We start from the raw sequence: 72,089 nt of genomic DNA on the forward strand, positions 1-72,089 counted from the left end.
ATTTTATTGGATTGTTGGAAGTTTTAAATTTGATTGTTTTTAAAGAGTTCATCATGGTGCCTGAGACATGCTAGTGTTTGCTAAATTACTTCTCTTATCACAATAATGATTATCAGTGAGAAAGTAGGTGGTTTTATTTGTCCATTGACATACTGAGCTCTTCAGAGCCCTTTGTATAAGAGGATACTAAGAACATGCAAAAGGGGTTTGGGAAAGGAAGACCACCCCCCACACACACACCCCATAGTTCATTGCTGTCCAGTCACATAATTCCTACTGCTAGCTTGATGAAGGATATCATGTGTTAGGAGTACACAGTGGAATCCACTTTGAGAAAAGAAAGAGACCCAGCAGCCAGCACATCAGGCTTCTTGCTGAAGAAGTGTTGAGGGAAGACCTATGGAGGAAATCTCTTATTTCCTCAGAACATGACTCTGTTAAATAATCTAAATAAACCTCCTCCATTTCTGTAAAGCTTGTAGGATAAATAGGATAGAAAATAGCTGTCTCACATGTGCCAAAATGAGCTCTGAAATCACTTGCTCTTCAGTGTCAGACATCCAGGTGCAAAGAAAGACTTCAAATCAAAGCCTGCTCTAGCTCTAAATCTCCAGTTGCCAAAATGGTCTATGGCCAAGCCAATCCTGAATGGGCCCAGTCTTGCCTCGGTTATTAAAAAATGTGTTATCCATAAACTGAGGCTCTTACCTTGACCAAGGACCCAAAGACAGAGGCATACTAATGGAAAAGCCCCCAGGGTTCTAAAATGACTTTGGAGAGTCTAGGAGATAGAAGGACAGAGATAAATAATGAAGGCATGAGCTATAGAAGACTGCCCGTACTGTATAACACTCACTATCAGCACCATATAAAATCTAGGATTTTATAGCTGAAGCTGAAGGACATATGCCAGTTGGGCAATTAATGCCTGTTGTGCACAGGCTATGCCTAGATTGGAGAGGCAAAGCTATGAGATGATTCATATGTTAGGGAGAACCTTTGAAAGATGTGTCACAAATAATTGCCATATGTGGCAACATGTCTCACAAGCTTCCCCCTTCCTTTCCTTAGTATGTCCCTTCCTTCTTTCTTTTCTTTCTTCCCTTCTTCCCATTCAATGACCCTATGGGACTTTGACCTGTTTTTTCCCTCTTAGAAGAGGGAAGGACAACTCTTTGTGAGTTCTTTCATTTCAAAACTGAAGTTTTTACCTCTTTAAACAGACATCAGAAAAGAGAAGCTCAGTCAGAGAGAAATATAGAATGTTTAATTAAAAGAGTCAATGAAATAAGCTCACTTAAGCAGGGCTTTCTGATTCATTCAAGTAGCTCCATTGAGAGAAACCTGTTTGGGAGCATGAAACAGCACAGCTCTTTCTTTTATAGATCCATGGGTTCCTTGGATTGGCAGGCACTTCATGCCAGTCCACTGTCTTGTATACCTCCAGATTTGTGCATCCTCCTTTCAGGGTGACTGTTTCCATCCATAGCTGAAGATTATATCCTTCCCTCTGTGAAAGGCGCCTCTGTCATCCAATGGTTCTTCCTACTTGAAAGCTCTTCCTAATGGCAAGCTAGAAACTGCTCCCCCGAAACAGGCAACTCCAGACAATAGCTCAAGAAAAAAGGGATTTGTGTTCTAGCTTTCTTCTGTTCAGATTTGCCTATAGGGCTCACTTTCTGAGGTGGAACTAATTGCCACATGCTTCCTTCCAGAGAAAATTGTCACTCCTGTGATGTTTGAGACAATGTGTCCAATAGAGAGGGAATCTTGATATTAAAGGTTGTGCGTTAGTAAGGGCAGGGCACCAGCCAGTCAGGAGCTTGTGTACTGGCATCTGTGGTTCTCTTTCTTTGCCAAGAATAAGGATGGAAAGAATAAGGATAGAAATAACTATTAAAATGCAAGTGGGAGGATCATTATTTTTCCCCACTCACGGGCAATGATAATTGTACTAGATTCATATTTGGAAAAAGCGGGTAACTTTGATGTTCATTCAGAACAAATTGGTATCAAATAACCACAATCCCATATGTTCCTATTTTCTGTTTTGGTTGCTAGGCACAAGGAATTCATGAGAAGTTGGCTAAGTATGTATGACACATTTTTGCATGTGAATCATAAATATTGGCTGATTCCTTTTAGGAGCTGCTGTCATTCAGAAATAGATGCTGAATGAAGCCTTCCTTCTCTCCTTAAGAAGACCCAGGCTTTCAGTAGACATAGGGTGTAGGAGGCAGGTCTCCAGCATGGGGGAAGAGTAGTGAAAATGACAGTCTTTTACTCCAGTGTGGCATTTTATAGTTAAGAAGACACCTCCCCATTCATAATCTCCTCATGCTCTCCTCTGAGGTAGGTATTAGGGTTGGCAGCTATCTCCATCCCAGGAATAAGGGTGCATGCATCACTGCACAGTGATGACAGGAGAAACCCCAGAAGTGGGAATCTCCTGAGAGTCATGGGCTCATCCTGGCAGTTCTGGGGCTCGTCCCTCAGAGTGGGACAATGTGCCCCACTACCCTGCTAGTCCAGCGTTTCATTTCTTATCTTGTTTTCAGTGATATTTACAGAAAAATCCTTCAAGAAAAGGAGGGATGGAGGGAGGGATGGATGGATGGAGGGACGGAGGGAGGGATGGAGGGAGGGAGGGTGCCTGCAACTATCATCAGGGTATCAGGGTGGGGGACTCGCCATCTCACTGAAGAAATCTCCTTTCAGCTCCAACAGTGTCCTGCATGCAGGCATAATCAAGGGTGACAGGAGCTCAGGCTCAGGATCACTCCCTAGCTTAAAGAGAACAGGGAGAGTGAGTACTTCAGCCTGTTACCAAGTTACCAAGGTGCTGCTTGCGAATCATTAACCAGAGGCAGAGAAAATGAGAGTAGGTCAAAACAAACAAATCCTAAATTGGGGCCTCTAAAGATCTATCTCAGGGCAGCGTTTGGGCATTAATCCTACCTGGTTGTCATAAACATGAAATATGATTAGGTAGGAAAGTAGGGCTGTGTTTTATACTTCAGTTAACTCTTAAAAGCCTTCCAATATTTGGAAATTTTCAGTAGTACTAGAAATATCCCTCACATATCTCTGATCTCATTCTTTGTCATTCTCTCTCTCTCCTCTCTCTCTCTCTCTCTCTCTCTCTCTCTCTCTCTCTCTCTCTCACACACACACACACACACACACACACACACACACACACATGCACACAATCTCTTCTGATGTCATTGTGTATCATGACAGCCAGCATTTTTTAGTTCATTATCTTCTGTCCTACATGGAGATGCTTTGCACACCGCACTGTAGACCTCCTTCTGATGCTCAAAAGCATACAGTGTTTTTTTTTTCTTTTTCTGGAAGTCTGTTTCTTAAACAACCACCAGGAAACAAGAAGAGTGCACACGGATATCAGTTGAAGCTGGTTGCTGAACCCTTGGAGACAGGCTGAGCTAGTCTACATCGAGTCTGTGAAAATATCAACAAAAGTTGTAAAAAGGCAAGGCATCAAAGTGGCTGGACTTGGTTGAATACCACATTGGAAGCCTACATGAGCTCTGTAGCATTGACTTCATTCAAATAATAGCTAGCAAAGTCACCAGGCTGAGTTTAGAACTACTATTTTGTAGTTCAAGTCTTTTTAGGGTGAATCCTTTTCATAGTTCATCTTGAGGGAGAATTATGTTCCCGCATCCAACAACAAAGACTGGGCATTAAGTCATCACGAGTTAATGTAGAGGCTCCCATGGAAGCCATATGTAGGAGTCAACAAGGGAATAGCCCAGAAGGCAGTAGAGTAATCTCCAAACACTGATTTGTGTGTGGAGTCATGTTGGTACTAGACAGCCATTGTGATAGCAAACAAGATATAAAATGCTTAGGACACAAAAGTCATTAATGCATAAGTTCTTACTCATACTCCTTTGAACTAACTCTCCTTTATGTCTTCAGGGCAGTATCTATTGTTAGCCCATTTATAATGAAGGGATGTGAACTAGAATTACCTCTGGTAGTTTGTGTCAGTTAAAATATGCAATGTGAAGAAATATAGAGAAAAAAAATCAAGTCTTGTAGGATAGGAAGAACTTGGATTGTAAGTGTAAATAGGTACCAACAGGAAGTAAAGAGTAGACCCTGCATTTTTTCCTCTTAGGAAAGACATTCTAGAGGGACAATCAAGTGATAGAGTCTTGAGTTAGAAAGGAGAGCGAGATGTCATGGACAACTAGAATTGAGTGAGGCAAAGTTAGTATAGTAAGAGATATATGGACCTGCTGACCTTCGCCTGATCTTCAGAAGTTTTTCACTTAGAAGAAAGCAGAGGTATAAGATGCTGATACAGATGGCCAAAGCAACAACCTTATCCATTCATCAGTGTTCCTCTGAATAAGCCAATTGTAATGAGATAAAGACAGGCTGAACCAATTTCTTATACCATGAACCTAACAAGAAATACCAGAAGGAATTCAGCAGCAAATGTGTGTCTACCAGTATAGAACTCAGCTCCAGAGTGCTGCTGTTCCTCAGAAAACTGAAAGAATTGCACAGTACTGGTATGAGACCTTTTATGATTTCAAGAAGAGTTAATATATGTCCCTTGACATACAGCTAAGCTACTGAAGGAAGAAACTGCATGGGCAAGATTTATTGTGGAAAAAAAAATAACCATCTAAAAGATGTCAAAATATAACCTTTTCGGTGCTTAGTTCTGCATGGTAATCAGGAGATGGTCAATGAAGTTAATTGAAGAGAAAGTCCTTGTCATGTGATTGTTTCCACAGCTCTTTCTGTAATGAACACTGACAAATGTTTTGAATGTGAACATTAGCTAAAAACAGAAAAAGTGCCAGATCACCCTCTCTGTGCAGTGGGGTGGGGGTGGGGTGGGGTGGATGGGATGGAGGGAGGGAGGCATGGAAGAGAGGGAGAGGGAACTGGGATCAATATGTAAAACAAGAAGAATAAGAAGAATAAGAATAATAAGAAGAATAATAAGAAGAAGAAAAGTGCCAGGAAGAGTAGGGTAAGGAGATGTAAAGATTGTGTTAAGAGAAATCCCTTCCCAGAATCTTGCCCTTCCACTATCTATAAAAATCAACCCAAAGCCCACACTGATGTGGCCTTTTTCTGAAACACTGATTTTTATAGGAGTTCATGAAAACTGCAGTTTGCCCCTGTGTGTTGGATACTCAGATACTAAAAAGAACATGGAGGGTTTTGTGATAGAGTCCAGAAGTTAAGCATCTGTCAAATGTCTGGGCAGAATGAATAGAGGCATGTAATTTAGATAGAGTAAATAAATTATAAATGAGAAACACAGCAAATCCAAGTTTCCTGTAACAGGTGGTCCAGGAATAGTGAAGGGGCAGAATAAGCCTCTTAATTAATCTCCATAGTGATAGAATTACTCCCTGCTTTCCTAAAGAACTGATTCCGTTGGTTAGAAAAGAAGACCTCCTTCAGTAGTTCAGAACTGTGGTGTCTCAGAGAAGAACCCCTTAGAGTGTCATTTATATTTCTCTCATCTCCCTCTACATTCATGTGACAAAATATAAAAACATTCACGCAAAAAAGATGGCTATACCAAGGAATACAATGAAGGTAGGGGAAGGACCTTTTAAAATGTCTTTTTCATATTTGTATATTTTTGTACATTGACCAAGTATGTGAATTTATTTTTCTAATTATGGTACTGACCATGATAAAAATTTCTCTTCACCATCTTTAATACCAAGAGAAAAGGATGAAAAAATATTAGAGTTCTTTATATAAGAAAGACTACTGTGAGTCTGTCCGCCAACACATACCAATTTGTCATTTGTCTCCCCTCCCCCTCTCTTATTTCTTGTTCTACCATTACCTATCACCTATGTATCATCATCTATCCACCCATCTGCCCTAGTATTATTTTTTTATTTTGAATTTTGAAAATAGTCTGATGAAAAGCAACTTAGATAAAAAGGGGTTCATTTTTACTCACAATTCTGGGTACTGCACATCACTGCAGGAAAGTCGAAGAGGGAAACTGGAACATCTAGTCACATCACATCCACAGTCAAGAGCAGAGAGAGAAATGAATACATACATACTGCCTTCTTCAGCTTGTTTTATACAGCTCAGCTCAGAGCCCCAACCCATGAAATACCTACTTGAAATGGGTCTCCCACTTCAATTAATACCTGTTAAGAAAATTACTCATAGCCATACACATATGCCAATGTTATCTTGACCCTTCTTCACTGAGACTCCCATCCCAGATTATTTTACACCGTATCAAGGTGACAGTGAAAATTGAGCACCACACCATGGAAACGAAACACACAAAAGTCAGACATGATATATTCCCCCCAAATTATTCCTATCCCAAGGAACTTTCTTTAGAAGTAAAAGACATTATATGCATCTTTTTGTTCAATGGTCCATTGAACAAGCATCTACATTGCTCTTGTATTGCCTTTTGCTTAAAGAAATAACATGACGTGACTCCGTAATTAGTCTTATTTCTCCCTAAAGGCTACATAGTATCCCATTGTACATTTGATCCATAATTTATTTCCCACTTCTCTGATGATAGATATTGTTGGTTGTTTCAAAGCGTTTATCCTTGCAAGCAAAACTCTACCTCTAGATGTTCAGCATTATGTAAAGACAGCCAATTTAGAAACTGCTCAATTTGCTGATAGATAATGTTTTACAACTGAACTGAAAATGTGGAGTGACAGCCTTGTGACTCAGCCTGATGTAATGGGGAGTAACAACATGCTATCTTTTTCTACCATCAATTACCATGAAGTAAATTAACGGTGTCAGAAGGGAAAAGTAAAACATCCTTGGTTCTTAAAAATCAATTTTCAATCTCTTATTCACCTGAACAGGACAAGAATAACGTGGAGAAAAGCCTTCTATTCATATTCATATTTAAGAAACATATTCAATGCTATTTGTTTTAGTATCTAAAAATGAACTATAAGATGTAGGAAGACAACATTATGCTATTCATGTTAACTTTACTAGTCACCACATAGTTCACAGTCAGAGCTGGCAAAAGAAAAAATACGTGACATTCAGAAGATAGAAGCAGTGTCTTATGGAGCATTGTGTGGACATATTATGGTGATGCACACAGAAATAGCAGCCACTTTCCTCTGCTCCTAAAATGTCTTTCCTGCCTGGGGCCCTGCTGACCAGTGATGACTTAAACACTCCACAGTGCTCAGCTATAACCCACACTACTGTAAGATCCATAGCTCCTCAGAGTCTCATGAACTCCTTCTGGTTGTCCCACTCTGTCACCATTCACCTCAGATCTCCTCACAATGTCGTCCAGCCAGTGCTTCAACTAGAAAGTTGGTGACACTCTCTAGGATCATCTACCTCCAGACCTTGTCACATTCATGTAGACTCTGGTCCAATATCAACTCTACTATCCCTTTATACTGTATTGGCTTGCCTTTCCTACCTAACCATAACTGTTACATGTGGACAATGCTAGGCACTGTTAGGCACACTCTTCTTAAAGTGCCATGCTCATTTCTAGACTTGGGGCCATGACAGAAAGATGTGAAACTTCTAAAGGTAATATTGAGACAATAGTGTCCTCCTGTTTGTAATGAGCCAGGACAAAGGAAAACAGCTTAAATTCATTTCTGAGAGATCTGTTTTGAAGTCTTTAGACTTCAATTGTCTAAATTCTCAGCTTGAGACAATTTGGGGCTTGCTACAACCCAAAGGGATGGGAAATTGACCCTTCTGGTCATATCCAATGTTAATAATCATACCACAGTCACATGTCACTCAAGAAATGCCACATTAGCTTAATTCACTGGTTTCAGCTCATCATGCTTTTTGGTCTGGTGCCCCACAAGTCTTTATGTATGTTTATGTATGTTGAATTCCATTCTAGTTTCTCACCTAAAGGTAATGTACCCAGCAGCAGCCTTTTCTGAGACCTACTAAGTTCCTTTACTCCCATTCAAATAAAAGGCCAGAGCAGATTTTGTTATTGCTTATGAAAACAAAAGTACAGAGGTTAGATTTGCTTGTTTCTATGCTAAAGGTGAACTCAAGGCTTTCGAATGACAGGCAAGTGCTCTAGCGTTGAAGTATATTCTCTACCCCTACTGTGTGTGTGTGTGTGTGTGTGTGTGTGTGTGTGTGTGTGTGTGATGTGCCTATGTTCATGTGGGTGTGCATGCATAAATGCATAATGGAAACCAGAGGTTGATGTCATGTGTATTATGTGCCTGCCCCTTCTAGTTTTTTAAGCAGGGTCTCTCACTGACCCTGAAGCTCATCAATTCAGCTACACTGAGACCCCCCCCTTTTTTTTTTTTTTTAAATAAATGCAGGCCTCAGAAATGTTATCTGATGCCTCAGCCCCCGCCCCAGAGCTGGAACTCTAGGCCTATACACCTACATTTGACTTACAGATTTTCAGCATGAAAGCACGAATTTGCTGGGCCAATCAATACTTGGGGTCAAGTTGGCTGCTGGCCCTATCTCAGTTTTTTTTTTTTTTTGTTTTGTTTTGTTTTTGTTTTTGTTTTTGTTTTTTGTGAGATCTACTTAATTATGGTAAGATATATGAAATATATGTAATCCAAAATGTGCTACTTTCACCAATTTTAATTATCTTTCTTAGTAGCATTATTTATAATCACAGTGTTGCACAACCATCCGTACTGTCTAGTACCAAAACCGCATCACCTCAAATAGAAGCTCCATACTTACTGAGCATTAATTCTATTTCTCCTCCACCTCTGTGAATTTGCTTCCTCTAGAGGGATATAGGTGTGAGATCACATATTTGCCCTTTTGTGTCTGCCTTTTCTGACTAGTAGGAGATTGTCAGGTGACTCTTTTTGAGACTCCAGACTTCTGTATGTTATGTTGAATATCATGTCCCTCTTCCCCATGTTCTTGGAGATCTCTTTATGACTCCAATTTATAGCTTCCTTTTTTTTTAAAGTGTCATTCTTGAAAAAGTAGAAGGCTCCAAAAAGAGAATTTATTAAAATTTGAAGCTTTGAAAATACAAAGCAATAAAGAGATACATACAACAACATAAATATAGTCACTATTATTTTATATTGATGTATATTTACTGTGCATGATACTAGGTTTCATAAGAACATTTCAAGCACAAGTGTAATGTACTCTGAGTATTTCCAATCTATTCACCCCTTCCTCCTCTTCTCCTTCCCCATCCCATTAGTGCCCTTTGATTTTCCTAGATTATTTTTCATATATATACATATTATATCATATATGTCACATATAAATATATGATACATCATACTTGATATATATGCACACTTGATTATATGTATCCATGTAGGATCCACAAATATGAGAAAATGTGATTTCTAAGACTGGCTTAATTAAAAAACAAAAAGCTCAATATTCTTAAAAGCAACCTCCATTCAGATGAAACATCAGTAGTATATTTCTATACTTGCATTGAGGCAATGAAAGTCATATAGCTACTGACAATCATGTTATTCAAGGCTGCTAAGCCCTCAACTAGCTTATAAAGGTCTTCAAGTATTTAAACACATCTCCCTCAGTATATGAGGATAACATGTCCAAACATCTTCAAGGCAGGATTAATCCCTTTTGACATTTCTCTTCAGTCTTTAGAGGATGGTTGGTTTTGCTTGTGGCTGCATTGACAATAACTTATCTCTTTCTTTTCCATTCCTGAAGGGAAATGTCATAACAAGAACCCACCATTAAATAAATACTGTACATTACAGGGTTTTTTTTCTGAGAAACAAAAGAGGCTGACCTCAGAGTCAAAATGAATTTATACTGAGCAAAGAATAAGCAAGACCTAAATATAGAGCCTCGTTTGTGTGCTTATTAATTAGCATTTGCTATTCTCTTCTGAAGCAAGAAAATTCTTCCACAGTATACAGCAACAGAAAAGTAGCCCTGCTCATCAGGTAAGTAAATGATCTCCTTGTGAACTATAAATACTTTAATACTATTTTAACAGCAATCATATCTTGACTGAAGTAATCACTTGATCCTCTCCATCCAGCAAATACAAGTTACAAAAGGCACTGTAGTAGTTAATGTCAGCTCTGTCTAACATGGTAGCCACTCAGGTGGCACTTTGTATGTTAAATAAATCAAATGAAGTTTTCAAAACTGTTTCTGTTTTGCATTAACTATATTTAAAGTTCTCAATACTCACATGTAAATAGTTACTCTATATTGGTCATCATAATTGCCTAAGTGGCTCCTTTACTGCACAAACTTCAAGCAAGTAGAATGGGTACGAAGTATGAAAGGATATCAGAAAAGAATTTCCTCCAGAGAGCTTGTGATCTAGCTGAGCTGCCTGTGTATTTTTAAAGGGTGTGTAATAGCATACATAATAGCAGGAACAAAAAACAGTAGCTGCTCTTTCAGAGGCATGTGTTATGTGATGGGAACGGACATGAGGAAGAACAGTAATAATATAAGTCTGGGATTTATCTTGTTTCCTCCTTTCTCATCTCTGAGGGTGTGGAAGGGTATCAGAGCTTACCAGTCATAGTTGATTTCTTATGTAATTTTTCAAGAAGCAGGGGACAGAAAACTAGACAACAAAGATAAAAGAAGAGGGTGGGGAGCCAGATTTCTAGAATGTAGGGCCAAGAGGGGAGTTATTGGGAAGATAGGAAAAGAAAGGTCCTCAGTATTGCGGAGTGCGGAGCATAACAAAACACATGGGAAAGAGGATACTGTAAACAGCTGGCTCTCTCTCTCTCTCTCTCTCTCTCTCTCTCTCTCTCTCTCTCTCTCTCTCTCTCTCTCTCTCTCTCTCTTCCAGGTACAGAGGACTGTAAGTAGAAAGTCATTTTTAAGTCAGTATTTTCTTACCGGAATTTGTTCTTAGATGTTACACTGTTCTGAAGCAGGACCATCTAAGTTGTATAAAATGAGTTTTTCCTGTCATGTTTATCTAACCTTTAATGCTTCTTTGCAAAATAAGATACCCCATTTTAAAACATGTGCCTAAAGTAACCCCATTTCCTCTACCTGTATCACTTGAGAGCCATCATTCTACCCCTGCTTCTGAGTTTAGCTTGTGTATTATGGCTCTCGTTTTACCAACGTGCAGGTTGAAAGTCATAGCATATGACCCAGGGCTACACAGCTAAGTATATGTGACTCTAGTGACCCTTGTTTCAGTTGCTGAGTTCAGATCTTAAAGCAAGAAGGATCAAACGGTACAGGACAAAGTGTCAAGAAAATGCAACAAGCAATGGTATGAGCCTTGGAGCCTGAAGAAACCAATCAGTGCACTAGAGTAATTATTTTATGCTTCATGAAAAAGGTAAAAACATAAGCTGACTTCCGAGGACTCAGGGATGGAGAGAGGTGTGAACAACAGCCAAGGCTACAAACTATTATAGGGAGCACACAGTTTCACGACCTTTTCAAGGAGAATAGAAGTGGAAACACACACACACACAGCATTGTTGTTGGAAGGTAAATACTGATAGTGTTTATGGTAGTATTTAAATTTCAGCCTAGGTACAGATTCTCAGTGTTCCTTGGCATCTCCATACCTGTTCTCCATAAAATGTATGCTGGGATGGCTAACTTTATGTGTTATTTTCACTCCCCAGGTGTGCAGGCACTCAATGAAGCATTATTATTATTATTCTGTGTCTTGGAGGTATTTCTGAATAACACTGATAATTGAATCAATGGACTGAGAAAAGCAGAGTGCCCTCCTGGCATGGATGAGTGACATGTATTGTTTGACAAGTTCCTCACTGTAACAGGATACCCAAGGAAAAGAGAATATTTATTGTGATGTGTTTCAGAGTCTGTGGTACATTGGCCAGTTTGTGCCTGTGACTCAGTACATTGTGATCCAACTGGAGGTAGAGGAAATCCATTCACTTCATGGTGGCCAGGAAGCAAATGATAGAAAAGAGGAGGTGTGCTAATAATATTTTTAAGGTCTCATTCCCAATAGCTTAGCTTCCTTCCACCTTCCTCAGGATCTCACTTCCCTCCCAACAGAACACAGTCTTAGCAGAGGGTCCTTTGGAGGAATCTCCTAATCCAAAACACAGTGCCATCAAGTCCATTGGAAGGTTGAATAAACTGAAGCCTGAAATCACGTTGCCTATTCTACACCTCCACCCACAGGGGTGTGGTGAATATGTATGTGTGTACTCACGTGTGCTCATGTATACATGTGTAGAGTACAGAGGACAATCTCAGGTGTCATGCCTCAGGTGCTCTTTGCTTTTATGTTTTGTTTTTGTTTGTGGTTTTGTTTTGTTTTTTAGATGGAGCATAAAATTCACCAGAAAGGGGAGGCTGGATAGCCAGACCCAGGGAGGGATCTACTTGTCCCCATCTCCCCACCACTGAGATAACAAGCACACACTACCTACCTACCACACCTGGCTTTTTTACAAATGGGTTCCAGAGATTGGATTCAGGTCCTTGTGCTTGTAAGGAAATCCATTTTTCCCTATAAATCATCCCCCAGCTTCTCTGCCTATTTTCGAGGTCAGATCTTGTTACTCAGACTCAGACAAAAACTTATACCATCGACTCTCTTGATTGTGAGGCCTTCAGACAGGGCTGGAAACCCGAGTCCCCAGTTGTCTGAAGGCTTTTCAGTTTTCAAAATGACAGAAGCCAATTTCTAATATTAAATTGTGTGTGTGTGTGTGTGTGTGTGTGTGTGTGTGTGTGTGTGTGTGTGTGTGTGTGTCTGGTTAGTCCTGTCTTGCTGGAGAACTCTAACCCACCTGACATTTGTAGACTGATCAGTATCAAACGTGAATTAGAAAGTTTGCCCCTCCAGACTCTCTTTCTGAGTCTTCCTAGGGTGTGAATTCGACAAAAAGCAATGAATGGATTCTTCAGCTCTGTAGACCTTCAGGCCTAGACTGGAACTACAGTAGCATCTTTGCATTTATCAAGAAGGGTTGGGGTGTGGCTCAGGGGTTCAGTGTTTGCCTCATACATGCAAGAACTGGGCTTAAGCCTCAGTACCAGGAACAAAGCATCCATTGTTTAAGAACTGGATCACAGTGATCTTTCCATGGCCACTTCAGTCTCCCTAGACTTTTATTTTGTCTTATTTTTGTTATGAAGTAAATTAAAGTTTATTTAAAAGCCAGATTTAAAATGTTGTATTTGTTTTTGGTTTATATTTGTTTGTTTGTTTGTTTATCTATCTGTTCTTTTTTAATTTAGTATGAATAGTGCCTACACCTATGTGCTTTCATGCATGTGCAACAGGGTGTGTGTGAAGGTTGGAGGACAACTTCTTGGAATGTGTGGGTCTGTGGAATCAAACTTAGGTCCTTAGGTTTAGCAGCAAATGTCTTAACTCTCTAAGCCATCTTCCTGGCCCAGAAGCAGTTTTAATATAGATTCAAACATAACCAATAAAGAAGAGAGAAAAATGTTCAAGAAAAGGACAATTTACATCGAGAAAGAGAGTTGTGCCTCTTCAGACTTTTAAGAGTTCCCACTAGAAGCTTTATTCAAACAGCATGATTTTGGCTAACAGATACAAGAAGAGAGAGAAGGGCAGATGTAAGAAGCAAAGAAGAATTGTGACCAGACTTGAGCTGAAATGTTTCTTTTCCTGGTATCACTGCAAGTAGAATCCAGTTAACCCCAAATAGCAAGCCAGTCAAGCTTGAAATGTTCAACAGTTTGGTTCAGCAAACAGATCTGGGTTAGCACTGTCTCAGACAGAATATGGCTCAGCTATGAACCTTTGCAAACTAGGAATTCTTAAAGACAGAATACCACATGGAATAGGTAGGTCATGGGTTATGGGGGAGATTAGATTAAACAAGCTTGGAGCCAGACCTACCTCCAGACACTAAAATTTCATGCTTTGAATAGAAACAAAAATTGGTTTTAATACTCTTATTAATAGATTTGAAAATGGGGCCATCTTGCCTAGACCTCCCAAACAGTGACTCCCAGGTGATGAAGACCTACCCAGACTGACCCCCACACACAGAGAGTTAGATGGTGGCAAAGACTTTAGTAGGTTTAATCAGGATGTGCTGAAATCCACATGCCTCTCCTCACTGCTTTGGAGAGACTTGGGTGTGTTAGGGGGATTTTCTCCCGTCCATGTTACTCTAGTCCCCCCTCCTTATTTTTGGCTTCTTCTCCCCAGGATATGCTCCTTAAAGCAGTCCCCCACCCCAAGCATTCCTTGTTGCAGCATAAAAATGTAGGAGCTCAGGCTCCTCCTGGTGATTTAGACTCTGCATTATCATGAGGTCCCAGGTGATTTCAGGAACTTTGAAAATTGTGGCCCACTATCCTGTACAACCTCCCAAAGGATTCCCTGAGATAAATGCCCAGACACCAGGATATTGCTGTGCAGAGAGATGCTATGCTATGCTTTGCTCTGTCTTTTATCTCCTAGGAAATTAAGTCATTAGTTCCCATCCATAAAGCCTAAACTGTTAGTTTAAAAGCAAGATTACACATAATGTGCATTTAGTGCCAAGAATGTACTTAGCAAGACTGAGAAAAAGAGACCATCCAGTTGTCGTTGCAGTTGGACAGACAACTGTCTGATGGGGAGGGTTGGGCAAGGGAGGCCTGGGTAAGGAATGGAAAGGAGACACCTTGGAATGCCAGAATTCAGCCTTCCTTTATGCACTCAGTACACAACAGCTGAGTGCAGGAGCACTCGTATATCAGTCATATTTCTCGAGCCTCTTGTTTTCTACTCCATTTGGTGTATTTCTCTTCTACCTTCTGTTGGTTAGGCTTTCCTTCTTTTATGTCTTTAAAAGCAGGTGCTGACAGCTGGAAAAGAGTGAGCAATGCCTTAGGTATTTGAGAATTTTTAGAGGAGGTAGCATGGGGCAGACTGATCCAAATAAATCTCCTAGGCTCAAGCTCTTTTATATCGCATCATTATTACTTCATGCTCTTGACCCTGAGAATGGAAAGTCTCAAAGACTTAAGATGAGATTCCTGAACTCTTATGTTCTCTCACCCTGGCCACCAGCAGCAAGTGTGAGACCTATATCTCATGTTTTGATTGGGACAATATAGCATAGCAGTACAGAGCACTGAGATGACATGATGGATATCAATTCACATATGTAATCCAAAAAGGGAGTTATTTGATGAGAGGGATAGCAATTGGGGTAAATATAACAAAGGTACATGATAGACACATAAGAATGAAATTGTTTGATCCATTGAACAGATTTGGGTTAGCACTGTCCCAGCCAGAGAATGGCTCAGTTATGAGCCTTGGTAATCTAGCAATTTTTAAAGCCAGGAAACCACATAGAATAGGTAGGCCATGGGTCTTGGGGAGATTAAATTAAGCAAGCTTGGAGCCAGACCTACCTCCGGACACTAAGATTTCATACTTTTTATGGAAGCATAAATATGTTTTAATACTCTAGTAGATTGGGAAGTGGATGACAATGGGGCAAATATGAGGAAGGTACATGATATACACATAAAATTGTTACTTTCATGCTAAAATGAATTTTTAAAAATATAGGTTTCATGGTTTGCTAAGCTTCCCCTGAACTCCACTCTTGCCATGTGTAAATGTTAAGCACAAAGATGGTTTCTAACTGTATCATCAGTGTCCTTTTTACAAGAGGGAGGATAGAGGTGAAAGAACCCATCTCATGCAGATGCTGCTAGCAAAGCATCCAGGGCACTGAAGTACTCTGTAAATAAAATTATCATGATAGCTATTATTACTATAGTCTGCATTGTGCATTTTAACAATCACTACCTTGCTGGGTAAGTCTGAAGTTCCCTTAAGGAATGCAAATTAAGTTCACTTACATATATATAGTGTTCTGTGTAAGCTGCTTCGTGTTAAGCAAAAACAAGCCTAACTCAGAAAGATAAATGCTGTGTGTTTTCTCTCACATGTAGCATCTAGACTTAGGTGTTACCATATATATTTTAATGCTTTAGTAACACTAATACATGGGTGTGTGAGACAGAATAATGGGAGTGAATGCAAGTCAAGTATGATATATGAATTTATAAAAATGTTATAACAAAACTCACTGCCTTGTATGCTAATTTAAAGATTAATGAGCCAACAAAAGTGTTTGAAGAATATACTTCTTAAAATAGTGATTATTAAAGTTGGCATGGTGGCTCACTATTTTAATCCCAACATTTGGGAGGCAGAAGCAGGTGGCTCTTTGAATTCAAGGCCAGGCTGGTCTATAGAGGGAGTTCCAGGACAGCCAGAGTTATATAGAGAAGCACTGCCTCAGAAAAATAAAACAAATAAGCAAATAATAATGATTACAGTCATATCTACACAGGCATCTAGACTCTTGATAGTTACTTTTATTTTTATTTTTCAAGAAAAGCATGGCATCTAGAATAGTTACAGGCGAATCTTGGAAATCTACAGGCATTCAGCAATAAAGTTCAAGTCCTAGTGTGAAATGTTTTCAGCGTTTTGTATGTGTGTGTGTTTGTGTGTGTGTGTGTGTGTGTGTGTGTGTGTGTGTGTGCGTGTGCTCGCGTGCGTGCACACATGCACACGCATGCTCCTGCATGCTTGTTGAAAGAAGTAGCTAACAAGGTTTACTCACTGTGATCACTTTTGAGCCTTGCTCTAGTTTCTACCAAGTGCCAAACAGCATTTATTGTTCCCATTCTCTAATGGTTTCTTGTAATGATTCCCATACAACCCTTATTGGAATGGCAGTGCTTGAAGGCAAAGGGTTTGAATCCCTGGTACCAGCAGTCATGCACCTTGGCTCAGATGGAATCATGAAGCTCCATTCTCTTTATTTATGCCTGGAATTGAGAGAGATCTGTTCTGTGTGAAGTAACTCACTAACACACACACACAACACAACACACACACACATACATTCAGTGCTGGTTCCAATTGCATACTAAGATGGGATTCCAAGCTTCCTTGGACATTGATTTAAAATTCACTACATGTAAAAACTTCTGAAACATACTCAGGTCCTGTTTTCTATATTTATCTATTTATGGAGTTGATAAGGAAAATCTCTGATTCTAAGAACAATAGTGAGATAGAGTCTACAAGTGAAGTCAAGGCTCAGAGAGTAGAGGTAAGGGTTTAAGTAGAGAGATGAGTTCTGAGGGAGCATGGAAGATCAATAACATAGTTGAATGCCTCTCTGAGGACAGAGAAGTCTGCAGGTATAGCTTCTCAGATGGATCATGAACAAAAGCCCTAAGTGCACCAGAAGCAGTGCAGGGTCTCATTGCACTGGTATCTCCAAAGCACAAATAGGCTTTTCATCCATCTAATGAAAACACTCTATCTGAGTGGTTTGTTCCCAGGATGGAAGCCCTGAAGATGGGCAGAGGGAAGAGGGCAGTAGAAAGAGCCAAAATTTCTATCAACAGAAGTCTAATGAGACCCACAAGCCCTTCTAAATATTTGTTTATATCTATGAAATGTATGTGACAGCATTTTTAAAGTTCATTAGTGCTTACTCCTTGTCTGGAATATGTTAAGGTATGTCTCACATTTGACCAGATATACTCATTGTCTGATATCTAGAAATTTCAAGATTAGATCTTGAAAACTGGCTATGTTTATCTGAGTAGAAAAGGAGGGAAATGTTAAGCAAAAATTGGGTTAGGCACGTCTATTGGCTGGAGTAGGATCAGGGAGCAGTCATCCCATCAACTTTCAAGGTCAAGCCAAGAACATGCATGAAAAGACACATTTCAACCTTTCACGTGTCACACTCACTTCCATCTTATGTACTGAAAGGTTTGTATTGGTCACACTTTCCCATAGGTTCTGTAAGAGAACCCATAAATGCTCTTCTCTGAGGTTCAAAATGTATGTTTCTGTGTTTGGGAGGAACTGACACGCCAATACAGTAGAAACATCTCAGGTTGGGCCTCTTCCTCCTCCTCCTTACACACCTCTTCCTCCTCTGGAGAAAGGGTCTTCTCTAATAGGTGGACTTCTAATTCAATCTAGCTGAAGTTGCACTTCAATTCCTGAGCATCCTATCTCCCATTCAAAGGCCCCTATACAAACACCTCCACAGGGATGGAATTATAAGGGTACCAACAAGATAGACTCAAAGTTTTGCTTCTTAACCCAGAGTGTCTAAAAACTCTTCCTTTATTTTTTCTATGCCCACCGGCACAGTAGGAGGGCAGTCACTGAAGATCTCTTGGAGCTACCCCATTGAGGTTCAAATAAACTTCAAACTAACAAGGAGTTTAAGGATAGCTGGGCAGACAGAGCCACAGTCTCTGCCAGGTCATGGAAATACCTCCTATCTTATCTTTCCCTCTCTCCCTCTCAGCCTTCTCCCCACCAACACAAAACAGGCCTTCCAGCCTCTGAAACTCCTTGAGAAGAGGCCATATTAGGGAACAGTAGCAGTCAGTTGATTCCCCTTCCCCAATTTAAGAGCTGAATGGTCATTTATACCCAATCCTCAGCAGCAACTGCTGCATCCCTGTATGCCTGCAGTATGGTGCAAATGCAGCAAAATGACCCCAGGTGCCATCAGGAAACTGGGCTGGAATGGCACGGAAAGGAAGGTTGTGGGGTGGATTTCTTACAAGAGCGTCGCACCAAAGAAACTCAACAGGTTTAGTGTCCGTGTGCCTAAGGCCTCCACTGGACCCTGCCTGCCTCCTATATGTCTCTGTTTCCTTAATCTGCCACACTGTGGTATGTAAAATGTGGGCCTGTGTGGGTGCTACCCCCTGCACTGCTCCTGCGAGGTAGAGGCACCAAGCATCTGTTCCTGCTGTCTGCCCAAAATAGACCATCTCATTGTGATGGACTAATCCTTTGGCTGCTATCCTGCCTGGGTCACCAGCTCAGCTTGCATAGAGTGCAAAAGGGGAGGGCGACAAGGGCCACTTAACTCATTCGGCACATTCCCCCCTTAGTCCACAGAAGTGTCCAGCTGCTCAGCCCTTCTATGGAAACTACGATGGGGGTGGCAGGTGGCTGGGCTGTCCTCCAACAAGACCAGTTGCTTCCTTTTAAGTGGCTTCTGGACTCCTGGGTGCAGAGAACCTACAGGAGCTTGCTCTCTCTCTCTCTCTCTCTCTCTCTCTCTCTCTCTCTCTCTCTCTCTCCTCTCTCTCACGCACACGTTTTTCCTGTGTGTTTCACACTCCCAATGTTATTTACCTCATAGAACTATTGTTGGGATTAAATATGTTAATATACATACAAAGCTTAAAATGTCACTAGAGGCAGATACTGTGTGATTCCACTTTTATGTGGTACCAAGCGTAGTCAAATTCACAGAAGCAGACAGGAGAATGGTGGCTGCCAGCCGCTGGTGGACAGAGGAATGAGTCAGCAGTTTCAGAGTGAGTTTATATGCTTCTGATTGGTGCTGGTAATTATATTACACAAAAATGCAAATGTACTAATGCCCTTGAATTGTGTACTTTATAATGATAAAGCAGGACACAATAACACATATGTAGTGACTGTATGTAAATAAAGGCTGATATTTGTATATTGGTCTTAATCATCTATGATATACAGTACTTCCTACTTCATTTTATAAATGTGTGTGTGTGTGTCTTCTCTAAATATAATGTATTCATAATGGTGCTCCCATCATCTCATTTGACTCATTACCTGCTCATAGCCAGCTCTACTCTACCTGCACAAAGTAATCAGACACATTGGACAAGAAGAAAGAATATTGTGGAGTAAATCCTGTCATTCTCAGCATCCTGACTTATAGAGATTGTGCTTCCTACCTGTGGGTTAATCCTGACGGTCACACTGGCAAGACACCAAAAAAGCTAGAGCAGAGTTGGCCTCTCTCACTGTCTTAGGATTTTCTCCCTGGTGGGTTGTTTCAAAGCTTACAAATGATGGAAATGGACCTGTTGGAGCTGCACAGAGACCCACTTCAGGGTCATCCTCAGTTTGAATCAGAGAAGCTGATATTCTTAGGGTTTGGACCAATGTTAAGGTAGCCTGGAAGCTTCATCCAATATTCATGGATGTCAGACATCTCAGACTAGTCCTTAATGAAACTAACCTTAGAGGACGATGTAAGGAGTTATGCATCCTGCTTTTAGGAGGGACCCTCTCTCATGTCCTCAACATCTTGTTTCATCCCACCTAAGTGAGCAAGGAGGAAGGAGCCAATCTACAGTTTTTTTCCCTCTCTTCATTTCCTTTTGTGCCCCCCTCTCTGTCTCTCTCTCTGTTTGCTTTTGGAGCACAGGGTCTTCTATGTAGGTTCCATTATCTTTAGCTAACACGTACTTTATTTGTGAAATATATATATATATATATATGTGTGTGTGTGTGTGTATGTGTGTGTGTGTATATATATATATATGTGTGTGTGTGTGTGTGTGTGTGTGTGTGTGTCTTTATATATGGAGAATACATACCTATATGTCTATATCGATATAACCCAAGGAGGTCTTCAGCTTACACAAATCCTCTTTCTGTGATCTCCTCAGTGCTGAGATGACAGATGTGCCTCACTACACCCAGCTGTAGCTTTCAGCCAGCTCTCCAAGCCTAAGTGTTATGAGTCTTAAGAGATACTGCTAATATGCAGTAAGAATCACCTGAAAGAATTCTTTGGAAAGGTCCAGGGGTGAGTGACTACACTTTGTCAGTAACAGACGAGCATAGGGACCTAGCTGGTGGAGGCTGGGTACACCAGAACTTGAGTCTCACACAGTGAGCACCAGGCTATTTTTGTGTGGAATATTTTCACAAGCTCCTTGAGGGTGTGAGGCTTCATCAGAAAGCAAGAGTTCACCTTGTGGGAGAGGAAACTGAATTTTCAGGGACCTTAAACAACCTTTGGCCTTGGCTCAGAAGGCCAAGGAAATAGGAGTTGAATGACACCAAGCAACAAAATGAAAAGCCACAGAAGGGTGATTAAAATGGTGGCTGGAAAGGGCAGTGGCGAGAAGACGAGCCAAAGGCTTGAAGGTCATGACAGCGTCCGGTGCTGTGGCTGGAAAATGCCACAATGTCAGGGGCACAAGTGCATGTTCTGGCCCTGGCTTCCCCCTTCCCACTGGTTTGGATGTTTTCTGCCATAAACTGCCCACAGATTTTGCTCTACTATGGTGGGGTTTGTCTAAGTTCCCAGTTAGCCAGGGAGATCAGAGATGAATCACTGTGTATAAAGGGCTGTGCCCTTTGCGCCACCTTGAGAAGGCACATTCTGCTGAGTAGGCTCAAACTTAGCAGATGACAAGTCGATTTCTTGTCAGCCAGAGGCTCCCTTTTGAAGACTTCCCACAGGGTGGCTATAGGGACAAGGGCAGGGAAGCATGCAAGAGCTTAGCATGTGACCTTGATCTGAGCGACTGTGACTTTAACTCCTTTGGATAGGATTAGATGTAACACTGCCTTCACAAGGGCTCTGCACCCATTCAGGTTCTCGAGATTATCTTTATGACCACACATAATTTGTCACACACACACACCACACCACACACACACACACACATACACACACACACACACACACACACACACACACGCCTTACACAGCACCTGGATCCCACTTACAAAGCCAGCCCTGGGTTCATTAGGGACTTGTTCCAGAGGAGGATAGAATTGCTAGAAATAGCACACTGTTGCTTCCAGCAATGGGGCAGAGGTACCCATTTATGAACATTTTGCATGCAGATAGAAATCTGAAGCAAATGCTGAATTAATAGAGGTGGTAAACAGTAAAAGCAACATGAAAAAAGAATAGCTCAATGTCCAGAGGATTGAGATGCATTTATTTTTACTCAACTCTGATATGAGTGGCATACCAAAAACTAACTTCCCTGGCTCTCCATTTCTTTAAGCATAAATCAAAAATGATAATAACTAGTCATCTAGCTACACAAAGTATTATTGGGTAAGGGAAAGATTAATAAAATTCTTTGTCTATAGCAAAGTTCACAGGGCTACAGATCTCAACAAAGCCTTCCTAGTTACATTTGGATATGAACGTTGAGACTTCCTGTCTCTATCCTTTAAGCTGACTGCTGTCAGTAATTCAAGCTGGGACACCCCTGGCTGCAACCCTGATCACCACAGAGACACTGCCTAGTGCAGTGCAAACAGTCCAAAGAAGCAGAGTACACAAGCCCGGCCCCTGCCCATCAGGCCAGTCTTTACTGCCAGGTTTTTTGTGCAGCGAGTCCCAGGTTGTCAGTCATGTACCTGCACCTGTGCCTCGGGGCTCTTGTTCTACTCAGACTGCTTAGAGACTTCTCTCTCCTCAGACTCCCACAGCTATAATCTCCACACGAAAATTAGCACTTCACCACCTTATTGATTCACATTTAGTTAAGGAGTATATACTTTGGGAGTTGGAGCTGAAGTTATTTGTTAATTCTGCTCTTGCCACAGGCAAGAGTGATGGCTTCTCCTAAACTACACATCAGGTTTCACCCACTCTCCTCTTACTGACTCACATAGTCAGGTAAAATATGTGTTCACCAATGTCCAATAGCTGATTGGTGTTCACAGTGAGACCTAGCCATTTTGTTCCTTCCTCAATAGAGACTAAGGGCTGCAACCAGTTCTCTAAAGCTTAAATTCTAGATACCTTGAAGAGAAATGGATTAATTTATCTTTAGCCATTGTGGTTATTTTCATTGAGTTCAGTATTCTGCATTTGTGTGTGTGTGTGTGTTATTTTTTGCAGTATTTCAATATCAGTGTCTAACAAGATAACCAGAAATAATAAGTGCTTGACATTTCCATCCCCCTTTGTAGCAGAACATAATTATTCCCTGAGCTAACTTTGCTTGTCAGGAGAGTTCCATGGAGTCTAGAAGCAAGGACATTTTAGCCTTTACAGATTAGCAGAGTTGAAGAATTTATATGTATAATATTTAAATAGCCGAAATGTCAAACAAGGGTCAATTTTCACTCAGGACATTTCTATTGGTGAAAAGTATATGTAAGTTACTAATTGCTTAGCCTATTTATTTATAGCAAGTTAACTCTTACATAGCTTGGTACCAATTACTTTCAGAAGCTGTAGAAAAGTCAACCTCATTGCAGAAGGTATAATTGCCCAAACCTGGAAGTATTTATGCACATGTGTGGACACCTCCCCTTGCCTGTCCCCCAACTGGACATCATCTAAACACTCTCTCCAAGTGTCTGTCTTCTACCCATGATGTTTAAAAGAACTGTTGTAATCAAGCACCTGAAGACTTGACTTGCTAACAAGTCTTTGCATTTCTAGGTAGGCTTTAGATGCTTCTCTACCTCCAAAGCTAGTTTATCATGGTGCTGTAGATAAGACAAAAAAATTAAAGGAACTCTAACTACAAGATGAGATTTGAAGGGGGCTTAGCAGGATGGGCTAATGGAAGATGGATATAATCACTTTGGAAAAAGGGCATCTTCCCAGAGCTCATAAAGAAAACCATCATGTATGCCAGTTCTAATTCTCTGGGTAATCATCCCAGTGAAAGGAAATTTTGTTTGGTCTTGTTTTCACATTTATTTACTTGTATGTGAATATGTGTGCAAAAGTGTAGAGGTCAGGGGAATGACTTTTGAGATGTCTGTTTCTGCCATGTGGACCCCAAGGATAGAACTCAGGTTGTCAGCTTAATCAGCAAGTGCCTTTACCTACTGAGCCACCTCACCAGCCACAGTCCTGATTTTTTTCATTTGTTTTTAGAGATGATCTTACTCAGTAACCACAACTCACAGGTTGGCCTTGAATGCATGGTGACCCTACCTTAGCCTCCAGAGTAAAACACTGGAATTATAGGTATAAAACTCCCTGCCTGGACCATTTTGGTGTTTGGACTAGAGAGAGCAGTCAGTGGATAAAGCACTTGCTGTGCCAATAAGAAGGTCTGAATTCACATTGGTAGCTGGTTGGGGCAGCATGTATCTGGACCTACAGTTCTGGGGAAGCAGAGACAGACATGGCCCAGGTGCTCCCTGGCCAGTCAGTCTAGTTGAAATGGTCAGCTTTGGGTTAAATAGGAGCCGTGTCTCAAAACTTAAGGCATGTAGTAATAGAGGAAGACATCAACTTCTGGCCTTCACATGCATACACATGGGCACACACCTGGATGCCTGCATAGACATAATCAACACACACACACACACACACACACACACACACACACACACACACACACACACACACACACATTTAGATTACCTTTGTTCTTTGCCATAAACTGTTCTTACACTTAAAAACATTTTTGAAATATGTTTATTGGTAAACATTGTTCATACTCTTTACATTATCTTTGAAACTTGCTAAAAAGCTTTCCAATTTTGATAGGTTGTCTCTCTCCATCCATTTTGTTGCATTTTAAACTCTTTCCTGGCCTAGTTCTTCAGAAAACCCTGACTCCAGCTATCACAGCAGTGTCTCTCCTTTAGATCAGTGGCTAGGCCCACCATTGCAGGGGAGAGGGGTTGAGTCCATTCCATACATCCATTTTCACGTCAGTGTTGTCAGCACGCTCTGGCCTATTGATTCTACCTGGACAGTAGATGGTTTTTGTTCTGAAAGACAAGGGACAATGTGGTCACCAGGCAGGGCTAGTGGGCAGGAAACACTATGTTCTTTCCAGTCTCTGAGCACTCGTGGCAGCTGGACAGGGGCACAGATGGCTGGAGGCAGAGAGGTCACGTCTGTGTCCCAACTCTGAGCTCTTGAGCCATAGCAACAGTTCAGTTGCGAGGAAACATTGTCAGGTCACACACTTGCCTTTCCTCACCCAGTTACAAAGAACACAGACGTCATAAACAACCTAACATTCTGTCAATGCAGCAGGTAGGATAGATACTGGATAGCAAGGCACATGTTGCTGATGTGTTTTGTGTGCTCTTGGTCTGGCATAAGATTCGACTCTTAGGCTCTGGTTTGAAGCACTTGGTGCCATCCCTGCTGGTTACCTATTATTGTTGTTTAGTCTCTTATAGATGCCCTTCTTTGATTGAGTTCAGATAACAGATATTGGGTGTTTCTGCTGAACTTGACTTAGCCAGTTCAATCTGCTTACATTCCCCTAACATCATTTACACAGTATAGAAAGAACCTTGGTTGTGGTTAGATTCTGTCTTGGCTAAAAACCACTTTTATGGAGTCCCATCAAATAACTTCTTAGGGAGTAAGGATTGTCACTTGACATTGGTCTTAGGTTGTTTTTAGAAACCCCTCCTTAATATTCTCTCTCCTAGTTGTCCTATTCATGAGATGGGGGAGCTACTTTTCCCTTCTTTCAAGCAGGAAGAAAAGGAAGTGGGGATATGTTAATGTCCTCTGAAGGCAGACACAAGTTTCCATGGGAACAATCACTTCCCTGTGCCCATTGCTCTGGTCCAATACAGGAGATATCAATCAATCAGGAACTGGGTAAGGTGTGAAAGTGTTCTTATATTATACAAAGTATAATGTTAGTAGACACTTTCCAGTGGATTTCTTCATCATAAAGCACCCAGTGTCTGATACAGAGGATATGTTCAATAACCTCTAGGTCCCTGCTTAGAGCCTCCTGAGGACTGGAATCTGTGTGTGGGGTAGCCTATCCCAGAGTACCAGCCTACCACCACCCACTGGAAGAGGAAAGTCATCAGAGTATTGGACCTGCTTGCACCCACCAGAAGAGAACCTTGACCCCATACCCACCAGGAGATGAAGAGACCCTATTGGTACACACTGGAAGAAGAGATGGGCAGACGATAGTATAAGAACACAGTCAACAACAGAAAGGTCAATACGATGCCACCAGAGTCTATGGAGCACAAACCAGCAACAACTGAATTTCCCAACACAAATGAAGCAAAAGGGAACAACCCTAAAAACAACTTCATGAAGATATAGAGACCCTAAAAGAAGAAATGAGAACATCCTTAAGAAATGGAAGAAAAGACAAACCAAAAATTACAAGAAACAATTCAAACAGGGCAAGATTTGAAAGCTAAAATAGAGACAAAAACAAACAAAACAAACAACAACAAAACACACAGTCTGATAGGATACAAGATTAACAAAAAAAAATCAGTAGCCCTACTATATACATACATATATATATAAAGGGGCTTAGAAAGAAATCAGAGAAACATCGCCCTTTACAATAACCACAAACAACATAATATATCTTGTGGTAATGCTAACCAAAGAAGTGAAAGACCTATATATCAAGAACTTTGAGTCTTTAAAGAAATAAATTAAAGAAGATACCAGAAAATGGAAAGATCTCCCATGCTCTTGGATGGGTAGGATCAACACAGTAATTGGAAATCTTGACAGAAGAAATCTACAGATTCAATGCAATTCCCATCAAAATCCCAGCACAATTCTTTACAGACCTTGAAAGGACAATACTCAACTTCATATTGAAAAACAAAAGACCCAGGATAGACAAAACAACCCTGTACAATAAACTTTCAGAGGCATCACCATCCCTGACTTCAAGCTCTATTATAGAGCTATAGTCCTGAAAACAGCTTGGTACTGGCCCAAAATAAGACAGGAAGACCAATGGAATCAAATCGAAAATCCTGATATTAACCCACACATCTATGAACATCTGATTTTTGACAAAACAGCTAAAAGTATACAACGGGAGGAGGAAAGCTTCTTCAACAAATGGTGCTTGCATAACTGAATGCTGATGTGTAAAAGACTACAGATAGATCCATGTCTATTGCCATGCACAAAACTTAAGTCCAAGTGGATCAAAGACCTCAACATAAATCCAGCCACACTGAACCTCTTAGAAGAGAAAGTAGGAGGTACCCTTGAACAAATTGGTACAGGAGACTGCTTCCTGAACATAACACCAGTAGCACAGACACTGAGAGCCACAATTAATAAATGGGACCTCCTGAAATTGAAAAGGTCCTGTAAGGCAAAAGACACAGTCAACAAGACAAAACGTCAGCTCACAGAATGGAAAAAACTCTTCATGAACCCCACATCTGACAGAGGGCTGATCTCCAAAATATACAAAGAACTCAAGAAGCTAGTTACCAAAACTCCAAATAATCCAATTAAAAAGTAGGGTACGGAACTAAATACAGAATTCTCTTTTTTTAAAATAATTTTTTAATTAAATCAAACCAATCTTATTTTACATACCTCTCCCTCCCGTCCTCCCACTCCCCATACCATGTTCCTATCTGGAAAAGGTTTTATTTTTAAACTATAACAAACACTTACAACAACCATTCCACTCTGGAGGGTTCCAAGAGAGAACATGTTACCATATGCATAAATGTCGCCCATTGGTGCATATGTTTGAACACAGGGTCCCTAGCTGGTGGTACTCTTTTGGAAGGTTTGGAACCTTTGAATGATAGAGCCTACATAGAGGAAGTGCATGGATGAAGACGGACCTCGCAGAAAGGAATCTAAAATGGCTGAAAGATACTTAAGAAAGCGATCAACATCCTTCGCCATCAGAAAAATGCAAATCAAAACAACTCAGAGATATCATTTTACTCCTGTCAGAATGGCTAAAATAAAAAACATCACAGTTATGGAGAGGATGTGGAGAAAGGGGAACACTCCTCCACTGCTGGAGGGAGTGCAAACTTGAACAGCCACTTTGGAATTTAGTACGATGGTTCCTCAGGATAATGGGAATCAGTCTACCTCAAGACCCAGCAATTCCACTCCTAGGCATATACCCAAAAGAGTCACATTCATACAATAAGGACATCTACTCAACTATGTTCATAGCAGCATTATTTGTAATAACCAGAACCTGGAAGTAACCTAAATGCCCCTCAACTGAAGAAGGGATGGAGAAAATGTGGTACATTTAGACAATGGAGTACTATTCGGTGGAAAAAACAATGGAATCTTGAAATTCACAGGCAAATTGATGGAACTAGAAGAAACCATCTTGAGTGAGGTAACACAGTTACAAAAAGACAAACATGGTATATACTCACTCATATATGGGTTTTAGACATAGAGCAAAGGATCACCAGCCTACAATCTACACCACCAGAAAAGCTAGGAAACAAGAAGGACCTTAACTAGACATACATGGTCCCTCACAGAAGGAGCACAGGGGAAGGGGAAAGGCAGTTAGGTGTGAAAGAAGGGGAGAAGAGGAAGGGTAAGGAGGACATGAGGGAGCAGGAAGATTGAGTCAGGGGAAGAACAGAGGAGAGCAAGAAAAGAGGTACCATCATAAAGGGAGCCATTATAGGTTTAAAGAGAAATCTGGCACTAGGAAAATGTCCAGAGATCTACAAGGATGAACCCAACTAACAATCTAAGCAATAGTGGAGAGGCTACCTTAAATGCCCTTCCCTGATAATAAGATTGATGACTACCTTATATGCCATCATAGAGTCCAGTAGCTGATGGAAGCAGAAGCAGACACCCACAGCTAAACACTAAGCAGAACTCCAGGTATCCAGTTGCAGATAGAAAAGAGTGATGAGCAAAGGTGTCAAGACCAGGCCTGAGACACCTACAAAAACAGAGTGACCTAAACAAAGGGAAGCTCATGGACCCCAGTCTGATAGCTGGGAAACCAGCATAGGACCAATCCAGACCACCTGAATGTGGGTGTTAGTTAGGACTGGGAAGGCTATGGGGCCTCTGGTAGTGGATCAGTATTTATCCCTAGTACATGAATGGACTTTGGGAGCCCATTCAACATAGATTCATGAGACAACATAGTCTCAGCCTAGACACATGGGGGAGGGCTTGGGCCCTGTTCCAAATGATAAGACAGACTTTGTAGATTTACCCATGGAAGGCCTCACCCTCTCTGGGGAGCAGAAAAGGGATGGGATGGGGCTGGGGAAGGGGGGAAAGGGGAGAGAGAGGGAACTGGGATTGACATGTAAATCCAGCGTGTTTCAAATTTAAATAAAAAATATTATTAAAAACCCTTTATATGCATGATTGACTGACTGAGTAAAACATATTCTTTTCTGGGTTTAACATCTAGAACCCAGTGTACAATTGACACTTGAGAAGTGTTTGCCTGACAGTGTGCTGTCACATTCAACCCTTATTTGTATGGTATCTAGCTAGAGTTTGCTGTTATCTGTGTTGAGATTTTGCTGTCCCTAATGTGTGTGAAGGGTATACCCAGGGAATCCTCCCAACATCATGCACAGATATCACAAAGTGCTGGGAAAGAAAGTGGCATTTTGTGTCCTTGATTACGGAGCACAAGCGGCCCAGAAATTTCCTAGGGAGGCTTGATCAATCACAATGAATGAATGGATCCATTCCTTGGATTGAACTTGATACACTGATGTTTGACACAGCTTTCTCTAGCCATAAGAAAACATTCCACAGCCCTATTCTTAATAACTTATTTAGAAAACTCATCCTCATTTTCATTTGCTTCTAAGTCCTAGAGATTGCACAATGAGGAGTGCATCCTATTTGCTAACTGACTCTGGGTTTCCATGGCATGTGCAGGGAGCAGAGCCTGCAGGTCCATGGACCATTCTCACACTTAACTTGAGTGAGCCAGAAATACGCTGAGGCTTTCATTTCTCACACACATTGTCATGCATGTGTGGCTGAACTGCATTAAGAGAGTCCCTTTACATGGTGATCTTGTGTCTGTGTGTCTCATCCTGTTTTTATTTGGAAAAAATTACTTATATAGAAATTAGTATGAAAGGGGGTAAAATTTCTGGTTGCTAGCAAATTCTCTAGCCTTGGTATCATTATTGTAGAAGGAATGAATAATCTGAACAAAGGACACTTCAAGTTGAGGGACTTTATTTAGAAATGAAAATAAAAATAATCTAATCAAAACTGTGACAGAAGACAATGGGAAATCAAGGGCCAGATTTACATTAAAGTTACAAGAACCCAAATATGATGGTTTCTGAAAAGCCTACCATTTGAATTTTATAGCTGACCTGAAGAAAAGGGAGCACATGGATCCCAGACTGACAGCTTGGTAACCACCATAGGACAGAACCAGGCCCCCTGAGCATGGGTGTCATTTAGGAGGCCTGGACAGTCTATGGGGCCTCAGGTAGTGGAACAGCATTCATCCCTATTGTATGAATGGACATTGGGAACCCATTTCCCATAGAGGGGTACTCTCAGCCTAGACACACAGGGGAGGACCTAGTCCCTGCCCCAAATGGTATGACAGACTTTGAAGATCCACCATGGAAGGCCTCACCCTTTCTATGGAGCAACAGAGGGATGGGACAGGAGGTCGGTTGGGGGAATGGGAGGATGGAAGGGTAAAGGCACTGGGATTGATATATAAAATAAGATTAGTTCTAATTTAAATAAAACGCTTTGAAAATTAAAAATGCATAATAATGGTCATCTAAAAAAAAAAAAGAATTTGAGTTTTCACCACATAGTAAAGTGTTTATTTTATAAGCCTTTTAAGGAAGCTACATAGAGGCCCTGCATCTGTCCTGGAAAGTGAGCACAGCCCACCTGCATCTCTGAATTGTGGGATGTATAACTGGCAAATGCTTCACAGGAATCATGAGGATCAAATCATTGAGATAACACTAAATTTCCCAAAGCCCCTTCCCCCCATCACCATTGTTCCATCTGCTACATGTGCTTGGGGCATTGCATGGTTCAGCATTCAGAACACTCCAGTCATCTGAGGGCAAAGTGACCTTCCCCTAGGATGTAAGCCTTGTACAGTGACCTAATGAGAACATCCACTTAAAACCTGAGAACCAGGAACCAGTTGTCTTCTGGGAGCTGGTGTTTTCAGGACATCTGTGGACCAGTTTGGCTTTCCTGTTTCCATGCATGCCTTTGCACGTAGTGACCCATCAAGAATGGAATTAAGTACTTTTTATGTTTAACTGTACAACAAAAGGGGTAATTTTGTGAACTGTCACTGAAACTAAGTTTGATCATGATATGTGGAAATTCCATTCACCTTTCTTTCCTTTGAACTTAAGTTGGTATCCTAGAGGATGCCAAACCTTTTCCTTTGTTTAACAGCCTTCCTCCTTTCCTTCCATTCTCTTAAGAACCACTATGCTGGCCTCCACGTCTTCCTCCATGCTGCTAGTCCCTTTTCCTTCGAGGCCGTTCAGCCTGACACTTCCTGAGCCGATCCCGCCCTCCCAGCATGCTGGCACTGCATTAAGTGTATGTCCCCTACTAAGGAGCTGTTGATGATCCCCACTGAGCACTGACTCAAGTCCAAACTCCACAGACAAGCATTTGAAACTCATCCCATTAAAGTTCCAACATCGTTTTCCAGGCTTTGGTCCATGTATAGCCTGTTTTACACCCTACACTGCATAGAAGAAAAATAAGCATCTTTCTGAGTGCAACTTATGTCCTCCTGCCCATTTCACCTCACCCCTTTCCTAGCTAAGAGAGTTCCATTCATCCAAATCCATGTGTGTGTGCACACACATTCATTTAGGGCTTTATGATGGAATGTGTGTAAATATTATATATTCTTTAGTGGAAAGCAATAGATGAAATGTAAAGAAAATAAAATTTATACAGACCTATCTCCTGAAAATAAGCGTACATCAGAAGGGTAGGAGCACTTGTAGGCTGTTTAGAGATTCCCACAAATACATTTCATGCATGGTTCTTAACTGACTATGTTTGGGTATTGTTTTGGATAAGAGTAATGCAGCTTGTACTGGAGTATGGATTTCTCAAAGGCCACAGTCCATTTCTTCACGTAGCACTAAATTCAGAGCTGACTATAGTTATATCAATGTTTTTTAAAAATCAGGGCTGGGACTATGGCCCAGTGGTAGAGCATTTGTCTAGCACACATGAGGACTTTATGTTCATATTCTCAGCAATGCAAAAAGAAAATGTGTATTGAGAACAAAATGAATGAATACATGTTCTTGAACACCCGGGAAACTCTCAATAAACTTCCCAAGGAAATTAAGGTGATGTTACACAAAATTATTTATTCATGTGATGAAGTACTTTTCTGTTGTTCTTGTTGCTGTTATCAAGGTTTGAAGTCTGTAAGGTCATGGAGAGCCAATAAGTTAGGCCAAGCAGCAGTATGAGGTGATTTCTTGGTACCTATTAGAATCCCAGATCTCAACTATGAGTTTTCTAACAGAGGGAAGATGTAGGAAATGTAATCTTCACATATTCTGGAAACTTCTGTTCTTAATATAACTCTGTGTGCTGAATATAGTGTAGGTCCCATTTCCAGGTCTCTCTCAATCTCCTGTGCAATCTATACCTTGTACTCAAGAAACTGGGGGCTAGATGTATAGCAATGCTTACATCTTCACCGCAACTTTCAGACTTCTCTAGTTTCCTCTTGTCGTCCTAGAAAGCATATGGCTAGCCTGTTTCCAAAGGAAATGTGGATATTGTGGTTTCCAGCTGAAGCTAGTGTTGGTTGCTGGAAGCTTATTCAGAAAATATCTCTACAAGAGTGAAATGGTTATTCATGAGCTGTGCTGGCTGGTTCAGATTTTCAGATGACTCGTGTTGGAAAGCTGACTGAACCTAGGGGACCAGCTCATGAGTACAAATCTGCTAGGTGAGGTGATGCTGACTCCTTGGGTTGTATGTCTAGGTCAGTGCTGTCACTTCTCTGTTTAGGAACTGTGACACAGAGACAGGTATGTAGCTCTCAGGCCTCTCAAAGCATTTCTTACAAGGAGGGGTGAAGACTCTGGAATGAGGTTACTCAAAATCTGGCAGCCTGATTTTAAAGGGAAGGGCTGAAATTCAGCAACCATGAAGCTGGTAAAGGTCAGCACGACTCTTCTTCCTATGGTGATTCTGTGTGCTTGTTTTGGAAGGAATATTAGAGTAAGTCCAGAGAAGACTTGAGATTTCTTTGCTGTGCATGTTTTTATGGTGAAGACAGAGAGAATGTTCCAGCCACAGCGGGGAAAGTGGCTATTGCTGATAGGCCTAAGACATTTTCTGTCCTTAATAAATGTTCAGTTCTCTGAAAGTGGGTTTTTTTTCCTCAAGAAAGAATTAGGATACATGCCATAGAAAGAAGGATATATAGCATGGAAAGAAGGATATATACCATGCTTGACAGGTCCATAGAAGTCACACAGGGTTGCATGTGCAGAAAAGTATTGTTTGTAGGTCATTAAGGTCTAGTTTGTCTGTAGCTCTTCTTTATCTCATACATTTATGTTGTTACTGTGGGTGTGACTGGTTTTCATAGTTAACACAGTCACATTTCATTGGTGATGTGAATCTGTAGCATCTAAAGCTGGTAAGAATAGGTCAAGTGGAGAATCAACATGTTTTCTTTCTTCCCTTGGATTAACCTTTCTTCTCCCACTGGATTCTCAAGGCAGCCAAAAATAACCTAGATTATTGTCTGAGTACCATCTGAGGATGAGTCCACTAGAGATGCTCCTTAAGCCTATGTCAAGGTAGTAGGACATGTAAGGAATGGTAGTAGGATATATAAAGAAAGTTTCTTTAACTAAGGAGATAACTGAAGAGCCAGCTACTCAATGAAAAAAAAAAATAAGTCTCAGTTACTCTGCTCTTTATTCACAACTGGGCTCTGACAGATTTTTTTTATTGATAACCATATAAATAGTGATGGCAAAGATAAATTTGTTCATCAGTAAAATGGCCATATGTTCGTCAGTAAAATGGATACATAAAGACTGATAGATCTATCTTAAATATATCTTATCGTTTTATACCCAGATCCTTTATAAACACCACTTTTTAAATGTTAGAGTTATTCATTAAAGTTCAAATACTCAGATGGGAAACACCCTCTTCTTTGGAGAGAGCCGCTGGTGCTGGCAGTTCCTGAATCAAATTAAAAAGATCTGAGGAACTCTCTGCTACAGACCCTGGGTTGTCTGAGTCAGAGAAATCCTGAAGTCTTCTATGTGCTTTGAGGGACCTCAGCCAGTGCATTTGCCCCAGTGAGTTAGAACTTGTTCAAGAGGGCTAGTCCTCCTCATCTATGACAGGAAGTTGAGAAGATGTCTCCAGGATGACATCTCTTTCTCAGAAGCACTGGGCTTTATGAGAACTAGTTTTAAAAATAAAGCTTTGTTTTCACTCACCAGTCTGTTTATATTTGTTAAGTAGCTACTCTCTGCAAGATGTTGTGTTTGGTGTTATTATCTGTATCCTGGTTGAAAACCACTTTCATGGCACCCCATGTGTTAGTTCATGAAATAGAGGCAGGGTCTGGTTCGGTTTCTGTCTTTTTTTGTGATTTGGGAAAAAAAATGTTAACTTTTCTCTGTGTTTCTCCATGTCTAAAATGAGGAAGTTGTTTGTCACCTTCTGTAGAGGATGTCAAGTAGAGAGAGAATAAAATAGGGAAATTGTGAGTCCTTAATACTGGGAACCTCCAAAGTGATGAGGACACCATCAGAGAGTCATTTTGGTTAAACAATATTGGCCATGACTTCAGTACCTTCTCTACAGCCTCCCCTCAGACATCAATCATCCTACTCTGTTTGCATTCTTGTGTTATTATGAAAGTTACAGACCCATGCGTTAAATTCATGTCATTTTTTTCCCCAATGCTTACTGGCTATTCAATAAATACTTGTTGAATACTTCCTACACTGGATGTATAAAGCAAAGTCCTTTGCTGGTCCTAAAGTGCAGTGCGTCTTTATGCAGTGGATACTGAATGAGTGATTGATGGTATGGCATTCCTTTTTAACTCACTTAACTCACAGATTGCAAACCCTGTTAGTAACTACATTGGCATTTGATTTTTTTCTCAGGATAAATAAGGAATGCTCAGAGCTGTCTGTGCCCACAGCTATCTACACAATAGTGACAGGGAATGGGATTCTGTGGCCCTCCCTAGGAATGGTGAATGCTTGGTTGTTGGTAGTTCTCTTGCCTCCTCCTTGCCTTACAATGAGGAGCTCTGCTGAAAAGCTAGCAACCCAGAAACAGCCAGGCTTAATCAGTACTGTTGAAATCTGCTAGGCTTCTGCATCATAATGACCATGTTCATGGGATGGCAAAGAAGCCCCCTTAGATAAAGAGCTCATGACTGAGCGTGTGAGTTAATTACTGAACAAGCAGCACCATTAGGAGAGGGATGGGAAAGTCTGACGCCTAGTGGTCACCAGGGAGTGCCTGCCACTTGCTAAAACAAAAACAACCCAAAATTCATCCAAAGACACCAGAGCCATCCTCCTATTGTGGGCTACATGACAAAGTTTAATATTTGAGGTGGAAAGGACTGATCACCAGGGGAAAAATATGGAGCCATTAACAAAATCTAAAACAAGCAGATCTGACTTAGCCAGTGGCTCTATGTCCAACTGCAGGTACTATCAGCAAGCTCAAAAAGGAACCAAAGAGACAGAGTGAGCTGTGGCCTCAAGATGTATGCACCTCTCTTCTTCAATCTGCCTAAGAAAGTAGGCTCTGCATATTAAGCAGTTTCTTAGAACCTCATAGTTTCATCTCAGTTGATGTTTCAAAACAGATGGTTGTGATACCATCAGGAAGTCACTGACCTCTGTGCCTCAGTTTAAACAAGAAGAGGAAGTAGTTCTGCTCCTTGACATTTTCCTAAGGTAATATAATTACAGTTGTCAAGGAAGTAAAAGAACACAAAGCCCCTTTGATCCAGTTGTTCCTCCTAAGAAAACTCCCTTAAACATGATGTTTGCAAAGGATGGTCAAATACATATGGATGGGCTCCCCCCCACACACACACACACTCTCTCTCTGGAAGAACTCTGCATGAAGGAGTTGGTCAAATAAAGTAGCTGCCACTTGATGAAATGCTTTGGGAGAATTTTTCAAAAGGTTAAAACAGTATTAAATGTTCTATTATAAAATGCTGATAGTATACAGATTTTTAAAAAAAAAGGCTACAAAGACATGATTTTCCTGGTAATGTGTTAACTTTATAATGAGTGTTTGAAAATCTCCTCATTAAATGGCGAGATTGTGTGATCTCTAATGGTTTACACTTTCTGGTATTGTCTGGTTTATTTTGGGAAATGATCATATATAACATCCCAACAAAAATCAACAATAAACAAAATTCTCACTCTTATCTTTGTAGCACTAGAAGGATCAAAAACTAACTGTTGACAAGAAATATGAAACAGGCATAACACCAATGTCAGCATGGAACTCTGGCTGCTCTTGATGTTGTCTTCATCTTCAGGGGATTTGGGATCCTGTTCCAGAGCTAACTGTAATCTTTGGGAGAGAGAAGATGGAATAGAAAATTGTCATCTTGGCTCCCATTTCTTCCCCTTTAACCTTGATGTTAGTCACTTACTCCACAGATGAGGTGTACCCTTCTGTCCTACCAAACTGGAGACTAGGGGAACCCTTTCTTCACATTGTTGCAGCCAGACAGTTTTGGTCCTGAGCATCACTCACCAGAAATTGACCACGATCCACAAGTGGACTTTCTGAATCCGGTTCTGTGGTTTCCTGTTGTATGGAGTGGGTAAGGACGACAGAACAGGACACTGATCCCACTTTGAGAGAGGGGGTTCTGTTCATGAACATGCCAACCTGGAGAGCTGGGAGAGAGAGAGGATCCATGACAGAGAAAGTGAGGCAGGAGTTGGAACTGTGGCATGGCCCTCACTAAAGATGACTTTACTGAAACTGAATGACTTCCATAGCACATGTGAAGAGTACCAAGGACCAGTAAACACTGCTGAGAAATAACTATATGAGGAATAACTGGAAAAAGTTGCTGAATTGGCCCTCTGTACCAATCCTTTGCCTCCTTCTGTGTCATTTCTCAGAGTTCTGCATTATACATATACGTTAGGAGTGGAGGGCACCAAGGAGGGACCATTAAAAGAAAATCAAGTCTCTCCCGTCTGCATCTGAGCTATTTTAGAAGGCAGCTAAAATACAGTCTGCCAGGTTGTAAACTTAGTTTCATCGTTTCTTTCTTTCTCCTCCTCCTCCTTCTGCTCCTGCCCCTTCTCCCCCCACCCCATTCTTCTTTATGCTTTTTTGTTCATTGTTTAAATGTGAGGACAAGATATAATCACCAAAGATGATCACTAAAGAGCACCAAATTTTGAGTACTTATGAAGTTTGGACCATTATCTGCCACTTTGTCAGGCACCATTAGTGCTGAATTGATGAGGATGCCAATGCCCTTGGGGTAGCTTGCTAAACACTTTTCACAATGACCTTTTCTAATGCAGAGGCAGGCAGATCTCTGTGAGTTCGAAGCCAGCCTGGTTTACAGATTGAGTTCCAGGACAGGCTCCAAAGCAATACAGTGAAACCCTGTGTCGAAAAATCAAACGAGGGAAGGAAGGAAAAGGGAAGAAACAACAACCCAGGGCAAGTAAAAGAGCATTTTACAGTAGAGGAAATGAAGGCCATTCCCCACTTATCCTTGAATCTTTAGGTCTGAAAACTATATTTCCAAGCACAAGCTAATACTTAGACTTGTATCAGGATTTGATTTTCACTAGGAACCATCTAAGGTGTTCACTTTTATTGGATAAGAGTATAATCAGTTTTACAGAGTAGTAATGAGTTTGCCTTCTGGAATACAACTTCTAGCTCCAGAACTTAGCAGCACTTAATATTGTCCCAGTTTGTATAAACAACCTAACCCCTCTTTCGCAGCATGCTGGACTACAAAGGGACCTTCACACATAGAATTGGTATGGGTAGTTGTTCAAAGTGCTCCGCAGAGTCTAGTGTCCTGTAAACACAGAAAACATTAGTCATTGCTACTATTCTTAATGTGTTCTGATGTCTACAGTTTTCCATGCATTATCTGATTGAATGCTTTCAATAAGTATACTGAGATGTGGTAACTAGGGTGTACACAGCTGATCAAGAAGAGAACAGCTCATTTGGGGAAAGGTTAGAATACAGATTCAAATCTGATTGCAGATTGCAGGGTTCACTCTGTACTGCTTTCCAAATATCTCTAACTCAGCAAGACAATATAAAAATATGAGATCGTAAAGACTGTCCATCTCACTTTGATTTGTAACAGAGGTACTTGACTTCACACTTGAAAACCCAAGCTTCTGAGGTGATGGCTATGTGGTGTGCTTTCTGTTGTAATTTTAAAAGGCTGTGTACAAGTGAGAGAGAGAGAGAGAGAGAGAGAGAGAGAGAGAGAGAGAGAGAGAGAGAGAGGAACATGTGACAGAGCTTGGGTAGAAGGGGTTTTTACTGAGGGAATTGGGGGAGGGAAAGAGGAGACCGGCCTCTGGGGTCAGGAGCAGCAGAAGAGAAGAGAGGGGCAGAGAGACAGAGACAGAGAGAGAGAAAGAGAGAGAGACAGGCAGAGAGAGAGAAAGAGTGGAAGACAGGCGGTGGACAGGGGCCTTTTAAGAGGGAACATAATGAATGTACACAAGTGATGTTCTTAGTGGCTGCAGCTGAGGGCACAGCCTGTTAGAATCCCTAGAGCAGGCCAGTACAGGTGCCTGAATACTCACACTTTCCACATGTCAGTGCAAGTCAGATGCTTTCAGAAGCCAATATATTGTCTGAGCATATAGACAACTCAAGTTGTGGGATGATACCATCGGGACTGAAGGTGCGGGTCAGGGGTCTCTACAGGAAACATAATGTGGAGGTTTGAATGAGAATGGCCCCATAGGCTCATATGTTTGAGTACTTGGTCTGCAGTTTGGGAAGAATTAGAAGGTGTGGCCTTGAGGAAGGAATGTTTGTCACTGTAAGCAGGCTCAAATTTAGGCTTTTGCAGCTGTGGCTTTGCAGAGCCATCTCTCTGGCCCCTATCTTTGTCCTTTTCCATTGTTGGATTGTGTTTTCTTTTCTCTCTCTCTCTTTTTTCTTTTTCCAATAAGCTTTCCAGTACACATTAAGGCTGACATAAATATCCCCAGCTGTAAGCAGCTTATCATCAAGATAAGCCATGGTATTCTGCCTCCTCATGACTTAAGGTAAAAGTGTTTCTGAATTAGTAACTCAGATCACAGTCAAGAGCAGCTGCTTATTTCTGAATAATGAGCAAGTCAAAGGCTTTTAAGGCTGGCATGTGATGGGGGAACTACCTTGTTCTTGATGGTTCAACAATATAAAAACTTAATACAAAAATATGAATATTTAATCACCATCTATCACTCATTGTTTCAAACTTTTCTAACAGTGTGTGTGTGTGTGTGTGTGTGTTGTGTGTGAGTGTTGAGATGGTTATATGTATGTGTGTGTTGGTATATGAAGTGTGTATGTGCATGCATGTGTTGTGTTTGTACATGTGGAGCTCTAGAGGTAAACATTGGACATCTTCATGTCTATCTCTTAGTTCTGGAGCAGGGTCTTGCACTGAACTTGGGCTCACCAACTCCATAAGACTATCTGACCAGCAAGTCCCAGAATTTCTTTTGTCTCTACCTTTCTAGTTCTAGAATTACAGATACCCAAAGACATATCAAGTTTGGTTTTGTTTTTTTAACATGGGTGTCAGGGTGGCAAGCACTTTCCCAACTTGGCTATTTCCTCCACTCTATTTTAAAGGTTTCTTTTGCAGGGGGCATGTGCATATTGTGGGATTTGTATGTGCATGTGTCCCAGTTTTCCCTAAATGTGTAGATGAAAGGTTGACATATGGTATCTTCCTCAATCACTCTCCTCCACATTACATAATGAATCAGGGTCTCTCACTTGAACACAGAGCAGATCTGAATTCAATTCCTCAGATTTCATGGCAAGATCTTCACACTCTGAGCCATCTCTCCAGGTCCTTAAACTTTTCCAACAAGAAAAATCATTGAACTTCCGAATGTCTTGAAAAAACATTTGTGTTCACAAATTACCTTGGTAAGTAATATGTGCTCTAAACTGTCATTTTGTTTGGTATTACCAGTTCAATCTCATTGTAAGTGAATGTGAGTGCAGGGTTTTGGCATCAAAATGTAACAGAGTGTGAGTGTTACAGCTCTGGAATGGCAAAGGTGTCCTGATCTTTTGGGAAGCCAGGCTACTTAGAGCTACAATAGGACAGCTCTGAGACTGGAGCCTCAATAGCCACTACACCTCAGCCCTGGCTACCTGAAAGTGGGGTTTGGTGGGGGATGGTAACCCTGCAGGATATAGCAATCCTGCTCCTCTCCTAGAGAGATGTTACAGCTGAGTTCTGCTCTGTTCCCCTAAGGGAACGTGAGTTATCCCTGCTTCTTCTGCCAAGATGTTACTACCTTTGATATACTCTGCTAAAGGGAAAGCCCCTGCAAAAATATAGCAATCTCCCCCTACTGTGGTGAAAAGTTGTTACTTTTTCTGCTCAGCCTTGCTCAACCTCACTAAGGAGACATCTCAGCGAGGTTCTATTCTGCACCAACCAATGAAGATCTTCACCAAATAATGCATGGGAAATAAGATTTCAGGGCAAAATACTGGCTGATGGACGTTTATTCGCGGAGAAATCACTTACACCAGAAACAGATGACCGCTGCAGGTTCCCATTCCAAGGGTGCCTGGGTACTCTCTGTCTTTGACCAGGAAGAAGGAGAGTGAGCTTGGGTCTGGTACCCTAGACCTAGTTCCCACAGGTCACACCAGCACCTGTCCCCATGCCCCAATGGGCGTGGTCAGCGCAACAGGTGCTGTCAGGGTGGATATATCACAACAATTCCCCTTTTAGTCTAAAAAGTTTTAGGCTTTGATATAAAACTCTATATAAAGACAGTAAATATCAAGTATGCTCTAGAAGGAAAAGTAAGAATATATACACTTAAGACCTATTGCCAGTGAGAGCAAGTGGCAAGAAGTACACCCAAGACTCTTTTGAGAACGATTTGGGAAGGAGGAATCCAGGAGAGTGGCTGCCTTTGCCAGGGTGGGAAAGGATAGCCCACAACTGAACAGGCAGAGGGGCTTACATGGTGCTTCTTAGGGGTAGAATTTTCCCAGGGAATTTTACTGCTCAGGGACTGGTTTGTTTTTCTGATCAGGGGTTGGTTAGTTTAGATGATCAGGAGCAGGGATTTCAGGGGCAAACTGTGTTTCTTTCACTGGTCATTTTTATCCCTTTGGCTCTACTTTTAGAACCAGGGTGTATTTCTTTCAGTGGCTCTGATTCTAGGGACAAAGTGTGTTTCTTTGCCACTGGTTTCATAGTCAGGAAGTGTTTCTTTGGTTCTGGGTGCAGGGATAAAGAATTTCTTTCACTGACTCAGGTTTCAGATCCTGGGTGTGTTTCTTTCACTGGCTCTGGGTTCAGAGTCAGGGTGTGTTTCCTAGAGTGGGTTTCTTTGATGGCCCTTTTATCCTACACTTGTCACAAAAATGACCTATTAAAAGTGTTGAGGTTATGATTGGTATCCTGCTTCTAATTATCTGTATGGTGGTCATGAGATTTGCTCACTGCTAAAAACAATTTAACAAGTGAAAATAGCAATAAGACATACAGACTGCAATACAGAATTTAGTAAGAATGTGAATACTTTTTTTTCTAAGAGCTCCCTTCTTAAACCTCCCTGGTACATATGACAATAATTATGAAATCTGTGATGGTGATAACTACTGTTTACGGAATTAAATTGAACAAAATATTTCATTTGTGTTTCTTTGTCATATAATTTTATTATGTTTTATGAAAGTGGTATCATAGTGCTTTATTTTTGAATTAACGTTAGAAAATAATTAAAACTCCCAGAGTCACATGGCTATAAATTGCTACACTTAGAATTCAGACTTTATTAAAATCTTATTCTCAGGCTAGCATTCTCTCCTGAAGTTCAGATAATCTGAATTCTGGGCTCTGACCCAGGCACCTAAGAAAGCATCATTACCACTCTGTTAAAAAGCCAAGAAGTCCTGAATTGAGAAGAATGTCTTCGTTTCACGGCTTCCCGAGGACTGGTTTAGTGTTCTACTTCACAGCAATAACCTTGAAGATGAGGAAAGGTGGCCATGCCTTGGGGTCCAAGTGGGTCACATGTCACACTAAGATTGTGTTTGCATCTTTACAAAGTCTTGCTTTTGGCCAGGCCACTGGCATTGACTTTTTTAGCACAAAGCGCCACATGCATTATGCTGTCATCAGAGCATCCTCAGAGATAATTGCAGCATGCCAGCCATGATAACACCCGGCCCTGGATCTCATGGCCTACTTCTGAAAGGAGTTGTGTGGTTTTACAATTATCACTCCAATTGGCATGGAGAAGGGGAGGGTGGAAGAGCAGGAGGAGGAGAAGTCTTTTCAAACTGGATGAAGAGATCAGCTGCCTTGGATGAAACACTACGCTGGCTAAGGGTTCCTGTGACATCATGCTCTACTCTCATACTGTCAGCAAAATTCCCTGAGGACAGCAGCTGCTGTCTCCTACAAACCTGTGCCAGCTCCTCCATTCTGTGAGGCTGCTCATCACTTTTTAACTCCTAGAACTGTCACTTCACTCACAAGCTGTTCTGGGATAATGGAAACGATGAAGGACAACATGTTTCTATGATGGGTAGAGACCCATGGATGTGGTGGCTCCTTAAAGGACATTTCCAGATTACCATACCCAAGTGCCATGAGTGATCAAGTTCATTCTTCAGCCTCTCCCATTTTCCCAGAGAGCCATTCATATACAATCAGTTCCCCATGTGTGTCTGTATATAAAGGTCTTGAAAACGTCAGATAGCAGAAGATTCAACTGCTGTTATAGTTATCATCATATAATAGCACTGCAAAAATACAAAAAAAAAAAAAAACATTCAAGGAAAGCTAAATTTCCCTCGTAGATAAGAAAAGCATACCGGAAACCTAAATTCTACCTCTTATGTTTTGATGTATGATAATACTGTCATTATATACAAGTAATCAGAAAGTTTTCTGATTTTCAGAATTTCATAATCAAGGCAATGTCTCTTAAGAAGAATGCTAGGGTACCATGAGATTCTCAAGAGTTTCTGAATTATTGAAGATGAAACTATGATCATCATCATTGATGGGCATTTGACTAATTGATCTTTTAATTGCATGATGTCATATTTATGACATAATGTTTAGGATGTCTCACAGTTTTACCATTTAAGCTGTGCTTTTCCCAGTCACAGCTTTTTGACTACAATTAGAGTGAGCTATCAACTCCTCACTAACAAACTATTCTGCCTCTGTTACTTCGTGGGCAAGCTTAATGGAGATATTCCCATGGTCCTTCAGTCAACATGGATGCCTCTTGACTAATGATGCGGTACATTCCAATAAACCTTTTATAAATTGAACATATAATTGGAACACCTAATCTATGGAACAGCACAGTGTAGCAATGCAGGGCAGTGTAGAATGTCCTTTGTTTATTCTAGTGATTATGATTGACTGGGAACTGCTTCTGTCACCATTGTCCACCAGTGTCTTCCAGTGTGTCACTAGCTCAGGAAAAGACCAAAATTCAAAGTATGGTTTCTATTGAAAGCATATCATTTAAAGATCACAAGTTTAACTACCCTAAGCTAAGGACTGACAGTGGTCATCCCTCCTTTAAATAAACAAGACAAATTCCAAGATGTTCTATTCCCAAAAGATGTTAGGAGAAAGAGTTGAAGAAATTGAGAGTTTTGCATGTTCAACAATCCTTAGCTGCTGACAGTCAGAGTTTAATTTAAGTTTCTCACCACTGTCTAGTATGTCTTTGTTTGCTCTGTAGATACATCATTCCTGGGATCTTGACCCTAGGTTCCTGGTTATACATAACAACTTGCCACCAGAAGTCAGTGGGCTGATTTTCCCAGAGAACAATACAACCAACTGCACTTCACTTCTCCTCTGGGACTCTCCAGAGTTTCTCTGTTCACCTAGCTGTCCTGATCAAACAGCCACTAGGTTCAAAGCCTATGCAATATTCTCTAACACTAGCTTTCTGATGAGAATTCATGCTCATTTTCAAATAAAAATTTTTCTCCGACTTTTCTTTTCCATAGGCAGACAACTTGCTTCAAAAACTACTTTGAATAGTAGTTTTGCTGTCATTTTCAGTATCTAGCAAGTACCCATGACAAATGAAATGTTCAGTTATCTAATAGACTATTTTACTAACATGCTCATCTTTGAGAGCAAAGACTCTAAAGCACTTGCACACGGTAGATGATCAATAAATGTCAAATCACACATGTAATTATTTGATGTTTCTCTTGCTCCAGCTCTTGAGTCCTATAGAGGGCTCTTCGTGAAAATGACAATGTTCAAAAATACTGCCACATTGAACTGGTAACAAACTGAGGTCCACAAACAATACTTGACCAGTCATAACGGGTACAAAATAATGTCTTCTCAAGGACTCAAACATGCAACTCAGTCTAAACATATTCAGAATATGAAAGAAGGGATAGTGTCATGAGACCTCAAGTGGTCAAGCATATGTTTGTGTTTCTTTGGTTGATTAGTTGGTTGGTTGGCTGGTTGGTGTTGGTTTTTGTTTGGTTGTTTGGTTGGTGGTTTTTGTTTGTTTGGTTGGTTGGTTGGTTGGTTGATTGGTTGGTTGGTTTGGTCTTTTGAGACAAGCAGACTAGGACATCTTGACATGGGCAACAAGGAGATGCTATAATGGGAAGATTCACACAAATCCAACCCAGACCTAACTTTTCTAATATAATTGGACTACCTTGATTTAACTCAACTGGAAAGAAAAAAGGCAAAATTCCTTGGTTAGGAAGGACCTGAGAAAGCTCACCTGTGCCCTCATCTGTTGTCTGGTGTGTCCTTTCCTAGCTCACTCCAGGAAAACACAGGTTGACACTGTCCTGTAGAGCCAGAGAGGCTGCTTTCACAGCCTCACCTGCTCCTTAGGCACCTGGCCTGTCAACAGGCTTTGCATTAGCAAGCAAGGGAAAGCAATTTTCTGAGCTTCACAGTTGTTATCTGGGACTCCTGGTGCCAAAAAGACAGAATAGCAAGAGCATGTCAGACAGCAGCATAATAACGTGTGCACTTATATACAGGGGGTGGCAGGATGAGCAGGGAAATGACCGAAAGAAAACTTGGCAGACATGTCTTTGATTTTAGGCTTAAGTATTAGTCTCTGCTGAAACCAAGGGGAAAATATAAGGAAGGGGACAGAAGACAAAGGAAAAGTTATTTAATTTGCAGCCTTCACCACTGGCAAGGCTCTAGTGGCTCAGTCATTTGTTAGATATGTGTGTGGGAGGAGGAACCAATAGATTCAAATGGGACCCCCGTGGGATGTAAATTCCTCATAAAATATGGTAATTCCTCTGTTTTCAGATTTTTCCCCCTGTGTTTACAGTTTTCATAAATAAACATCTTAAAATAATCCTTATGCCACACATATTTGAGAGTAGCATCCTAGTGTCTTAGTCATGTGCCATGGCTTGTCATCAAGCCCATCCTTTAAGAAGTAAATTGGCCCATGAAGACATCATGGCATCACAATCCTATGGCTTGCTGGTCTGTCTAAGCCTTGTTCTGTTCTCTGAGATGATGAACAGGAATGCCAATTATTCTTCAGGTGTCCTTTGCATAATTAAGTCTCTCCTTGATTTATCCTTCTTTATTCTTAAATTATTCCTGTCCTCAGTCATTTCTGCCTCCTTCCTTGCCTGGCTTTCCTCATTCATTCTGACTTTATGTGTCAGTGAGAAGCTATGTCCTCTGAAGGCCTGAGGAGAAGGTATGATACACTGCCTAGGTAAGGCCTGGTTTCTCCCTGTGCCCCTCTCAAACTTGGTGCACACCGCTCCACCCCCCCAGCCCCCCACCCCCCACGGCACTTGGAAATGCAGCCGGGAGGTAGATAGTGTGGTTTTTATGGAAGGCTATGAGCTGAATACATTATTGCTGCATCTTATTAGCAGCCTTTAGAACATCTTGCAGCCTACATCATTGTGGATCTGAGAGATGAAGGCTGCAGAGAAAATGAGAACTGTGAAAGGGGAGAGGTGCCTTGTAGTCCTGTTTCTATACTGTGCATCTAGGCCAGAGTGAGGTGACTTTTTGACTCTGGTAGAAAATGTGTTGTTTTTCTTTAAATTGCACATACAAGGAAGAACATCACTGATTTCTTACTCAAAAGAAACTATTTTCTTAACAGCAAGCTCCAGCTCAGATTTGTGACAGCACCTTTTTCTCTCATCCGCCACAACCCAGAACTCCTCTGCCTGGTTTTTGAGGCATCTGAAACTAGTTTAGTCATCCATTCACATTTCTCATGATTTTCTAGAGTTTGCCCTTTCCTCTCAGACACATTTGTTCACCATACCAGCATGCTATTATTCTTCCCACTAGTTCTCACATGGTAGTCAAAGTAGCTGTTTCATGTCTCTACTCTACAAAACCCAAATGAATCTTCTAGATCCATTTCAACTATATCTTAGAATCACAGATCTCAAAATCAGAACTCTATAATGTTTTAAATCAAAATCTAGCTCATACAAGATTCATTATAAATATTTATAAATGAATTAATGAACTATGATTGCTTCTCTGAGTAATTCTAACAAAGGGTATCTTTTTAATCATGTTGGTTGAAGATATAATCATGAGGCAAAACTAGAAGCTAAATATACTCTTGAACAGCTTGCCTGAAAAACTTGAGTTTTACTTTTTGAAGATAAGAAAGAAGCTATTTGAAGACTGGTGTTGATTATTGACCTACGCTGTCATGTTGAACACTCATCACAATTGTTTCATACAATAAGGATAGACCATAGTCAATACTTAGAAGCTTAGAGAAATAACTAATAATTTCAGACCAAGGATTTTTGAATTGATGTTTACTCCTGGTAGCTTTGTCATAAGTTATCAGAGAAGACAGAAATGGAGAAGGTGATGGCCAATGAAGATATATGTGTCCATCAAACTCTTCACTGTTGCTCTGTCACAGATATCTGGGAGCAAAAATTTGGGTAAGAATGATATATTTTTGCTCAAGGTTTCATAGGCTTCTATTTACGATTAGTTGGTTTCATTGCCTTCAAGACCATGGTAGGGCAGAATTATCATGGTGGAAGTGCATGCCAGAGGAAAGTTGTTTACCTCAGAACAATGTCTAAGACTTGCTATCAAGGAATGTGTGCCTAGTTTTACTTGGTGACCACAGTCTGGTCTGGTAGCAATCAATGCATTGTAGTACTCAAGGAAAGGCTGAACTGACACTCTACCAGGCCATTCCCTGGGAAGCCAGAAGACCAATGGGTGGCACTGTTGGGCCCTTGAGAGAGGTCACTTTGCTTGGTGAGACACTCTAGGTAAAAATAGAAGCCCCAGTGTAGCCTCCTGGGCAAGTTATTTATTCATGAATTCTAAATTATTGAGGTCATTGAACAGTGTGCTATTTTTAATCTATGAAAGAGGAACGAACATGGTGAACTGGGTTTTCAGGGAGGCTGTGTCTTCATGGGGCAGAAGGCAGATGGTGTAAAAAGTGACTAGAAGTGTGGGCAAGTACTCAGTGGTGACCTTAAGAAGCCTTTTGTCTGTAGACAGATCTGAGTCACTTACTGCCAGCCAGCCACAAGGATGGGGTCCACTGTTAGTTGAGACAGATGTTAAAATTGAATTGACACCTTGGTATCAAGAACCATGTGATTAGGTCACAAGGAAATCTGAAGTCATGAGTAGACTCTTTTCCTCTGTCCTTTCTTTCACCCTCTCCCTCTTCTTTTGTGATGTCTTCTGCCATGCTATGATAAAGCAAGAAGGGCCCCACTTGAGTGGGGTACAGTGGAGCACACCTATAATCCCAGCACTTAGGAGGGCAATGCAGGAAGTTCACAAGTTCAAAGCCAACTTGGGTTAGACTCTGTCCCAAAAATCAAGAGTAAATAAATGAATAAACCTTCATCAAATGCAACTTTCAATCTCTAACTCCATAGACTTCTGAAATAAGTTTCTTTTCTTTATAAAACTATCTAGTGTTCTATTTTAGAGAATGGATGAAGACAAATCCTTTAGCAGGCTGGTTGACACTACAGGTAGATGTCTTCTCTCCTGTGAATTTACAGCATGCTAAGAAAGCTCTCTGCCATAAATTTGATGCTCAACTTTGCTATTCTTTCAGAGTCCAAATGCTTGGTTCTACTCTTGGAAGCAAATATTCCCTAGGAGCCATCACATTTGAGTGACAAGCATATCTGCTGCCACCTTGATTATCTCTGAGCACCACTGCAAGACTATGAGCAATACTTTTACAAGTTTTTATTTATTGATTTTTATTTAGTCTTTGTGTCTTTCACAGCATGCTTTCCAATTCCACCCATCCCCTACCCCATCCCCGAAAAAAACAAAATAGAATTTAAGAGAAAAAGAGGGGGAGGAAAGGGAGAATAGAAAAATCTCATCATGAAAGCTACAGTGTGACACAGCGAGTTATGGTAAACCATTTTATCCATATATTTTTACATGCAGGCATTTATCAAAAAGAATCATTGATCTGGTTCAAGGCTCCTGGTGTCTGCTGCAACACTGATGCTGGGGTGGATGTTGGGGTGGGCCAACACACAACCCTGGTCTGGGGCCTAGGTAGTTGCAGTGTTGGTCACTCTGCCAGACAATGAGCGATAGTTTATTGATAGAGAGAGGAAAAAAGTTGTGTTAAATAGTACTTGGGCTTGGGAAAGGGGTATGATTACAGTAGATGAAGGACCTGGGACTGGAGGGAGAAACTGACAGATTGACTTCCATCTGAACTGTCTTAAGGAAATGATTTGTCTTCTACACATTTTCATTACCTTACACTTCCAAGAACTCACCCAGATAATAAAAATTTGTACATAGCCTGTGATTGTTTATCCTTGTATGGGGGGGGTCTGATAATGGTTCTTTCATTTAATGTAATAATCTTTCTTCCTTTGTGCCTGTATTATTCAGGTTTCTCTAGGGGGAGAGAACTGATGAATGAATGAATAGATGGATGGATGGATGGATGGATGGATGGATGGATGGATGGATAGATGGATAGATGGATGGATGGATGTGTAGGGGGGATTCATTAGACTGGCTTACCAGCTAGTCCAACAATGGCTGTCTAACAACAGAAAGTCCAAGAATCCAGTAGTTGTTCAGTCCACAAGGCTGGATGTCTCAGCTGTCTTCAGTATGCTCTGGAATCAAAGAAGTAGGCTCCAGTGCCAGTAAAGTAATGAGTGTACCAGTGAGACCAAACAGGCAAAGAGAACAAGCTTCCTTCATCCATGTCCTCTATTGGCTGCCAGCAGAAGGTGTGGCCCAGATTAAAGGTGGCTCTTCCCACTTCAAGAGATCTGGATTAAAAGTGGGTCTTCCCACTTCAAATGATTTAATAATAAAAAAAAATACCTCACAGATATACCGAGCTACTTGGGTTTTAGTTAATTCTAGATGTAGTCTAGTACACAAATAAGACTAGCCATCACAGTGCCCTAGACCATTTAATATTTTTTTTGATTTCTCACTATTACTACAAAAATTTAGAAATCTCCAACTTTGTGAGGTAGAGCTTCCTACTAACCAGAGAAACTCTTATAGAGCTATAACATGAGCCTTAGCCTATCCTATCACAAACATTATTCTAACCATAAATAGGAGCCTCCACTTGTCCTAAAATGTGCTGTCAGAGGTTGGAAGGCTCATGAAAGTAGGAAGGTTACAGAATTTCTGCTGGGAGAGTGGAGGCAGCTTCCTCCCATTTCCAGGGATAACAACCTGGTGCCAGGGACACAGCATTGGCAAACTGCAAGACTTGTGATGCTAATGCCCTGCTTGCCTGTGGGACTTTGTGGCACCAGCACTATGACCCACCCATCTAGTCCTTGTAGCCATTCCACACACACTGTCAAATTTCCTCCTTAAAAAGCCTAGTTCTGCTTCCATTAACGAAAGTCAGTATCTATCAAATGCCAATTTTACTTCTGACTTTTTTTTTTATTTAACATGAGGCTGTACCAAACCTCATGAATACTAATTATTAACATTAACCAGTTTAATTCTCAGTCTCTGAAGTAAAACTAGAATGTCCATTGTATGAAGAAGGGAACCAGCATTAGAGGGAAGACCTCTGAATTTATCTTAGAGAACTCAGATGTAAGTGCAGAGTTGCAGTTCACAGGCAGGCTGTCCGCTCTTCTCCTCAGACATGCCTTTCCCCAAGGCTTCCCTTATTATCCCTTCAGCATTACTGCCTCTCTGTCTTCACGCTTAGGCAATCCCAGTCTGGAATGAACTGTAACATAGACCTGTTTTCCAGACCTCAGGACAGGTTACTTCACCACTTTACACACACAAGGTATTAAAAAGAAGGGTAGCTGCTCTCCCTGAGGCCTCAAAGCACATGACTACAATTGTGAGAAATGAGTCCCCTTCATGTTTGCCTTCACTTGGCAGCTGTGAGAATGCCCAATACTTGTTGACATAAGGAAGAAGCATTGCTCTCAGCTGGGAAACAGCAAGATCCAAAGAAACACTGATAACCATCCAAGCAAATTTGTTGGCCCTTCCCTGTATGCAATAGCTGAGGTTGAAATTCTGAGTAATTTCACTTCTTTCTGTGCAAGAAAATAAGGAAATTATAGATTATATCAGTACTGGAATCAATGATGTTTACAGTTCCTGTAACTCACAGTGTTCTTTCCCTTTCTCTATTTCTTCACTCACGACCTGGTGCAGGAAGCTAATTGGCATATAGCAGTTCATGGCACTCACTGGGCAGTGGTCCCAAAGACCCGACACTGATTTGCTCCCGTGTGTTCCTTCTGGATCTGGCAAGGCTTCCCTATAACTCAATTCCTTCTGTTAGTTGGAACTGGAAACATCATCTTCAGAGAAGGAGAAAAGGTATCTCCTTGTCTTTTTCTTAAGTCACATATATGCATACAGATTGGTTTGAATGTCCTAGTAGGTAACGAGTGCTTGGTACATGAAAACCAGAGGACTCAACAAGAGAAAGTGCTCATGTGTGTGACAGTGGGAGTTTGGATGAGAGTAGAAAGGGTTAAGTAATGAGACATTGGTACCAAATCTTAGAACCATGAGTTCACCCTCTTGGCTATTTTTTTTTATTAACTATAGGCAGGTACTGTTAAAAATTAAAAAGTTCCAAAGTGGGAATATAGATGTCCTGTTGTGCCACTTGAGTGTGCACCAATAAGCTTTGTGAATATCTGAATATGTGTAGGGAGAACCAAGGTCAGGAAGAGGAAAGAAAAGTAGAGAAGGATGGGATTTGGTAGAGTAATCCCTTATCATACAGGGGACGAACACACACACACACACACACACACACACACACACACACACACACACAAACACACAAACACACAAACACACACAAAAAACAAAACAAAACAAAAAAACAGGGTTGCTTATTCCATTGTATAAAATGACACCATCTTTTCCTATAGCCTAATACACCCTCTTAGAATCTTTAAACCATCTTTGGATATTTCACACAATGCAAATACTATCATCCAGAGAATAATAAAGACAATTCTACCTTTTTGGTACAGAAGCAATTTTTGATCTGAATCTATAGATCTTCCTGTGTTAGTGAGACCTGACTGTATGCCCATATATTCTTCAGACTTTGCAAGCACTATAAAAAACTTAAAATAACAAATGGGTGTTAGGCATAGTAATAAAGGTCTATAATCATAGCACTTGGGTGGAAGATGCAGGTGGATCTCTATTAATTTGAAGGCAACCTTTTCTTTTTTTAATTTATTTTATATAACAGAGTCCATTTAAATGAAAACAAACATTTATACACAATATTTGGGAATTTGGGCGTTGTTCTTTCCAAACTACTTCCTGCTGGTAAGGGGCGCTGTCATGGGGGATTCAAAGAAGATTCAGAAATCCTAGCTGTAGTCTGTAAGGCTGCTTTGTCCAGCTGTTTTGAATGTAGGATCACCTGGTACTCTGTTTCAGGTGGTCTGTCTTGATCAAACCTCATTAGTCTGGAAGGACTCCACATCTTTTCATTTTCTGTGGAAACAAAAATAGAAATCCTTTCCCCCAGTAACTTGTCCTTGAACTTAAATTTTGAAGTCAAAGCATTTTTTTTAAATTTAATTTATTATTTTACATGTCGATCCCAGTTCCCTCTCCCTTCCTCCCTCCTTCCCTCCCTCCATCCTTCTTTCCCTCCCTTCCCCCTTCCTTCCCTCCCTTTTACCCTCTCTGCCCTCTCACATGCACTCTAACCACCCTCCCCTCCCATCCCCCCACCCCAATTCCATATGTAGGGGAATGCCATCCAGTTGGGGTCGTGTAGATCTGACAGGTCCTGTGAAGTAGGGACTAGGGCTTCTCTCTTGTCTCTAAATTAAGGCAGTTATCCCTCCATGGGGGATATGAGCCCAAAGTCCTTTTGTGCACCAGGGATACATCCTGGCTCCACTGTCTGAGGTCCCTTAGACTGCTCAATCCTTCTGGCTGAGACCCATATTCAGGGGGGCCTGAGTCAGTCCCATGTCTATCAATCTAGTGGCCATTAGCTCCTCCTTGTTCAGGTAAGCTGTCTGTATGTGTTTCTGCCACATGGTCTTGTCCTCTCCATCTGCATCTGGGTTCTAGTTTGACTTAGTGTTTATGTATGGGTGTTTGCTCCTGTTTCCAACAGGCATTAGTTGAGGGCTCCATGGATAAGTTAGTTGTTGATCTCACTCTCTGGGAAGGGCATTTATGATAGGAAGGCAACCTTTTCTATATATTAAGTTCCAGGTCAGCCAGGGACACATAGAAAAGCAAAATAACAAACTGCCTCTAATAGGTAACTGATTGATAAGTGAACTCAAAACTATAGATTCCAGTGTTTTATGAAGTGGAGGAATATACTTTAATACTAAGAATGTTTGAAGCCAACAGAAACAGGACTCTGAATTTATGTATGATTCCCTATTTACCTTTGTCATCTTCAGGAAGTTCAGCATGTCAGGGATAAAGGTGGGGAGAGCCAGAGTCTACCTATGTTTGGCCTGTGTTTCAACATAACCATCCCACCATTTCTAGGCTTGAGATACTTAGCAATTCTTAGTAGGATGTCACTAAGGGACCCCTGAATCTCAGAAGATGGCCTCACAAAGCTGGAGATAATACTTGTCCTCACAATACAAATGGATAAACCTTGTAAATTATAGGCAAGTCTATGGAGTTCTACAAAAAGGTTGGACTTGCCAGGAGGCAATATTTGGCTTTGATAAATTGCCCATAAAATAATATATGGAAGACCAAACCCCTTTCAAGGAACTTAACCCCATTTTGGATACAATGAATTTCTATAGAAATATAAAAACATTCCAAATCACCATGCTTGGCATCCATTAAAAATGACCAGTATCAGAAGAAGGGGAAAAATGGATCTGGAAATAGAATCAGTCCAAAGTGATTCAGGGATGATGATACAGGTATTAGAACTAGTTGACAAGAACACTAGAACAACTGTAACTCTGTTTTACCTGCCTTAAAAGATGATATGACAAAGGAAAGATGAAAGATATTCTCAAAACACCTTGAACTTCTGAAGCAAAAAAAAAAAAACTAAAACAAAAACAAACAAACAAACAAAAAACTCCAATATATATTCATGCCCCAGTTCAGGTTAATCATGTGAGGTTAGGTATTGTACCAGAACATCAGTTCCCAGATGCTGGTCACTATTTGAGGTTAGAAAGCCTGCCCATTTCTTTGACTCCAACTCTCGTTTACCCTTTGTGGTTTTATATTAGTTATTGCTTGTTTGTTGTTGTTTCTTTGATAAAAATACTATAACAAAAAAAAAACTGCTTAAAAACTAAAGAGTTTATTTTGGCTTATGGCTCCAGATGGAGAGTCCACAATAACAGGGCAGGAATGGTGGTCCAAGCAGAAAGCTGAAAAATCACATTTCAACAACATATGAAAAGCAGAGAGAACAAACTGGGAGTCAGGTCATACTATGACCTCTCAAAGCCCATTGAGACAGGTTCCCTCCATTTCCTTAGTGCTCCATTTCCTAAAGTTTCCATAAACTACCCAAACTATCATTAACCAGGGACTACCTGCGAGTCTATGCGAGTCTCTCTTGGTCTAGTTCCTCTCCCTATATACAGTTCTCTGTAGAAGATGTCTCACACTTCTGCCGTATTCAACATTTCAGAGTCATCACTACAACCTCGGCTTCACTGTCAAAGTTTCATGCAATGGCCTCTCTGGGTCTCTTGGTCTCTCAAGGCCTTCCTTCTCTTTACAGAAACTTCAGCACTGTCCACACTGGCTGGCCTCAGTGGTTCTCTGAAACTTCAGAAGAAGAGTCCATGATTCACCAGCACCCTCTTGCATTTTTCTTCCTCATTCAGGGGTATACAATAAACCTGCCTCCTTGCTCAGTGGCCTACAATAAATTCACTGAGTTTTCTGGCTGCTGGTGTCTCTCCATCATGGAGTATAGCCCGCTTGATCTCAGTCTTTGTGCATATGTGCCTGTCAGACTGTCTGTCTGTCTGTCCTTTCTTCATCCAATTGTTGCCCCAGTCAGATCAATTCATCAAGATGTGCAGGTTGAGGCATGTGTGGGTATAAGCAGAAAGTTTTAATTTGTTTTAGTGTTTTGAACATTTAAACCAATTAGTGAGGCTTGTTTTTATAGTCTCCCTTGAGTATGTGGTTTGAATCTAGTGATAATGTCACACTAATAAGGAGGCTTATTGTAATCACATTACTCTCCAGGCATGATGGGGCCTCATTAATATGGAACAGCTGAATGTTCTGGTCCCATGAGAAGTGAATCCTCAAGAAGGGGGTGTATGTGGCTCTGAGCTCACACCAAGGGACATGGAGAACTTCATCTGTAGGATGTCTTTGCTTCCTTTTTGACTTGCTTTTCCATGAAGAGTAGATCCTCATTCACCGGCTGTTGTATATTTGCAACAACATCTTATCCAGTGAGGGAAGTACAGAAGACTGTTGGCTCCTGGTCACACATGATTCGGATATGATCCTTCCCTAAAGGAAGTTACCATGACTGTGTGATCATTTATCTCAGTTAATACATTGAATTGTGTGATAAAGAGGATAAAAGAGGGGATGAAATTCAACCACTATACCTTTTTTACTATTGTGTTTTTCTCTAATACATGCTACAATAGTGCTTCTCTTCTAGGTTTTGAATGTGATTGAACAAAAATTGGTACCTCACCCATGATCATTATTGCTATTATAATGATGTCTGCTATATTAAAACACTAACTAAAAATACTTCAGGCAGGGTTGGAGAGATGGCTCAGTGATTAAGAACACTGGCTGGTCTTCCAGAGGACCTGGGTTCAATTCCCAGCATCCACATGGAAGTTTACAACTGTCTGTAACTCCAATCCCAGCGTATTTGATGTCCTGTCTGGTCTCTGTGGATAGTAGGTAAGTATGTGTTGCACATGCATGTGCATGTGCAGGCAAAACCTCCATACACATACAAGAAATAAGTAATTTTAAATAACCAACTTGGGGAGGGATTCATTTCAACATACACTCTGGATCACATCCATCATTGAGGGGAGTCAAGGCAGGGATTTGAAGACAAGCACCATAAAGGAAGCCTACTAACTAGTTCATTTATTGGCTCATGTTCATCTAGCTTTCTTATATGGCCCATATCCACTTTCTTAGGGATATGCCACCCATAGTGGGTTGAGACCTCTCACATCAATTATCAATCAAAAGAGACTCTAATAAATGTAGTCACAGACCAATCTGACCTTTGAAATTCCCTAATTGAGGCTCTCTCTTCCTACATAACCTTAGATTGTGTCAAGGTACCAATAAAAGCTAACCTTGACAGGTGGTATTTTTAATGTGAGCATGATAATAGTTATTGTTGATTATCTGCTGTGAGAAAATCAATAAATAGTCCAAATATTAATTTAACACTGGGTTGATACTGACCTATATCTATTCTAATGGCCCAAACAACTGCAGTGATAATGATTTTCTGCTTACAAATCAGGAAACTGAAGCACAAGAAGACTTAACAACCAAGGTAATAACAACCTGTCTGACACCCAAGCCTTCCTTTCTTCCACTACAGCTGCATTTCTCTATCAGTAACACCTCAGGACCAAGGAAGGAACATGGTCATAAAGAGAAAAGCTTACATTTGGATCACATCACCCAGTAACCCCCTGGAGCATCCTTGACTGAACAGGTTCCTTGATGAAGCTGATAATGCAGGCTCTTTCTGTATCCTGATAAAGAGCAGATTGCACCACATGAACAGGTAAGTGCTCAGGACACTACCTCAAAGCCTAGTCCTGTCTGGATACACTTGAGCACACAGCCTTCTATTTCATTTGTTTCTTGATGGCCTCATGGTATTTGGATCTTGGCAATGGGCTGATTAAAAGTTTTTCAAATATACCACTGGTCACTTTCAGTTTTTACTGTAAGCAGCATCCTTAGAGGTATAGATGTAACAAAAATTAAATGTGTCCTGCCAGATGTTAGCACAGTTACTCTTCTGACAGAATTCCAGCCATGGGTCCAGAAAAGGAATGAGTTAGGTATAAGGTCAACTGGTAAGAAGCAAGCAGCCCTTCAACATAGCAATTCCCTCCCCCCCCGGCCCCGGAAAACACTTCACACTTAAATCTCTGAATCATGAAAGCTGAAGAAATAAAAAAAAAAAGCAACAAACAGCAATTTGAAGGATCGTCATGACTAGGGAAAATTCCTTTTATTCTATGGATTGCTTCTAAATATAGTTGAGAATCACTTAATGACAGAGCAAGTTCTGAGAAATTAATTGTCAGACAATTGTGTCATTGTAAGAACAATAGAAAGCATACTTACAGCAACATATTGCTTGGGTTTTACTGTGAACTTGACACCAACACATGGGAAAACAGAACCTCAACTAAAGAATTGCCTCCATAAGATCATCCTGTGGCCATGTCTGTGAAATTAGTCAATGTTTCCACTTGAATGAGCCTCAGAGGGATGGCAAATCCTTCCTGTGGTCAAAGTGTGAATGTTTCCAGTAGGCAGCAACTGTAGCTTCCTCCTCCCAGATGCTACAGCCTGAGACTGCTGCCTGCAGAGACCATCTAAGGAGACTGGCTGACCCTCCTGTGCACCGCTGCACTGCACATAATAGAAATGCTGAGGTTCTGAGTTGTTGCATAGTAGGTGCTATTCCACAGAGAGTGTATCACCCAGCTTTTCTGTACATGTGCCTGTCTGTCTGTCTGTTCTTTTGTTTCCCCCTTATATCCTCAGTCAGGTAAGGACCTCACATTCAGGTCATTACAAACCATATATTATTCCCATCTCTTCTAATTTTTTTCTCTCTGTCCTATAAATTGTGAACTTATTCGTTTGGCCACAATTTTATGTTTATAAAAGAGATGATTTCTGTATTACATGTTATCAATGTGCTTTCGTGATCTTCTCAACAGATTTTGATAAGGAAGTATATTCAGTGTTAGCTGACAAACAGTTATTTGGAGAGAATGCTAAATAACAGTAGGTACCTACCTACCATTCACCAAAATAATGAAAGTTCATGCCATAAAGAACATAGCTGCAAAACAAACAAACAGGCAAACATTCAATCCACTGAAAATATTTATCGCACAAATTCATTGGCAAACACAGGCTTCATTGCTGCTCTAACAAGAAAATCAGAACTATTTTGCATCAGAAAGGAAACAATTTTTAAAATTCAAATAAATGACAAATGATTTAATATCTTCTTTTAAAATTTTATTTAACCTCATTTATGTACATTTGTGTGAAGGTGTCAGATCCCCTGGAACTGGAGTTATAGAAAGTTATGAACTTCCATGTGGATGCTGGGATTTGAACTCAGGACTTCTGGAAGAGCAGCCAGTGCTCTTAACCTCTGAGCCATCTCTCCAACCCCATGTATTCCTTCTGAACAATTTTCCCCTTTCTGAGTTTTGTCAGAAAGAGACAGTATGTAAAGGAGAATTGATGCACCATCTGGATAACATCAAACCTCTACTGTGTTTTTATTAAATCATCATCCTTGGATTACTTTTTTAGCCCCCTCCACCATGTCTTGATTTGATCCTTTGCTTTTGTTCCCTCTGGAAATAGTACCAGGCCCTGGTACAACTGGGACCGGCTACCGAGTGCCTTACTAGGAAGGGTCTGGTAAGAGTGAAAGTGGTTAAGGAAAAGTCTTCCAAAGCAGATATGTTCCTGGGTATAGCTTTCTCTTTCTATCCTTCCTTCTCCCCTTGTTCTTCCTTCTCTTCATCAACTCCTAGAGATGAAATACCTCTTCCCCCTCCTCACCATTGCTGATGCTCTCTTACACATTTGGTCCCATACCTTCGTTTTCATCACATTGAGACGTGGCCCACAGAAAGCATTCCTGCAAGCCTATGCCCCTGAAGTGCAGGGTTGTCTCACTCTCACTGTTTCTTCCAAGGGTTCATAGCACAGTTTTACAAACCCACATCGTTTCTTACAATTTGTCAGTGAGAGGAATTTTGGAATAACTCAAACAGAACTCCCTCAAATAATGGAATTTCATATCCCAGTAGAGTTTCTGTATTCAGCAAACAGAAATTCACAAACTGAGCTAAATTTGAATTTCATATAAATAATATATAATTTCATTATTTTAACATTGCATAGCATATGATTTATTTTAGAAAAGTATCAACTAAACAACAAATCATTCTTTTTATTTCAAATATTACATGGGAACATTTATGCTAAATGCCCTATTTTCTGTTCATTTAAAAATTAAATTTAAATGGAAATCCTGTATTTTGTCCAGCAGCAAACCAGTAAAACAAAAGCCCCTTCCAGTTGAATTCTAAATAATAGGAAAAGCCTTTCATGCTCCCAGTGAGATAAAGTTGTCTTCTTAGGCCATAATTTGAGACTTTCAGAAATCTGTGCCTACTAATCTTATTATACAACCTTTATCTATCCATCTATATCTAGTTTGGTGCATTATGGCCCAGACACACAGATTAAAATAATTTCCCAACTCAGTGGAAAAATGAGAAACATTGTGAGGTATCACTGCTGTGCTTTGTGTTGGGATCCAGCATGTAACATGTGTTTGAAGAAGTGTGGAATTGTAAGAAAGTGTTCCCTAGGGAGATACAAACCACAACTACCCTCTCTCCACATAAGGTCCCGATGACAAACCAAAGTACTATCCCTCTCAAGTTCATCCAGGAGAACTAGTGAGTTTATTAGGCTTACTAAAAGATCACAGGTGGGTGGTTATTGGCAGGAGCATATGTGACTTTAGAAAACAGCTGCAATGGAAGAGGATCTGTACCCAGCATGGATGACAGCTCCCCTGTGGCTGTACTGATGAAGCCCCACCTGGTTAACCTTACCCAGTCTTTACATTCTAGCCCTTCCCTGCTAAGGCAACATGCAACTAAGAGTGGAATTGTATACAAATGGCTGGGAAGAATGACTGGGTACTCAGGTGAGGGTTCCATGACCCTCATCTATCCCCTTCTATGAAAGACTGCTAGTAGTGAACAAGCCAGTCTGTGGTGATACTTTGAAAATAGGCACCGCTGATCTCATGAAGACAGGTGGCTATATTGCTGGGAGGACCATATCCTACATGCAGCCATTGGCTGCAGAGGAGCACCAGTTAACAGTAGGACAGTAGAGGGAATGTTTGATTATTGGAGTCAAAAGGAAGTGCTACAACAGTGTTCCTAAATATTCTGGATCATAATTCAAGCAACAAATAACAATAGTGATTCAATGCACATACCCTCATGCATGGAATTGAAATAGAATTGCCACGAAATGGTCACCATCACCTCATTCCTACAGTAGTATTTCCTACTGTAATCTATCTCGTTTTTCTATAAAAAGAGCTGACTGCACTCAAGTGATTTCAAGGATCACAGAAGACAGGAGGGAAATCCACAGCTAGAGTCAGTGGATAAGAAGCAGGAAGAGAGAGGAAATGGCGGGTGACACTTGGAATAAGCATGCATTCCAGTCACCAAGACAAGCAGCTTACTGAGGAGGAACCATCCTGTTTAAGAAGAAAGTCTCTTGCAAACAACAAATGTAATAACAAATGTAATTCCTACAGTCAGAAGAGAAAATGTTAAGATTTTACTGCAAAGATTAAGATTGCATTCCTATGTCCAGAAAAAAATGTAAACTTTTAGTCTTCATGACCTCTGTCAAAACTGCAACAATCTCCTCAAAGGACCAGTTCCTGCAACTGATCTCTTAATGCTAAGACAATGACCTAGACAAAGGTTCTCAGAAGGGAATTCCTGCATTCTTTTTATGTCTGTTGAACCTACCAGTTCATCAACAACACCCTTGGACTTCCTTCCAAAAACTATGTGCTACATGACCATAAGAGATACTGTGTGGACCTCTTTTACCCTGAAAATGTGGCCTCATTCTCGCTTAATGCAGTATTATAGTGCTAAATTATAGAGTTCTGATCAGTAAAGGGAAAGGACAGACAAGCAACAGTAAACAAAAGTGGCTTCTTTTGAGTACCATATACAGTCTCTTTCTAAAGTTCATCCAAATCTCCATCACTGAGAAGACAAAATGGAACCATCTGTCTTTCGGCAGAAAAAATATTTAGCCATTCCTTTGGAAAGCTGTGTCTATGTCATGTTGGTTAACAGAAGCCCATCAAATGCTAACTCTTCCTTTTGATCAGATCCTGTCCCATCAACCTTTCAGGAAATTAGGCCATTGATTGCTTCCCTTGCCTCCTTGGCATTGCCAATCACTCCCTCTCTACTGAGTAAATCAAATATTACCTCACTTTTACATGTACTGAAGTAGGCCCTTGGTTTTTTGGCTTTTGTTTGTTATAAACTTGCCTTCATCTAGCACTGCTAGCACAGGCTTACAACTTCAATGATTTAGGAAGCTGACACGGGAGTATTAAACTTCAAGGCTTGTCTGGGCAACATAGCAGGAGCCTGCCTCAAAATAAAAATGATAGATCTGGGGCTGTCTGAATGGCTCAGCGGGTAAAGGCACCTGCCACCAACCTGTGGACCTGAGTTGACCCCCAGAACACATAGTGTGGAAGGAAAGAAGTGACTTCAACAAGTGTGTTCTTACCTCCACAAAACAGCTGTTTGATGTACATATATAAAACATATAAATGTGTTCCTAAATAATAATTTTGAAGTGGGAGGGGACAGAGAGATGGCTCAGTGATTAAGAGGACTAGTTTCCCTCCCAGGTTTGATTCAGAGCACTCACCGAGCAGCTTACAATTATCTGAACACCAGTTTCAGGGGATCCCACGCCCTCTTCTGGCCTCTGCTGGCACCAGTTACACATGTGGTAAACAGACACATATAAACAAAACACCCACACACATAAAATATTTAAGAAAAGTCTAGAGACGTAGTCTAGTGACATGATTACGTAACTTGGGTGAGACTGCTCTAAATTCAGCCCTCAGTTCTGGATGTGGGGAGAGCATATCTATGCTAACTCCACCCTGCCGCCTCTGGTTGCTGGGCTTTCTTTCCTTCCTTCAGTTGATGTCAGATGTTCTCATCTCCAGTTACTAAACTTTGCTAGTTTGCCTTCAGCACCCACCACTGCACCCAAAACATCCACATTAAAGAAGTCACCACTGACTTCTGTTCAGTTTAATTGAATAGAGGCTTTTCAGTCCTCACCTTCTTTGACCTAAAGCCAGAGTTTGCACAGCCTTTCACTCCCTTCTCCTTGAAACACTCTAGCTTTGGCTTCCTAGTAATACACCTATTTTCATGACTTTGCTACCTTGTCTCAGCTCTTTTGTTTAGTGGTTTAGCCATTTCTGATTCTTTTCATTGTAAGAGGTTTATATCCTTCTATTTACCTTGGTGTATATTAATTGTACAAAATAATTAATTCTATTATTACATTTTCATACAAGTATATCAGATATTTTTATCATTTTTTTCTCCCTCCATTACCCACTTCAACCCTGTTTTTACATGTTGAGAGACCTTTTCTCTTGCATCAAAAAATATATGTATATTAATATATATTATATCTTAATAGAGAGAGCCAATATAGACTTAGGGAGAAACCAGGTACTAAGTAACTCCCAATAATTCACAAAGAGGACCCCAACTAAGACTCCAAGCAATAGTAGAGAAGATGCCTGAACTGACCCATGACAGTAATCAGACTGATAAATACCCCAATTATCATCATAGAACCCTCATCTAGTAACTGATGGAACCAGATGCAGAGATCCACAACCAAGGACCAGATCTAGCTCCAGGAATCTAGGCAAAGAGATGGAGGAGACAACATATGAGCAAGGGATGTCAAGATCATAATGGAAAAATATGCAAAGACAGCTGAACCAAGCTTGTGGAAACTCAAGAATTCTAGACCTACAACTGTGGAGACTCCAGGGACTGAACTAGGCCCTCCATATGTGGGAGACAGTTGTGAACCTTGGATTAGTTGAGGTGCCACGGGTAGTAGAACCTGGTACATGAGCTAGCTTGTTGGAGCCCATTTCTTAGGATGAGATGCCATGCTCAGTGGCAGTAGGACCACGATATAATTCTGGTACATGAACTAACTTGTTAGAGCCCATTCTCCATGGTGGAATGCCATGCTCAGTCTTAATGCATGGGAGTGAGGCCAGGCCCTGCCCCAACCTATTGTGCCAGACTATGTTGAATCCACATGGAACCCCTTAGGAGTGGACTGTGAGTGAGCTGCGGGGGTTGAAGAAAAGTAGAATGGGGTTTGGGAGGTGGGGGGATGTGTGGGAGGAAGAAATGTGGTTGGAATATAAAATGAAATCAACAAATAAAAATGGAACAAAGAACAAATATATAGATATATATTCCCATATATATCCCATAGGATGTAAAGGCATAGATCTGTAGTCCCAGCTATTCAACAGGCTCAGGCTGAATTACTTGATCTCAGAAGTTCAAGATGAGCCAGATCATTGTGTATATATCTATGCATGTGTTTAAATATAGACACATATGTCTATATATGTTATGTATAATATATATGTATATATATGTATATGTATGTATATGTATATATAATATATATGTATAATATATATGTATATTAAAAAGAAAAGAAAGAAACATGGTAGTCCCTTCGTTATCACTACCAAAGTAATTGGGAACTCAATTTACATAGTTGTTTCCTAAGCAAGTTCTTTGGTTTCTACACCCAATATGTATTTAATGTTACTCTATATCACAAACACCATACCAGATGTGTCAAGCCTTCGTCTGTTGACCATATAGAACTGAGAAGTTATGAATGTAACTCAAAGCAAAATCATAAACTGATTTAAAACATTGGGATATTTTTTGTACTTTATTTGTAGCTCAATTGCATGGCTCTTGAGTATAAGATTTGCAGATGACAACTTCCTGTCCCAATGTCAAAGGTTAAATCCACATGAAGGCTAGGCCAAGCCACTGTCAGACACCACTTCTGCTCTGCAGTATTTGCCTTGTTTTTTATCCTTCTCTCTTCTAGTCCTAAATCTATTCCCCAAACAGAAACAATGGAAAAATTTCCAAATCATGATTGCAGTAGGCCACTTCTCTGTTGGAAATAGACAATCATTTCCCATCAACACGGAGTTTAAACTCCTGAATGTGGTCCACGAGGTCTGGTTTGGGTGGTTCCTGCACACATCAAACTTCCCTCTTGTCTCCTTCTCAGCCCCTCACTTCTCCACTACTATGCTCCCCTTCTTTTATTTCTTAAAAGTCAAGTTCTTTTCTATCCCATTGCCCTTGTAGGTATTCTCCCTATTTCTGAGGATCCCCCTCCCTTTTATCAATATAATTCCTGCTTATCTACCCTTTGGGTGGCATGGCATATATCAATTTTTAAAGAACCCTACTTACGTCACCCTCTCTTACCTCATCAATTTAAATTAAATTACCTTGGCCATATTCCTTTGGCTCACTCTTTTCTTTATAATATACACTGCTACTTATAATCAGATAAATATTCTTATGTTCATTTGTTTCCTTAATATTGCTTTTCCCATTTCAAGTGCCATGAGAATGACAATCAGATCACTACTGGAAACAGTAAATGCTCAACCAATTTTTAAGTGAATGAATAATGAATATGTTGAGTAATAATTTAGGTTTCATGTTAAATATTGACAAACTTACATTTTGTGTCTTTCCATCTGAAAGCTTTCTGACAGCCACATTCATTAAGTGCACAATGAATCAAGCACTTTTTATTAGTGTCTACCCCTGGTGTGCCAGAGTGGACTTGTGAAGGTTTCAGGTTGCTTCCAAGTTCAATTTCATATTTAGCGATATCATTTGATAGCAAATACTACAGACCAGGGCTTTTCAGTTGGAAAGACAGTTTACCAGCATATCACCTGCTTCTACTACATAATAACACCTTTTTTATAATGGAATTACCACAAAAATTAAGTCATATTCTCTGTCCACCAGATTTCAGCTTCAGAAATATGACATCGGGAATCAAGGATAAGGATAATATGACTGCATTGTGAATTTATTAGTCCTCAGGACAAAGCAAGATCAATATGAGTCAATGTGAGTAACAATGTGGACATTCACAGAGTGTGGTCTAAGATGCTTGGTGGGTAGAGAGGCCTCTAAAGCCCAAAGAACACAGAAGACAATCTTGATGGTGAACTAGAGAAGAATGAAGACTGATCATGAGCTGACCGTTAGTCAATGCAATTTAGATGGAAATAGAAAAAGAAGAAGAGAAAGAGGATGGAAGAGAAGGATGAAGAGAAGGAAAAGGAGGAAGAAGAAGAGGAGGAAGAGGAGGAGGAAAGAGTTACTCTTGAAATTTCTTTTCAATGTTGTTTTGTTAAATTGACTCATGCAGCTGTAAAATGAAGGATCCAGACGCCTGATATAGATATATAAAGTTCCTCTGTTTCTCAGATTTAAGTTCCCCCAAATAACTCCTTGACTCTGTACACTTCCTCACCACACCTTCCCAGACATGTCTCTAAATTATTAGGTGTTCTGTTGATGGAAGCCTTACCTCATCTCCAGCCCTCTGTTTCTTTATCTGTGGAACAGGATGACCTAACTTGGTCATCTCTGGGTTTCTCCAAAGCTCAAAAGAATGTACACACACTGAAAGAGTTGAACATGTTCATCAAATCTCTTAGAAAATGTCAGGATTGCCCCATGATGAAATGTTCCCTTCTATGATCTGAGGACTCCCAGTGTCCCAGTAAAGGACATTTGCTACGATGCCAGGTTGATTTTCAAAGAATGGTGGGAGATCTCAAGGGTTTTCCTCTTAACTATTAAGCAAATCCAGTGACCACTTGGCAAGGAAACAAGGCCACTATTTTTAAATCAACGGGAAAAGAGCAGAGCATTCGGGAGGTAGGAGCATGATTTATCCTGTGGGCAGAGCACATGAAATTGACTGGAGAAATTAATCGAATCAGACTTGGTAAAGCTGAAGCTGCCTTGTATCTCCTGTGCCTAGAAGCCTTGTCAGAGCCAGTTCTACCATCCACCCTGATTTAGGGCACAAGTTGGCCGACTCCTTTGCCTCTTCCACACAGCCTAACTGGATGCATCTGAATTTCCCATGGTATTCATTTAAGCATCATTATTTAATAGAACTCAATTCAAGGATTTGCTGGTGCTAGTTGTGGAGGGAGGGTACCTTCATCTATCAAAGGTACCTGCTGTTAGAAACCCACAGAGTCCACAGATAACACTGATTCAGTGTTCACATGCCCTTTCCCCTTTCTCTCCATGCCTCTCCCTTATCCCTCCAGGCAAGAGCAGCTGCTGCCAGGTTGGCTATTCAGCCCTCTCATCTCAAGCCACCCCGAAGCTGCAGACAGCAGGAAGCCAGCCTGACATCCCATTCCCTCTGCAGCACAGCCCAGCTGTGATGGCACTACTGCAGGCAGCTCGCTTGGTCACAGGCAAGGCTAAAGTCATTTGATTCCAGAGTAACTAGCTCCATGGGCTGTGGCCATGACAAAGATGGGGGTCAGGACTGGGGTGCTTCAGAGGACACCAAGACACTTTTTTACCTCAGAAGCAAATAGTGCTCAGAGTGGCTCTGTTCACTGCTTATTTAATAACTGGTTGCAATGGTAGAAAGGAATGAGATGAGAAATGAAAACACCACTTTTGAATTTGAAGAGTTCAGAATCCAATGTGTGAAATTTTTACATAGTAAATATGTTCACTGAAGCAGGCTCAGTGGCCACATAAAATTATGCGCAGGTTGCTATGGGATCCCTGAGGAAAAGATCCTAGACCAAACAGAGCTGTCAGGTGAGCCATTCTGTGAGGTTTGCACAAGAGTCATATAAAGCAACTTAGAGTGTCAGCTCTTACTGTTACCGATGCCAGACCAAGTATGGTGTCACAACACAGAGACATCTTCCAAGAAATGCACTGTCACATGATGTAACTGAACATCATAGAATGTGCTAACCCACGTTATGTGGAACAGCATAGTACATACCTGGGCTAGATGGTGGATATATGAGAAAATGATGTAATTAAGAGGCACAGTGAGTAGACATGGACACTGAGGCCAGTGTATCACAGTACTGTCTTAGAGCACATTTGTTTCTGCAAGGACAGGCATATACTCTAAAATGATACTTAAAGGTATAAGACAGCAAATACATAAACATGGTCATTTGCTATCAAGAATTAAGTACTGTACAAAAATGCATGTGCTATAATTTTTGGTAACTGGTAGTGAAGTACATTTGTCCCAACCAGTGTCCCCATAAACACACAAGTATTGTGTTGTGCTAGTAACCAACTATTCAAATACAGACCATTATAAGTCATTCAGGGGAAAAAAAAGCTTCTAAGGCAAAAGTATTATAGGAAATGGCAAGTAGAGGATTAAGTATTCAAAATTATTTTTTGTCTCAGATTCTTATAATAACTTTATACCTGTTTTACACATGAGGAAACTGGACTCATAAAGACTAAATAACTAAGTGAACATGGTTGTACATGTGGTTAAGGATGAGACATGACTCAACAAATACCATTACCTTGAGCTAATGTCATAGCAGATATTCAAGGGAATAGGGTAGCATATGGTGTCTTCCAAACAGAAATGACCAGACAGAATCCCTCAGGATGAGTAGGACTTGGGGTGTGTGTTGTGGAGAGCAGTACTATCACATAGCATCAGAGGTACAGATCATAGGAGAGAAATCATGTTTATGCAAATCATTTTGGCATATGGCAGGAGAGACATATAATTAAGATGTTATGTAAATAAGCTAATATAATTTCTAATATTGTCATTTAAGGGAAATGATCACCTAAATCATTTATCATCTGCAAAGAACAACTAAGCAGTTAAATAAGAAATTTGTTATGACCCTACCACAGTCAGAATCTGTGTTGATGTTTGTGTCTCCTGTTACCATGGAGGTCCATGCAGATTCCTGGGGTCTGGGCCACCAGCTTGAGCCATGTTGGTGTCCAAGGGCCATGCTGCCATTGGGGTCATGCCAATCTGGGTGGCCTGCACTGCCACTTGCGGCCATGATAACATCTAGACCTGGCTACTGCCAAATACCATGTCTTGGTCATTGATCCTACCACAGCTGGGGTCTGGGTTGAATCTCAAGGCCAGTGTTGCGACCAAAGGTCACATGGAAGGCCACAACTTGTGGCCTTGGTGTCCTAGGGCATGCTCCTGCCAGAGCCATCTTGATCAGAGTAACCTATGCTTCCACCTAGAGCGAGGATTTCATCAGGGCACAAGCTGCTGTTGAGGGCCATGTCTGGGTCCGTGGTCCTGATACATTTGGGATCTGTTTTGATATCTGTGACCTGTGTCACCTTAGGGGGCTGTAGGAATCACATGTGATAAAATCAAAGGGACATACTGAGCCAAGCCCATCCTTTACTGGCTTTGGAAAAGCTCCCCCTACCCCTCACTGGACATGGCAGCAAAAGAGCTGGCCAGAACACTCACGGGATAGCTGGCCTCCCACACTTAAGAGAGATGGCCTCATCCCTCACTGCAGGTGTGGTAGAACTGACCCTAATGTCACGGGCATAGGGGAGCTGGCTCTGCCCACTTGTCTGAAGGGAGGTTCCGGTGGCCTGGACTGATCAACTCAACTATCACTCAGGCCTACCCTAACATCTACCCTGCTGGAGCTCACAGAGGGACTGCGTCCTATGGAATGATACCCACAATATCTCCTTGACTCAGGGTGGCTGTGGGATATCTGAGAGTTTTGGTGAGGATCCAGTGATAAAGGCGTACCAGACTGATGACTTATCGCAATAAACATTAGCAAGTAAAGCTGATTGTACAGAAGGGCAAATAGCATGTGATGCACCATGGCTCCCAATGCCTCCAGCATGAATGAAGAAGCATTAGAGAGGTGGAAGAGAGAGATTTGGGTTTATTTGTTTTTGTTTGCTTTTAGTTTTATTCCAGTTTGGTTTGGGTTTTTTAAATTTTCTCTTGGGAGGAGTAGTGCAGGGGTGCTGGAAGGATATGGGGGGACTGAAATGTGAGCAGAATTGGTGTATGATGTGAAATTCTCCCAAAAATCAATAAAAAATTATATTAGACAAAAAATGGAAATAAAAATTGGTAATGCTGCCAACAAAGTTAATGCTAGTTAACATTAATCCTCAGCGTCAGGATAGTTAAATTATTTTATGTTGTTTTTCTGATTTTCCTTAATACTCAAAATCGCTTCTCTAGTCCCTGGGGTAGCTCACACAGTTCCAGGAGCCAACTATAAGAGAATGAAGATCAGTCGCTAAGCTTCTATGTGGGGTCTGGCTTGTGGGAAAAGATACTAAGTGATGGTATCTGACACTCTAAGAATAATGCAACAATCCTATTGAAAAGCATTTCAAACATTTTGTAAATCCATTACCACCTTTTTAAAAAGGCAAAGATCGGGTTGAGGAAAAAGAATGCTCACTGACAGTGCAAGCTGATAGATTGCATTCAGCAGGCACACAGAAAACCTGAGGCCTCTGTGAGGACTGTCATTCAAACATCAGGAAACTCAGAGCCCAGGTCACCTCTCACATAAGTGGGTGTCTGGAGGGAAATGGCAGAAGGCCTCTCCCATAGCACCACAGTTGTATCTGGAGAAGTCTAGTGCACTAGTTATGAGTTGGAAAATTTAAGACCATTGATGGTGGTAAATGAGCCCACTTCTGATTCCATCTCCCTGTGTTGGGAAGCTAATGAGAGAAAAAAAAGCAGGTCAGCCAAAACAAGGATGCCAAAAAGACTGGAGTTTATGGAGTTTTGCACCCACATTAAACAGCTAAGAGCCTTCACGTGTAGGGTCACTTCACTGGAAGAATGGAATTGCAGAAGCATGCCCAATAATGTCTATATTTTAAAAATATAATTTGTTTCTGTCTAAAAGCAGTATCAAGTTCAGGAAGAAGTAATAGTGTCTGCCCCAAGAAGACATAGCAAGAGTGTCTTGGAATGACTCATAATTTATTCTTGACCAAGGAGTTGAGAAAACTGTGGATAGGTTGCAATCATGAGGATTTATTGGGCCTCGTTTAAAAGCATGCCTGGGATCAAGGGCATCTATTTTTCCTGTTTGTCTTTTACAAGAGGAGGTTACACTGTATATAAGTAAACTTAGGAGAGGCCAGAGGAGCCTGCCTTCAACGCTCCTTCATTCCTCCCTGTGAATTTGCCTCCCTACACACCCGAGTATTACAGTTTGTGCTGCTCCTCCATCACATCCAGATGTCTGCAGAGCTGAACTCTTCATATGCAAGAGGAATCCATTATTGTCACACCACATATCAGTGTCCTTCAAGTTATGCTGACTATGCTGCAGGAATACAAATGATATTCTTATTTCTACCTGCCTATGCCTTTTCCTGTACATCTGAACTGTTTCCAAACTCGGAGGCAGAATATTTTTTTTTTAACCTAAGAGCCAGATTTAAAATGTTTAAGTAGGCAATCAAATATAGTAGATTTAAATCAAATTTGCCAAATAATTCTAAAATCTATTTCTTGTCTGATCTAAAGTCAGCATATCCTTACATAATATCAAACACTAATTCCCTCTGTATGCAATACCCTCTAATAGCATCCAACAGTGATGTACCTAGCACTTTAAACTCCTTCTTTTATTTGTCATATTTTTTTCATGTCCATATTTGACCTATTCTTTTTTAGTGATTTTTCCCTTGTCAACTTCATAAATGTCCATTACCCACTATGGTTATTACCTTCCTTCACTCTCTAGTACCTCCCTCCCACCCCTGTCATCCTTGCAGCTTCCCTGAAAATCTCTGCCCCACATACTCGACTGTTTTGTTTCATGACACAAGGAGCTTAACCAGGGCCTTCTCTGTGACTACAGGTTTGGAACTATCTATTGGAACCTGGTGAGTTCACCACTGTGTACACAGTGATGACCCCTCTTCTATAATTTGTCAGCACCCAATAGTTCACCTATGGCTGACAATAGTCACCATGGCTGACTGTTGGCCTGGCCAATTTTATGCTGGTCCAGTGCCAGTAACCACAGCTGTGTTATTTGATGACAGCAATGACTATGTCTTGCCCAGAAAATGGCCTCTCATGGATCATTTTTCTTTCTTTCAGCCCTTACAATTTTTCTCTCTTCTCTTTTGTAATGTTCCTTGAGCCTTGGAGGGATAAATACCCTCTTTAGGGCTAAACACCCTATTGTTGCTTATTTTTAACTTCTTGGGCAGATGACCTATTGTTTATTTTAAAGTAAGTTTTTAAATTAAAAAAATTCTTTAACTGACAGGCAAGAAAATATAAACTATATATTATATATATGTATGTATATATACATACATATACATAATATACAATTATATATTAATTATATATCACATATCACATATCACATATCATATATCATATATCATATATTATATATTATATATTATATATTATATATTATATATTATATATTATATATTGTATATTATATATTATATATTATAGGTGTGCCATGGGATATTTCTATAAGTATGTACTTTGTATGATTTTTTTAAAAGGTCAGATATACACATCTTTTCAAACACTTACTATTTATTTGTGGTAAAAAAATATAAATAACACACACACACACACACACCATTATCAGTCACCTTACTTTGGGATAACATTCCAGAACTTTTTTCTCATGACTGTAACTTGGTAACCAATGATTAGTCTCTTCTCAGCCCTGTCTTTCCTCTATTCTATATTCACTCATCAGTTAATGAATTCTTTGATTATCCATTTCTTGACTATTGTGAATAATGCTATACTAAAGATAGATATGTTACACAGTACCTGTTCCAAATGGTTATTATAACTGTACAGAAGCTGGTTGACATGTATAGAGCTAGGCTCTAGTGAATTTTGAAGTGGTTACTTTTTATTAAGTTTTTTATAATAAAGTTTATTAACTTTATTTTTAAAACATGGGAGTTCAGAAGTTTCTCCAGCATAACAATTTTATTATATATATATATATATATATATATATATATATATATATATATATATATATCTGGATATATATAGTAGTGAACTGCTAGATAAATCGGTAGTTCAAGTTTAAAATTTAAAGACTGGCCATATTGTTTTTCAATATCTAGTCTAATCTCACCAAATTCCCAGGGACTTCTTGACAAATTCTGTTGACTTCCCACCCAAGAATCATTCTATTTTCTTCTTTCTGCACACAGTCCTGGTTTTCATTAGGTATTAGGTGGCCAAAGGAAAGTGTCATTGTGAACCTTGGTTATTTTGTCCAACACTACAGGGTCATTACCCTTGTAGATGATCACTTTGAGAACAATATATAGGAAGAGTGCAAAGGCTGGGGAAACAACTCCCTAACTCCCTGTACAGGAAACATCTATGAAAGCTCCTCTGTGCAGGGTGGGCTGGTATACATCTCTCTAACCACTGTACTCAGCAGCAGGCTGAGGCAGAATGAACACTGTGATTTCCAGAGCAACCTGGGCTACCTAGTCAGTATAGCTAGACTCCTATCTAACCAAACCAAACCAAACCAACCCAAAACAAAACAAAACAAAACATAAAACAGAAAGTAGCCACCAACCAATGAAGGAAGAGAAGATTAGAAAAGTCCTTCACACCACAAGTTTAGTTTTATAAAGAGTCTTACTTGACTCATATTCTCTCCCAACACTGTGTGTGTGAGTGTGTGTGTGTGTGTGTGTGTGAGAGAGAGAGAGAGTGTGTGTGTGTGTGTGTGTGTGTGTGTGTTGCTGCAGAGTGAACATGGGATTTCACACACA

Source organism: Phodopus roborovskii, unplaced genomic scaffold (genome assembly GCF_943737965.1).
Source record: "Phodopus roborovskii unplaced genomic scaffold, PHOROB, whole genome shotgun sequence".
NCBI classification, from domain to species: Eukaryota; Metazoa; Chordata; class Mammalia; order Rodentia; family Cricetidae; genus Phodopus; species Phodopus roborovskii.